The 60,948-nt window shown below is 53.7% G+C and overlaps 2 protein-coding genes across 2 annotated transcripts; one reads left to right on the top strand and one right to left on the bottom strand.

Moving 5' to 3' along the window:
- The first annotated feature begins 11,874 nt into the window (after nucleotides 1-11,874).
- On the top strand, nucleotides 11,875-14,415 carry LOC141989704 (bone marrow proteoglycan-like). The gene is given in 5 exon segments (XM_074956636.1): nucleotides 11,875-11,929; nucleotides 12,361-12,536; nucleotides 13,136-13,270; nucleotides 13,770-13,881; nucleotides 14,360-14,415. Coding segments are annotated over 5 exon segments (534 nt in total).
- Nucleotides 14,416-15,547: 1,132 nt separating this feature from the next.
- On the bottom strand, nucleotides 15,548-42,006 carry SLC43A3 (solute carrier family 43 member 3). The gene is made up of 13 exons (XM_074954544.1): nucleotides 41,935-42,006; nucleotides 34,259-34,497; nucleotides 33,550-33,679; nucleotides 28,056-28,102; nucleotides 27,099-27,175; nucleotides 22,761-22,853; nucleotides 19,719-19,858; nucleotides 18,892-19,037; nucleotides 17,781-17,963; nucleotides 16,859-16,978; nucleotides 16,494-16,680; nucleotides 16,128-16,251; nucleotides 15,548-15,819 (listed from the first exon to the last, which is right to left on the bottom strand). Exons 2-13 carry the CDS (start codon nucleotides 34,446-34,448, stop codon nucleotides 15,610-15,612), a joined length of 1,647 nt encoding a protein of 548 aa, XP_074810645.1. The 5' UTR covers nucleotides 34,449-34,497; nucleotides 41,935-42,006; the 3' UTR covers nucleotides 15,548-15,609.
- Between the last annotated feature and the right edge of the window lie 18,942 nt (nucleotides 42,007-60,948).

Genomic DNA, 60,948 nt, shown 5'->3' with positions numbered 1-60,948 from the left:
TGGATGTGTTGCTCCTTGACTTTAGCAAAGCTTTTGACACAGTCTCCCACAGTATTCTTGCCAGCAAGTTAAAGAAGTATGGGCTGGATGAATGGACTACAAGGTGGATAGAAAGTTGGCTAGATTGTCGGGCTCAACGGGTAGTGATCAATGGCTCCATGTCTAGTTGGCAGCCGGTATCAAGTGGAGTGCCCCAGGGGTCGGTCCAGGGGCAGGTTTTGTTCAATATCTTCATAAATGATCTGGAGGATGGCATGGATTGCACCCTCAGCAAGTCTGCAGATGACACTAAACTGGGAGGAGAGGTAGATACGCTGGAGGGTAGGGATAGGATACAGAGGGCCCTAGACAAATTAGAGGATTGGGCCAAAAGAAATCTGATGAGGTTCAACAAGGAGAAGTGCAGAGTCCTGCACTTAGGACAGAAGAATCCCATGCACTGCTACAGACTAGGGACCGAATGGCTCGGCAGCAGTTCTGCAGAAAAGGACCTAGGGGTTACAGTGGACGAGAAGCTGAATATGAGACAACAGTGTGCCCTTGTTGCCAAGAAGGCCAATGGCATTTTGGGATGTATAAGTAGGGGCATTGCCAGCAGATCGAGGGACGTTATCGTTCCCCTCTATTCGACATTGGTGAGGCCTCATCTGGAGTACAGTGTCCAGTTTTGGGCCCCACACTACAAGAAGGATGTGGAAGAATTGGAAAGGGTCCAGCGGAGGGCAACAAAAATGATTAGGGGACTGGAACACATGACTTATGAGGAGAGGCTGAGGGAACTGGGATTGTTTAGTCTGCGGAAGAGAAGAATGAGGGAGGATTTGATAGCTGCTTTCAACTACCTGAAAGGGGGTTCCAAAGAGGATGGATCTAGACTGTTTTCAGTGGTAGCTGATGACAGAACAAGGAATAATGGTCTCAAGTTGCAGTGGGGGAGGTTTAGGTTGGATATTAGGAAAAACTTTTTCACTAGGAGGGTGGTAAAACACTGGAATGCATTGCCTAGGGAGGTGGTGGAATCTCCTTCCTTAGAGATTTTTAAGGTCAGGCTTGACAAAGCCCTGGCTGGGATGATTTAGTTGGGGATTGGTCCTGCTTTGAGCAGGGGGTTGGACTAGATGACCTCCTGAGGTCCCTTCCAACCCTGATATTCTATGATTCTATCATCCTAAAGCTCTAGCTCTCTGTGGGGCATGGTGGCTCTGGCTCCCCGGGCTCCTCCTCGCCTTGCTCGGCTGGTACCTCCTGCTCCAGGGAGCCCTCATCTGAGGGTGGGTGCGAGAGACACCAGTTGGCCCTTCCAGCAGCAATATGCAGCCCAGATCTCAAACAATCCATGGAGCAGGGAGATGGAGCTGATCCAGTGGCCGGGGACACAGGTGTCCGGGATAGAGAGGGTCAGGGTGTCATTGGGGGGTCAGGGGACTTTGATGTTCCAGATGGAGAGGGTCATAGGGTTATTGAGGGGCCAGGGGACCCTGGTCTTCAGGCTGCAGTGGGGCTGAAGGTTATTGAGGACAGGTGACTCAGGTGTCCAGAACAGAGTGGGGCTGGAGACTAGCTGAGCACAGATCTGGGGTTACTGAGCCCCGTACTGTGCTTGCTTGGGTCTGACCCAAGCCCATGGGACCCATACAGTGTCTGCTGGGGGTGTGGAGGTTCCTACTGGGGCAGTGGCCTGTGGGTCAGGCTCCCCACAGGGTGGGGGAGGGGCTGTAGCCACAGAGACTTGGGCCCCAGGACTTACGGAGCTGGCGAGCAGAGATGGCCACCAGCAGGACGAGTGCCACGACCAGGAACAGCTTCATCTTGGGCAGACCTGGGGTGGCGAACTGCTGTGAGACAGAAACAGATTGAGCCCCTTCTACCCAGCCCCCCCCCCCCACCAACAGTTAGTGAGCCCATACTAACCCCCCTGCCTAGAGTCCATCTCCCTCCCTCCACTTAGCTCAGATTGACCCCCACCCCCCGCACCTAGGGACCTCCTGCCACTGCACCCTGACCTACCACCTGTCATAAATATAAAGGGAAGGGTAAACCCCTTTAAAATCCTTCCTGGCCAGAGGAAAAATCCTCTCACCTGTAAAGGGTTAAGAAGCTAAAGGTAACCTCGCTGGCACCTGACCAAAATGACCAATGAGGAGACAAGATACTTTCAAAAGCTGGGAGGAGGGAGAAAAACAAAGGGTCTGGGTCTGTCTGTATGCTGCTTTTGCCGGGGACAAAACAGGAATGGAGTCTTAGAACTTTTAGTAAGTAATCTAGCTAGGTATGTGTTAGATTATGATTTCTTTAAATGGCTGAGAAAAGAGCTGTGCTGAATAGAATGACTATTCCTGTCTGTGTGTCTTTTTTGTAGGTTAAGGTTTTGCCTACAGGGATTCTCTATGTTTTGAATCTAATTACCCTGTAAGGTATCTACCATCCTGATTTTACAGAGGTGATTCCTTTACTTCTATTAAAAGTTTTCTTGTAAGGAAACTGAATGCTTTTTCATTGTTCTCAGATCCAGGGGTTTGGGTCTGTGGTCACCTAAGCAAATTGGTGAGGATTTTTACCAAACCTTCCTCAGGAAGTGGGGTGCAAGGGTTGGGAGGATTTTGGGTGGAAAGACGTGTCCAAACTACGTTTCCCAGTAAACCCAGATAAAGTTTGGTGGTGGCAGTGGAAATCCAAAGGCAAAGGGTAAAATGAATTTGTACCTTGGGGAAGTTTTAACCTAAGCTGGTAAAAGTAAGCTTAGGAGGTTTTCATGCAGGTCCCCACATCTGTACCCTAGAGTTCAGAGTGGGGAAGGAACCTTGACACCACCAAACTCCTCTGGGCTAATGACTGCCCTCCAGCCAAGGCAGCCATTTCCAGCTAAGGTAGGGCTGGGCCAAGCAAGGGGGAAGAAGAGAGCCTGGAGCCTTGGCTCAGCTGGTGGGGAGGCAGGGGGGCTCTCACTCACCTGCCCTGTAACACAGGGATAATGGGCTATGGGCATCCATTGACTATTGACAGAAAGTGGCAGAGAGAACCCAGCATGTGCTGTTAGCCTATGGAACTCCCTGCCACAGGATATAAGGGGCCAAGAGCACTGAGCAGTGCCAGGCCTTTCTGAGCATCAGAGCAGCCTCAGTGGCCAACAGTGAGGCCTCGTGATCTCAGTCTCCAGGGCAGGAGCTGAGCAGCCCCTGGAGTCAGGCAGCGATCTGCTCCTCCCTGCCACAGAGAGGTGAATAATGGCAGTCACTTCTGCAAGGAAACCAGCACTGGCTGCTGTAAGAGCCAGGCCCCAACCGAGTGACCCCACTCTGGAGCGGGTCCCCATCACCCCCCATAGCCCCTGGGGTCACCTAGAGACCCCTCCCACATCCACCTCTGTGATGGCTGTGGGTCCTCAGCAAGCTCCGATGGCTACAGCCATCCCAGTCCCTTATATTGGGCTGGAACAGGAAGCTGGGGTTGTGGAAAGAGCCACTATCAGCTCCCAGCCCCTTGTGCTCCTCCTCCCCCCACCCCTCACCCCACGGCTTGCGACACCCCCACACCCAGGCTTGGTTCTGACCCACCAGCTGCCCTATGTCACCCTCCAGGGGCCATCAGAGGAGTTTACAAACGAGCTGTCTACAAAGTGCCCCCAACTCCCATAGACCATAGGGGGTCCGGGAGTCACCCTCTGCTGATGGTAGCAGAGAGCTGGACTCCCAGCCACTCGAGGACCCGCTTTAGAGTGACCCAGACTGTAAGGCTGGGCTAACAGGGGCTGTGGGTCAGGAGAGATGGGCACTGGCAGAGCTGAGGAGGGGGAGAGCCAAGGCTACGCAAACAGGTGCTGTGGGCAGGATTGAGGAATGCTGCTGTCACTCTCTTTCCCCCCCCCCCCCCCGTCACCAGTCCACTCTCAGGCCCTGCTGGCTCAGGGCGTCCCTGCAGATAAGCATCTCCCCCAAGTGCTGGGCAGGTTTCACAAGAGGATTTCACAAAGCAACGGCCATGCTGGGACCCCGGGGCCGTTTCACCGCTGGCTGCAGTGCTGGGTGCCTGGCCACAGGGAATGGGACAGCAGCCAACGGGCTGGTGCCCTCTACCCTGTGAGTGCCAGCATTAGGGTTCCCTCCCCTTCCCCACCAGCACTCCCTGGGGGGTGAACCCCTCAGAGCCATGGACCCCCTCCACTGCCATGGGACCCTGACCAGTGGCCCTGGGACTGGAGTGGGGTGATCACCCAGAGCCTGGCAAGTGGCCCTTCCCTGACTGTGGTGAGCAGTGGCACTGGGACCCCCAAGTCTGGGGGGGACTGGCCAGTGCTGAGCCCTGGGGCACAAATGCACCCCCCTCAGCTTTCCATAGTGCCCCCCCCACACAGCTGGCACTGATGCCCCTTGCAGAGTTCATCAGGCCCCATGAGCCCCACTTCCAACCCCCTGGAGAATGTGGAAGCTCTGGGGGCCCCGAGTGGGGGCTGAGCGGGGGCTCTGCCATGGAGCTGCCTTTAGTCCCAGCAGAGTTTCATAGACTCCAAGAGCAGGCAGCCCATTGTGCCGTCTGTCTGTGCTCCTGCATCATACCAGGCACTAGCCCTGCCCAGGGGCTCCTGCCTCCCACCCCAACGGAGCCAGCGCGGAGCCTCTAGAGAGGGCTGGACTGAAAGACTCCGAGTGATGGAGCATCTGCCCCCTCCCCGCCCCCACCCTCCACAGGCGAGTTGTCCCCAGGGCTGTGAGCACCGGGGTTACCCCTGCACCTCCCGGCACCTGCCCAGACAGCAGCTGGGTCAGGCTGGGCCTTGGCTTGGTGCATCCTGGGAGAATCGTTAAGTGGGGAGGTTAAGACGGGCTTAGCTGGCTCAGTGGGCAGGACAGAAGGTGGGAGTCAGGACAGCTGGGTTCTTTGCCTGGCTTTGCACCCACCTGTGTTGTGACCTGGACCAGTCACATCCCAGCGCCATGCCTCAATTTCCCCTCCCCACCCTTCTCTATTCAGACTGTGAACTCTTTCGGGTAGGGGGCTGTCTCTTGATTGTCTGTGCAGCACCTAGTACAATGGTGGCCTCGATCTCAATCAGGGTCTGTCCGGTGCCTGGCACAAAGGGGGCCCTGATCTTGGTCGACAAAGCCAGGCTGAAAGGCGGAGGGGATTTGCTGACAATCAGTGCTGAGTGCCAGTTGCCTGGTGGGAGCTTGGGCCCATCCAGAACAGTGAGTTCAGCCAATCTTAAATCTCTGGCAACCAGGAGCTACAGCGTGAGGGTAAACTGACACCGTGCTGTGGCGAGATAAGTAGCAAAAATTCCCAGGCCAGTGGTCCTTCCACTAGACCACAAGGTTGCTCTCCAATTCCACCTGCCCCCTTCTGTACAGTTTGGTGCAGTGCAATTGAAGCATTTGCAACATGTAGCTGCGAACTGGGCCGCTGTGAGACACCCCACCCCCTCCCGTGGACTCTCTGGTCCCGAACCTTGGCAGTTTGATGACCCGATTGTCACTGTAGCTGCAAAGATGTGTGTGGGGATCTCTCTCCTTCTCCACCCCCTGCCCCACCACAGGAAGTCCCCCAACCTTGCCCACGCCCCTCCCCTGCCCAGTCCAGGAAGCCATTCACTAGCTCTGCAGAATCCCTGAAAACGAAAGCGGTGGCCCTGGCTGTCTCCTGCCCTAGGCTGTTGTGTGCACCTGTCACAGGCAGCTGCTTATTGGGGGGGCCGCCAGCTGAGCTTCACCGTGTGTGGGGCCCCCCACTTTGCTCTCCACCCCCGGTGGGGTGCCTGCCCCTGCTGCAACCACGCTTCCCCAGCCCAGGTCCCTCCTCCAAACCCAGCCCCTCGCCCCCACTCCAGCTGGCCCCTCCCACCTCCCACAGGGGTGGTGTGTGTCCAAATGGGCCATTTCCTACTTTTCAGATGTTCCTGATCCCCTCAGTTCCCCCTTTCTGTCCCCTATCCCAGCACACATGGTGGGCAGGGATGAGGGGCTCAGGCACCAGCAGAGGGACAGAGCCTCTCAGAACCCCTCCCATCCTAACCCCTCACCTGAACCCCTTTCCTCCCCTACCACTCATTCACCCCTCCCCATAATACCCCACCCCTCGCCACAGTCCCAACCCTCTTGCCCCTGCTAGCACCCCAAATCCACCGCCCCGTGAGCATTCCCATGTGCCATTTATCTTCTCTTCTGAAATAGTTTCCACCCGTTCTGGCTGATCTGCCCTGCTCAGATCCCCATGTGAGTCCAAACCCCACACCCATGGAGGTGGCTTTTCCCCCACTCGGCTCTACCTCATTGACAGATTCCAGCCCAGGGCCGGTTTCAAAGTTGCCTGACCTGTGAACTTTATGAAATGCCAGCATTTTGCTGGGGGCACTGTATCTCAGCAACCCCTCAGGCCAACGACCCCACATTTGGGTTGCTCGCCCTGCCCTGTGCGCCTATAAGGCCTGGCGCATTTCAAGCCAGTCCATGGCCGCGGGCGGATTTTGGAGTACTGAGAAGACTCACAGAGTCGGCCTTTAACTGGCAAAGGCATCCTGCCACAAACTACAGCCTGGCTAGCGCCAGGCTGGCAGGAGCTCTGAAGAGGCTCTACGCAGCTCTCTGCAGTACTGCGGGATCAGAGTGGGACACTCCACACAGCTGAAGGAGAACGCCCCGTGGAGATGAAAACAGCCCGAAAACAATAGCTTGGAGCTGCTCCCTGCATGTTAGCAGCTGTTCCCATCCCCCTGGCCCAGGGCTGCAGGGCCTGTGATATTCATCAAGCATGTCCAGTCACAGCTCCTCAGCACAGTGTCCTTGGAGTATGCACCAAAATGGCAGAGCTTAGGCCAGTTTACACCAGCTATGGCCCATTGACATCAGCTGGGCTAGAAGGAGGCCGTGGGTCAGGGTTGAGGGATGTCGGCAGGCTGGGAGCGTGGGGAGCTCAGGACTGAGCTAGCAGGGGCCGTAGGTCAGGGATGAAGGCAGTTGGCAGGGCAGAGTGTGTGGTGACCCCAGGGCTGGGATAGCAGGGGCCATGGGTTGGGGCTGAGTAGGGTGACCAGATAGCAAGTGTGAAAAATCAGGACAGGATGTGGGGGGTAATAGGTGCCTATCTAAGACAAAGCCCCAAATATTGGGACTGTCCCTATAAAATCAGGACATCTGGTCACCCTAGGGTTGAGGGATGTCGGAGGAGCTGGGTGTGAGGGGAGCTCAGGGCTGGGCTAGAAGGAGGCCGTGGGTCAGGGCTGAAGGCGGTTAGCAGGGCAGAGTGTGTGGGGAGCTCTGGGCTAGGCTAGCAGGGGGCCGTGAGTTGTGGTTGAGGGAAGCTGGCAGGGCTGGGTGTGTGGGGAGCTCAGAGCTGGGCTAGCAGGGACCGTGGGTCAGGGTTAAAGGAAGTCGGTGGGGCTGGGTGTGTGAGGACCTCAGGGCTGTGCTAGCAAGGGCCGTGGGTCGGGGATGAAGGCGGTTGGCACGGCTGAGTTTGTAGGGAGTTCAGGGCTGGGCTAGAAGGGGGCCATGGGTTTGGGTTGATGGAAGTCTGCAGGGCTGGGGGGTGGGCGGTCTAGCAGGGGCCATGGGTTGGGGTTGAAGGAAATCTGCAGGCCTGGGTGTGTGGGGAGCTCAGGGCTGCTGCAACGATGCTGCCTTTGGTGGGACACTTCTGAGAGTATCAATTCAGTACAAATTGCTTAGAGCAGGGCAGTTACAGCCCAAGGCTGGGGTTCCTTTGCACAGACAGGCAAACCAAACCAGCCAAACAGCGAAGACTTCAGTTTTACCCCACTGGCTAACCACAAGTCACACAAGCAATTCCCTTAGACACTCCACTTTCCCAGCATCACCACCAGTGCCACTCGTCATGGGGATGAATGGTTATGAAAACGAATACGCCAGTAAAAGAAAAAGGTTCTCCCAATCCCAAAGGCCCAAGCCCCAGACCCAGGTCAATATACAAATTAGATCTTACCCACAAATCACGCTGTTGCCAATCCTTTAGAATCTAAAATCTAAAGGTTTATTCATAAAAGCAAAAAGATATAGATGAGAACTAGAATTGGTTAAATGGAATCAATTACATACAGTAATGGCAAAGTTCTTGGTTCAGGCTCGTAACAGTGGTGGAATAAACTGCAGGTTCAAATCAAGTCTCTGGAGTACATCCACAGCTGGGATGGGTCATTCAGTCCTTTGTTCAGAGCTTCAGTTTGTAGCAAGATTCCTCCAGAGGCAAGAAGCAGGATTGAAGACAAAATGGAGGAGTTTCCATGGCCTTTTATATTTTTTCTCTTGTGGGTGGAAACCCCTTGGTTCTCCTGTGCAAGAAGACAGTAAGATGGAAGTTTGGAGTCACATGGGCAAGTCACATGTCCATGTATGACTCAGTTCTTTACAGGCCGACGCCATTGTTTACATGCTAGTTTGAACCTTCCCAGGAAAGCTCAGATGTGGATTGGCGTCTCCATTGTCATTAAGTGTTTCTTGACTGGGCACTTACTGAGAACAGCCCCTTCTCAAGAAGCTGACCAAATGCTTCACAGAGGCTACTTAGAATTAAAACATATTGATATACAAGTACATAGCCAATATTCATAACTTCAACAACAAAAATGATACACCCATACGATAGCATACTCATAATCAGCAAATCATAACCTTTCCATAGATACTTTACACGAGAACCTTAGTTCAATATGTGCTGCAAATATATGTGTGTTGCAACAATGATCTATATTGTCACAGGTTATCTCAATAACATCACAGGGGAGCTCAGGGCTGGGCTAGCAGGGGGCCGTGGGCAGGGGTTGAGCGAAATCGGTGGGCTGGGTATGTGGGGAGCTCAAGACTGGGCTAGCAGGGGGCTGTGGGTCAGGGTTGAGGGAAGTCGATGGGGCTGGGTGTGTGGGGAGCTCAGGGCTGGGCTACCAGGGGGGCATGGGTGAGGGTTGAAGGAAGTCTGCAGGGCTGGGTGTGTGGGGAACTCAGGGCTGTGCTAGCAGGGGCCATGGGTCGGGGTTGAGGGAAGTCGGCGGGGCTGGGTGTGTGGGGAACTCAGGACTGGGCTAGCAGGGTCCATGGGTTGGGTTTGAGGGAAGTCTGCAGGGCTGAGTGTGTGAGGGACAGTAACAAAAGTGAGAATTGTCTGTAATACTTTTCTCAGGAAGAGGCATCTCCTTTCCGCCATTGGCCTTGGCATGGTCACCTGCTGGGTGCGAAGGGGTTTTCATTCTTCTCCTGGCACAGAGCCAGAGGCATGAGGCCTTTGGGATGGTAGCTGGCTGAGGTGGTAAGACTACACCATGATGAGCTGTTTGCAACTATCACGTGCTAACAGAGGAGACAATGGCCACAGCCAATGACCGACTATACCAGCCATCAGCCCCAGCAGGCGGAATGGGTGTAAAACCCGAGTGCCTACGGCTATGATCCAGGCAATCGCAGAGGGGCTCAAGGCAAAGAGGGGTCCCCTGAAAGCCAGATTTGGCCCGCCTGGCATCAGCTGCTCTGTCCTGCTCACTGTCCTCTGTACAGCGTGGCCTGGCAGGTATCATATGTGGGAGCACCCTAGAGTTGCTGTTGGAGCCCCCTGGGACAAACACCGTCACTGCTTCCGGTGACTGTAGCTAGATGGATGGACTCTTTCTTCTGTCTCCCTAGCCATGTCTACACTGGGGGTTAGGTCGGCCTAGCTGTGGTGCTCAGGGGGCGGGGTGGGGGGGTGCATTTTTCACACACACACGCGCACACACACACACACAGCGTGGCTTAGCTCGGTGGATCTAAATTTGGGGTGTAGGCCTGGGTGAGCTCAGCAGGACTGGAGGAGTCAGGAACCAGCATTATCAGGACAAGGTTCCCAGACACACAGGAGCTTGGCTTGGGACAGAGGCTGTGTCTACACTACCCAATCTGTGCCAGCACAGCTCCTGGGGTAGACATACCGTAGGCCAGTGGAGGAGCCTTTCCTGCTGTTGTAGAGACGCCATCTCCCTGAACAGCGTTCACTAGGCCAATGGCAACATCCGTCCATCTGAGTCCACTCTGGAGGTTGTGCCAGCACAGCTACTCTGGGTTCCCTGATGTTGCCGTGCCAGTGTTTTAAGTGTAGACCAGGCCTGAGAGGCAAAGGGACGTAGCAAGCCAGAGCCACAGCGTGGCTGGCTGGGGCCCTGGCTGCTGCCAGGCTGAACTCGGTCTCTGTGCCGAGTGAAGCTGGCCCGCTTGGGGCAAGGCTGCCTGGTGCTTATGCGAACACAGGAAGCTGTGCCCCTGCCAAGAGGAAAAGCCTCTGCACCAGGCAGTGCTAGCGGGGAGAAGCAGGAGGGCTGGAGGATGCAGCCGTGTGGCCTGTCCGTGGGGAAAATCATGACTTCTTGGGGGGCTGGGCAGGAAGAGGCAGACCCAAAAGACCAGGGACAGGTCCCATGGGAGCAGATCTCTGAGACAAGATGGCTCCAGGCTGTAGTGGCCAAAGGCCGAGTGAGACCCGATGGCCGGAGATGGAGGCTAGAGAGATTCAGGGCAAACCCAAGGCAGGTTTGAACAGTGAAGGGGATTCTCCCTGGGGACAACTCACCCAGGCGGGGGCAGATGCTCCGTCACTCAGAGTCTTTCAGTCCAGGCTGGGGTCACTGTCCAGAGGCTGCGCTCTGGCTCTGTTGAGGGCGGAGGCAGGAGCCCCTGGGCAGGGCCGATGCCCGGTGTGACGCAGAAGCACAGACAGACGGTGCAATGGGCTGCCTGCTCTTGGAGTTTACGGAGCTCTGCTGGGACTAAAGTCAGTTCCATGGCAGAGCCCCCACATCAGCCCCCACTCAGGGTCCCACATGCTCTCCAGGGGTTGGAAGTAGGGCTCATAGCACCAGATGAACTCTGCAAGGGGCACCAGTGCCAGTCATGTGTGTGTGTGGGGGGGGGCACTATGGGAAGTGGAGGAAGCCCATTTGTGCCCCAGGACTCAGCACTGGCTAGTCCCCCCAAGGTTCTGGGGTAGCTCGTAGGTCAGAGCTCAGACTGGGTGTGGGGGTGTCGCAAGCCATGGGGTGCGGGGGAGGGGGGAGGAGCACAAGGGGCTGGGAGCTGATAGTGGCTCTTTCCCCAGCTTCCTGTTCCAGCCCAATATAAAGGGCTGAGATGGCTGTAGCCATCGGAGCTTGCTGAGGACCCACAACCATCACAGAGGTGTGTGGGGGTCTCTGGGTGACCCCAGGGGCTATGGTGGGTGATGGGGACCTGCTCCAGAGTGGGGTCACTCGGTTGGGGCCTGGCTCTTACAGCAGCCAGCGCTGGTTTCCTTGGAGAGGTGACTGCCATTATTCACCTCTCTGTGGCAGGGAGGAGCAGATCGCTGCCTGACTCCAGGGGCTGCTCAGCTCCTGCCCTGGAGACTGAGATCACGAGGCCTCACTGTTGGCCACTGAGGCTGCTCTGATGCCCAGAAAGGCCTGGCACTGCTCAGTGCTCTTGGCCCCTTGTATCCTGTGGCAGGGTGTTCCACAGGCTAACAGTACGTGCTGGAATTTTCCTGACTGCTTCTGCCCATAGCCAATGTGTGCATGTACCCCCTTGTCCCTGTGTTTCTGGGCAGGTGAGTGAGAGCCCCTCTGCTCCCACATTGAGCCAAGGACCCGGGTTCCCTCCTCCCCCTTTGCTTGGCCCAGCCCTACCTTAGCTGGGAAAGGCTGCCTTGGTTGGGGGGTGGTCATCCACCCAGGGGAGCTTGGTGATAGGTCATGGCTCAGTGATTGGGGTGTCCCTAGACGGGGGGGGTCAGTCTGAGCTAAGTGGAGGGAGGGAGTGGACTCTAGGCAGGGGCGTCAGTCTTGGCTCAGTGATTGAGGGGGTTTAGATCGGGGGGGTCAATCTGTCTCTGTCTCACAGCGGTCCACCCCCCCCACCAGGTCTGCCCAAGATGAAGCTGTCCCTACTCCTTGCCCTCCTGGGGGCCATCTCTGCTCGCCAGCTCCGTAAGTCCTAGGGCCCAAGACCCCGTGGCTACAGCCCCTCCCCAACTCTGTGGGGAACCTGACCCACAGGCCACTGCCTCCAATGGGAACCTCCACCCCCCGTCCCCAGCAGACACTGCATGGACCCCATGGGCTTGGGTCAGACCCCAGCAAGCACTGTACGGGGCTCCGATACCCCAGACCTGTGCTCGGTTAGTCCCCAGCCCCACTCTGTTCCAGACACCTGGGTCCCCTGCCCCCAGTAACCTTCTGCCTCACCGTAGCCTGGACACCAGGGTCCCCTGGCCCCGCAATGATGCCCCTACCCTCTCTATCCTGGACACCTGTGTCCTCGGCTGCTAGAGCTGATCCTGCCTCCAAGGATTGTTTGAGATCTGGGCTGCGTCTTGCGGCTGGAAGGGCCAATTGGTGTCTCTCGCACCCACCCTCAGATGAGGGCACCCCAGAGCAGGAGGTACCAGCTGAGCAAGGCGAGGAGGAGCTGGGGGAGCCAGAGCCACCATGCCCCATGGAGAGTGAGAGCTTCAGGATGATAGTGCCGAGCACTGAGGGCCACACCTGTCACTATGTGTTTGTGAACAATTGCCAGCCATTTTAGAGAGCCCAAGTGAGTGGGGCAAGGGGACAGGTGGTGGGGAGGACGTGCAGAAGAGTCAGGAAGTGGGGTGGAAAGCCCATGGAGCTGGTGGATGGCCCATGGAGGAGGCATGGGGCTGGTAGAGGGGTGGCATAGGGGTGATGGGGGCCCATGGAGGCAGTGGAGGAGGCATGGGGCTGGTGGAGGGGTGGCATAGGGGTGATGGAGGCCCATGGAGGCAGTGGAGGAGGCATGGGGCTGGTGGAGGGGTGGCATAGGGGTGATGGGGGGGCCCATGGAAGCAGTGGAGGAGGTATGGGGGCGGTGGAGGGGGCATGGGGTGGTGGCATAGGGGGTGATGGGGGGGCCCATGGAGGCAGTGGAGGAGGCATGGGGGCGGTGGAGGGGGCATGGGGTGGTGGCATAGGGGTGATGGGGCGCCCATGGAGGCAGTGGAGGGACAGTAGATGGCAGTGGGGTAGTGGAGACAGTATAGGGGCAGTGGAGGGGACGAAGGGGTGACATGGGGGGCATAGGGGCAGTGGATGGTGCATGGGGTGGTGGCCGGTGGATGTGACTCTGTGCCTGGGCCCTGACTGCCCCATGTCCCCATCACTCTTTCCCCACAGAAACTGTGTACTCGCTGCTACCGTGGCCGCCTGGCCTCCATCCACAGCCATTCGACCAATGAGCGCCTGCGCTGCACAGCGCACGCCCACACCAACTGGGGCCAGGTGTGGATCGGAGGCGTCACCTCCCGCTGGGTAAGGAGAGCGTCTGGCCCTGCTGCCCCCGTTCCTCCCTGCCTGGGCCTGGCCCAGAACACACACACACCCCGACTCCCTCATCAGGGCCCTGCCAGCTCTGAGGCTGGCCTCCCCTCCAGTGCAGAGCGGACAGGGGAATCCATCCTCCACTGCAGCTCAGTGTGTCCCCAGCTGGGACCCCGCTCAGGGCAGCCCCAGCCCACCCCCCGCTTGCACCCTGGGAGGTAGGCCTGGGCAGCTCAGGTGTGGGTCCCAGCTGACCCCCAGATAGCTGGCAGTATCCTTGTGACTCATTGACCTTGGCTGCCCATGAGGTGCCAGGGCTGGTGCCAGAGCAGAGACTGGTGCCAGCAAGTCACAGGTACTTTCCAGCAAATCCAGAGCCCCTCACTGTGGCCCCTGGCAGGCTCCAATGCAGGGGCTGGAGGGGAGGGGATTTCCTGGGACACTCTGCAGATGGGACAGCACAGATCCTACTCCAGCCACTTCCCCACAGTTCTGGCGTGTGCACTCCTGCTGGATCAGCCACAGTCCCTGGAACTACTCCAACTGGGCTGGAGGGAACCCCTGGTGCTTTTGGAAAATGTGTGTTGCCCTGTGCACTGCAGGTGAGGATCCCGCTGTGGGGGGAAGGGCGGAGGTGGTGATCTATTCACTGCTTGTGGGAACAAGAACCCTTGGGCAGGGAAACCGGGGATCTGAGTGTAGGTGGGGTCATGGGGTGTAGGGCAGGGGATGCGAGGGGAGGTGAGGCCGTGGGGTAGGGGATCTGAGGGTAGGTGGAACCGTGGGGTGTGGGGCAGGGGATCCGAGGGTAGATGGGGCTGTGGGTTTGGGGCAGAGGATCTGGGTTAGTGGTGCTATGGGAGTCTGGGGCAAGGAATCCAGGGTTTGCTGTGAGCTGGGTGCCAGGTGCCAGCTGGGAGGGGACTAACCTCTCTCTCTGCCAGGTGATCACTGAAGAAGCGTCAGCTGCCAAACTCGCCTGCCCTTTACCTGCAAGTACTGAGGGGGCTGTTCCCCCCCACGGGATCCTGCTGCCCACACCTCTCCGCTGGCCTGAGACTCCCCACTCTGCTCTGCCAGAGACGCCCCTGCTCCCTGGACTCAGCTCTACACCCGGCCCTGCCCCAGCTCCCTGAGGGGGCAGCCCCTACCCTCCACCCTCGCTCATTGCCTGTGACTCACTGCAATAAAACAGTGCTTCACTCATCACCCCTGGTATTGCTCCTTCCTGCCCCGGGTCAAAGAGGGCCCTCCAGGGGGCAGGGCCAGGGTGGGGGGAGGGCAAGAGGTGGCCTGGGGGGAGAGAGGCTGGAGGTTACCTCCACCCAGGGATGGAGTTGGGAGGGGGAGTTACCACTTCACAGGGCATTACGGAGCCTACTAGTGGGACCCGCATCCAGTTCTGGGGTCCCCCTACCCCCGGGACATTCCCAGCAAGCAAAAGGCTCAGAAAAGCCCAATCAGAACGGAGCTGAGGGCTGCAGCCCCTGCCATAGGCTGCACCGTCAGGAAGTGCCAGCCATTTTGTTCAGCAAGAGCAGCTTTGGGGGTTTTTGTGCCCAGTCTGTGCGCCCCGTCGGTGGGAGGAGATTTCTCACAGCAGAGGCTCTTCAGTCTGGCAGGGGCTGGGCACGGGCACGCACCAAATTCAGACCAGAAACAGGGGGCATGTTTTTTACATGGAGGGTATCTAACTCCTGGATCCTCTTCCCAAGAGATGGTGGGTTTTCCAGCGCCTGGGGGCACCGAATCAAAACCGGACGCCTGTCTCAGACAATACGCCATACTGGAGCCTCTTGGGGGGGGCGGTGGGGGGGGAGAGCGCTGTGGGAGGTTCAGGCAGTCAGACAAGATGGGCACAAGCCGGGCAGAGTGGGCCAGGGGCCTCCAGTGACCTCTGGAGAAGGTTAAATGCAGATCTGGATTAGTTCCTCGTTAGCATTTATGTGATTTCAGGGAGGAAGGTGCTGAGGTGTCCTGCTCCCTCGCTTTTACAAAGAAGCACAGAAATAAATCTCTGTAATAAAAGAGAAGGAAATAGGCGGGATTGAAATACACCCTGCCAATAAGGGGAACTAGAATACACCTCCCATCACCCCTCCCTCCGCCACACACCCTGGGAGCAGGGAGAGGGAAAGGCTGGATTTATACCAACCAGGCTATACAAAAACCTAGAAAATCAAGTATCTGTAAAAATAACCCATCGTGACCCCCCACCCTGCCGCTGGAGAGGAGCGAATGTATGGCTGGAGCGGATGGTGACAATGCTGGGCTGGAGGGACACAGCTGGGGACTGGCTGGGGCTCAGCTGCACTCCTAATTCCCTTTCCTCATTCCCTTTTGGTCGGGAGGAGCCCTTGAAGATTCCTGCTGGGGGTGGGGGGTCTGTTGGATGACTCCACACCAGCCTTGGCCAGGGTCAGCGGGTGTGAGTCAACGTGTTGCTTTTTCTGCTCCCTCTCCCGGTGCTGGTACTCCCGCAGCACCACCAGTGGGCTGATGAAGGCCAGGAGGATGATGATGATGAGGCCAACGTTCACCTGGATGGGAAAATCAGGTTCTGAACAACACAGAAGTGGGGTGTCAATAAAGTTCCCCAGGTCCTGTATGGGGCACCCCCTGTCTCTCACTGCAGGGTGTCGATAAAGTTCCCCAAGCCCCAGACGGGGCACCCCCTGTCTCTCACTGCAGGGTGTCGATAAAGTTCCCCAGGCCCCAGACAGGGCATTCCCCGTCTCTCACTGCAGGGTGTCGATAAAGTTCCCCAAGCCCCGACGGGGCACTCCCTGTCTCTGACTGCAGGGTGTCAATGAAGCTCCCCAGGTTCCAGATGGGACAGGACACTCACATAGAAGGGGTCATCGCTGAGTGGTCCCTTGATGAGTGCGAAGCAGGGGTACTGAAGGAGTGACACCACAGCTGACATGCCCATCACCAGCCCATATAGCTTCCCAAAATGGTCCAGTGGGAACCTGTGGAGAGCCGACCCGGGGGGGGCGGTAGGGGAGGAGGGTGTTACAGATGTGGGGGGCATTGCTGTGAGACAGGCCAGAGGTGTACCCTGCCCCACTGCCAATGGCTGGGCATCTCTGTGCCCTGCCATCCCTCCCCTCCATTTCCTTTCCTCCACCCCAGCTCTGCACCCCTGCCCCTTTCTGCCCCCTCCATGTCTAGGATCTTCCCTCCCCCAGCCTGTGCCCCCCAGGTGACTCACGCGATGGCCAGGAAGGCGGCATTGCCCCCGTACAGGAAGGAGCGGCTCAGCACCTGCAGGATGAAGGTGGCGTACTGCACTGGCAGCACTGGCACGGAGGCACACACCGAGAAGGCCACGCACTGCAGCACCGTCACTGCCAGCGACAGGACGCAGGAGTGCAGGTCCGCCAGGGAGTCTGAGCCACCTGAGAGACAGGAGACACACTGGCAAGAGGCAAGGGAAAGGCATGGGGCACTGGCTGCGGGGAAGCTCGCAGCACCGGGATCCCGGATGGGCACTGGCTGCGGGGAAGCTCGCAGCACCGGGAGGAGCAGCAGTGGGCAGAGCTGGGTCCAGCAGCTGGTGATGGATGGGGTGATTACCTTTGGCACTGCCATCCTTGCTCTTCCCACGTTTGTGCCGGTCTAAGATGAGCCCGTTCCAAGGGGCGCACAGGACCCCACAGAGCTGGGTGAAGGCGAAGGCATTGGTGTAGGTGCTCACTGGGAACAGAGACAGGCAGCAAGACATAATGCTTGAGACTCCACCCCGCATGCTCTGCTCACTTCCTGATCCACTGGACGGGAGGATGGCCTGCATTGGCCAGGCACTCCTGGGTCCCGCACCCAGCCCTGGGTGACCTTGGCTAAGCAACTGCCCCTCCGCCTGCCTCAGTTTCCCATGTGTGACAATAGTACCAAGCTCATCAGGTCACTCGAGACACTGGGCAGGAAGGGCCAAGGTTTGTACTTGTTCCAGCCTCCCTCCCCTCCTCTGAAGCCTACCCCATTCTCCCCTTCAGTTCTCCTCACTCCATCCATACCAATAAGTACAATGCATTCATCAGACAGCAGGGGGCAGAACTGCCCAGCTCAGAGACATCGCTGCCTACCCAATCTTACCTACAAAATCTCTCTTCATCCCACCTGTTCTATTTCCTCCCTGGTTCCCTCCATCATCTCTCTCCATCCCTGTCTGCTCCATTCCCTCTGACCTTCCCTCGATCATCTCTCTCCATCCTTGCCTGCTCCATTACCCAATCTTTCCCTCAATCATCTTTCCATCCTTCCCTCTATCATCTCTCTCCATCCCCACCTGCTCCATTCCCCCGTCTTTCCCTCGACCATCTCTCTCCAGCCCCGCCTTCTTCATTCCCTCTGACCTTCCCTCGACCATCTCTCTCCATCCCCACCTGCTCCATTCCCCCGTCCTTCCCTAGACCATCTTTCTTCCCCCTCTGCCTGCTCCATTGTTCTGTTCTCCCCTCCCCTGTACCCCGGCTGTGGTAGGCCAGGTGCCCCGTACCTAGCGTGGTGTCACGGGCGGCCAGGTGCTCCAGCATGGGGTTGAGGGTGCCGATGAAGAGGTAGTGCCGCAGCTGCATCACCGACAGCCACATGAGGTGCCAGAAGAAGAGCTTGGAGAAGACACAGGCCCGGAAAGACATGGCAGGGAGCTCTCCGTGGCCTGGCCCGGCCCCCGACTCTCCTGGGGATGGACACAGTGCACTCAGTATTAGCCCTAGATCTGGAGGTGGGGTGGGGGAGGGGGAGCCTGCACCCAGAGGGGGTGTAGTTTCAGAGTGGGGGCCCGTGCCTAGGCGATCCAAAAAGACAGGGACGCTGCAGGGGGCCTGAGGGGAGCAAGTGACCTGAGGCTGTGAAGGCTGGAAAGAGAATGAGGAGGGAGAGTAGGGATCAGCTCCCGGCCCTGCTGGTTCACCCCACCCCAGCCCAGGTGGTGGTGGCTGTCCATCCTGGGATCCTCCACAAACCATCCCCCAACCTCCCCTGCGGGCTCCTGTGGTCAGAGGTGCCTGCCTAGGAGAGGGACGACCCCAGGGAGCCCAGAAAGACGCTTGCATCTGGGCTGTGGCTGCCCGGGAACAAGAACAAAGGGCTGAGGTGGAGGTTAAGGGCGGGGCGGGGGGGGTGTTAAATGTGGGCTGTTGGGAGCTGGAGTGTCCCCTGAACTGGGCCAAAAGCAGGGTCAGAGGGCTCAGGGCTGCCCAAACTGGCCCCTGTTTTACCTTTCCGTTCTCTCCAGATGTCGCAGCACTGGCTAGTCACTGCAGAGGCTGGGGGGGCTGCCCTGCTCCCTTTGGGGGCACAAGGCTCTCCTTGCACCCATCTCAGACGGAGTCACTGAAGGGAGCTCACGGCATGAAGCAGGGGTGCTGGAGTCTCTGAGGTTTGGGCCCCAGAGGCAATGGCTTACCCCAGTGACAGAGTGAGAGCCTAAAGGGGGCGGTCCTCCAGGGACTGTCCCAGAGCACCAGACCTGTGGATCCGTGGGGGGCTCACTGGAGGCCATGGGTGCTGCAGGGGCAGAGGGGATTTTGGGGGCATTTCTTGGGTGGGGCCCCAGGAGGCAGAGGAGGAATTTGTGGTGGTGGTGGGGACTTCTCCAACCCTACCTTTGCCCATGATGGCTTTGCCGGCATCAGCACCTCCTGGGCCCACCTCCGAGCATGGGTTGCTGGGCTCGTGGGCTCCATCACCCAGGCCTGGCCGCTGCTCCTCATGGGTATGGTACGAGCACCCCTGCCTCTGGCACCTCAGCCTGTGGGCACAGCAAGCCAGTCACTGCCCGCCACAGCCCAGGGCATGGGCAGAGACGGCACCCACCCAGGCCCACCACTAGGACCAGCGACCCCCATGCAAGAGCCGAGGCTCCCCAGCACCCACCAGTGCTCACCTGCAGCATGGGAGCAGCCCCGAGGCAGCATGGCCTGGGGGCCAGGGGAGAATCGCTCCCAGGGGTTCAGCACTGGTGCTGCCAGGACTGAGCCCCATTCACCCAGCAGAGCCCATTCCCTGAGAGAGGGCAGCAAGTGTGCAGTGGAGTTACAAGACAGACTGCGATGGAGGCATCCATGGGAAGCAGATTGGGGGGCACAGAGCCCAAATGGGGGACAGAGAGGTCCACAACAGGCAGATGGGGGGGTGGAGGGGCTTGGGGGAGGCAGATGTGGGGACAAAGAGGCGCATGGGACACAGATGGGGGATGGACAGCGCAAAGACACCTATTGGAGGCAGATGAGGGGTGATGGGGCCCATGGGGAGCAGAGGGGCCCACAGGAGGCAGATGGGGAATGGAGGGACCCATGGGGGGCAGAGGGACCCAGGGGAGGTGGGGGGGGGTGGATGGAGGGACCCAGGGGAGGCAGAGGGGCCCACAGGAGGCAGACAGGGGATGGAGGGACCCATGGGGGGCAGATGGTAGGGGTGGAGGGTGACTCACCCGTATGTGTATCCTGGGGGCAGCGGGTAGGGGATGTGCCACCTAGGCATCAGGAAGAAGGTGCGGGTCAGGTGCCAGGCACTGCAGGCCGAGAGGAAGAGGAACATGTCTCGCAGGGTCAGGCCTTGCTCGTACATCAGCTGGGGGCAGAGGAAGTTGTCAGCGGGTGCATACGGGGCCAACCTAGACTCAGTGACTTGTATTGTTCTTAGGGTGCCTCCCAGAGGCTGCAGCCAGGATTGGGGCCCCCATTGTGCCAGGCCCTGCACAGACCCCCACTGAGATCAGGGCCCCCATTGTGCTAGGCCCTGCACAGACACATAGCAAGGGACATCCCGTGCCTTGAAAAACTCAGTCTAAACAGATAAGGGGAAACTGAGGTATGGGGAGGGGAAGTGACTCAACCTGCCCCCTGAGTCAGTGACAAGGGCAGGAATAGCTCCCACATGGCCTGATTTCCAGACCCGTTGTTTAACCACATCCACACTTCGTCCTGCCCTCATCCCAACAGCCCAGCACCTGTCTGCCCCTGAGTGGCTCAGGTGCCCTTCATACATTTCAGCACAGGGCTGGAAGATCATCACAGGATTATTTCTCTCAGCCAGCCCTCGCTGCGGAGACACCTCAAGTCGGTTGTTCCCACGCAGCGTGTAAATCCCATGGCAGCGCATGGCCTGGAGAAGGGTAGGGGGGAGAGGAACAACTCACAGCCCAAGCCAAGGGAAAGAACATGGAAGCAGTGGGAATCTCCGCAGCTAGGATCTGTGCAGTGTCCAGCCCCACAGGGCCCTGATCCTCAGCTGGGGCAGGGCCTGTCTCTCCCTGTGTGTCTGTGCAGCACCTTGTTCAACGGGGACCTGATCTGAGCTGTGTTCCAGGAGCTACTCTACGTGCTCTAGTGTCATGAAGTGGCTTGCCCATGGGCTGGAGAACTGGGGCTAAGCCAGCCCCTTACCAAATGGGCCCCATCTGGGAGGAAGCAGGGCTTCCGCGGCTCCCAGCATGCGGGGGTGACAGAGAGGAGATGCTCAGGCTGAGCCAGAGACACAAATCTGAGACACTGTGGCTGGCTTGAAGCAGCAAGACTGGCTCCCGAGGAGAAGCGGCCCAACTCTGGGAACGAGGGCCGGGAACCCCCTAGCTAAGGGGCCTGGTGGGCTGGAGTGTACCAAGGGACTGAAGAAATTGGGTGGGAAGTGTTTCAATTTTCCTCTGGCCTGCGTGAAGTTGTTGGCATAGGGCGCCCTGTGAAGGAGACCGCAGGGGTGGGTTGCCGCAGAGGCACCTCTGACCACGAGGGGGTGCACAGGAGGCAGTCAGTGGACAATGTGCTGCACCTGGCTTCAAAACGGCTGCCTGGGGTGGCTGCAGATGTGCAAGGGGTGCAGGGCACCCTAAGCCAGTAAAGCCTCTCTCAGGAAGCTGATCCCAGCTACACTTGCAGCAGAGAGAAATGGGGTACTGGAACCTGAAGACTCGGAGGCATAGGGGCCACCTGGCCTGGTGGGGGGCACCTAGCACACTAAAAATGCACCACCAGGGGCAGAGCACCTCAAGGCCTCTATGGAGATCAGAGCCACCCTGCACTAGGTACTGTAATCCAGAAAGAAAAGGAGGACTTGTGGCACCTTAGAGACTAACAAATTTATTTGAGTATAAGCTGTCGTGAGCTACAGCTCACTTCATCGGATGCATTCAGTGTAGCTCGCGAAAGCTTATGCTCAAATAAATTTGTTAGTCTCTAAGGTGCCACAAGTACTCCTTTTCTTTTTGCGAATACAGACTAACACGGCTGCTACTCTGAAACCTGTAATCCAGAAGGAGACAGTTCCTGCCTCGGTGAGCCAACGCCATCTACATGGACAAAAGGCAGGAGGGGACACTGAGGCACAGAGAGGGGGTGGGACTAGCCCAAGGTCAGAGCAGGAGATAGAAGCCAGGTGTCCTGAGGTCCAGCTCTGTGCTCTCTCCACTGGGACACACTGTCTTTCTACTCTCCTGGCTACGGACAGCCCCAGTCCTGCTACACACACCAGTGGTTTTCTCTGGTACCCTTGCTGGACTAGAGCTGACTTGCAGCCCAATGTTGCTCCCTCAGAGGGGCAGCTGGGGCTGGGCGCTGGCTGAGCTCAATCCTGCACAGGTGAGGCCAGTCTGGGGGAACAAGAACACAGTGCAAACCCCAGGGGGTGTGCAGGAAGGGTGATAAGAACCTGAACATTTGCATGTCACAAGGTTTAGGAGGTGGCTGTATCTAGGGAACTCCTTGCTTAATGGACCCCAAACGTGTACATTTAACCTTGCCCTCAGCCCCCATGCAGCAGAGCTAATTTTGATACAATCCAAGTTGGCACGTGAGCGCTAAGACAAAACAGTGCTTAGACAATGTGAGAGCTGCAAGCTTAACTCTAGCAGCTGCCTCTTGTCGCTGGGCCAGCCAACATGAAACTCACCCCAGCGCTACCAGGTCAAGGGTTTTGAGAGGAACCCCAGAACACACCCAGCATTCCCCCTGGTCAGCTGTCTCCCTCTGGGGAATCCCAGAGCAGGCCCCGCATTCCCAGAGTCTCTGGGGGGATCCCAGAGCACATCCCACGTTCCCAGGTGCTCAGGCCTCTCCCTCTGGGGGCTCTCAGAATACATCCCACGTTCCCTGGGACTCAGGCATCTCCTTCCGGGGGACCCCAGAACACTCCCTGCATTCTCCAGGGCTCAGCTCTTTTCCTCCGGGGGATCCCAGAACACACCTTGCATTCCTAGGGTGTCTGGGGGGATCCCAGAGCACTTCCTACATTCCCAAGGGCTCAACCCTCTCCCTCCGGGGGGATCCCAACCCTCCAGTTGCTGGCTAACTCCATCACTGGTGGGACCCGGGACCTGCCAGATCCAGACTGATGACAGAGGAGACATTATCTGATATTGTGACACTCAGGCTGGGGTTTCCAGGAGGTGTTCTGACCCACTCCTCCCACCCTCCCTATTGTTCTTTCCTCCAGCCACCTCCTCTTCCCCCATCCCAGGAGCTAGGGCCCAGGGGCTCACCTTGACCACTAGGAAGACGGCGGAGGACGAGTCGAAGGCCCCATTGTAAAGGGTGATGATGGTTGAGCGGTGCTTCCCAAACAGGTTCCCCACCTGAAGGAACGATACACCCCCACACCCAATCAACACCACCCCAAGGGCACCCCAGTCCTGCCAGGCCACAGGGACCATGGGATGGGGGCTGATTGAGCACTGTGGGGTCTGGGACCCACAGGGAGCTGGATGGGGGAGGGTGGCACCATGTGGCCTGGGGTGCCTAGGGAGCTGGGCTGCGGGCTCCTGCAGGGTCAGGGTTCCCCCAGGAGGCTGGGATGTGGGAGTGGCACTATGGGGTATGGTGTCCCTGCGGAGTTGGTCTGAGGGGGGCACTGTGGGGTTGGAGATCTCCCAGGGAGCCAGGCTGGGGGTGCTATGTGGGCTGGGGTCTCTGGGGAGCCAGGCTGAAGGAGGGCCTGTTCTCTGCCTCCATTACTCAACTGGCAGCTGTTCTGGCAGGGCAGCTGGAGCTGGGGGCATCTGCTCCCATGAGGATGCCCTCACCCCCAGCTCTCTGCTTTTCTGCGGGGGGCTCTGATTCTATATACTATATATAAGTGGGATTTTGATTGGATTCATGCTAACACAAAAAAAGAACAAAACAATCATTTGTGGCCCCTGCTGACACTGATTTTGTCCCCGTTTCTGAAGCTTTCACACTTCAAGTGTAATTAATTTTTTTCAGAGACTTTCAGTTGCTGGAGACAGGGGTGTGAATTGGTGGCACTAATCGCCGTTTTCCGGCTGCTAATGGTAGTACTGCACAGTGCTTTATTAGTATTGTTTGAACCTCCCTTCAACGGGATGTCACGTTCGAGAAGGAACGCTAAAGTTAGAAAGCGAAAACACTAAGCAAGCTACCCAAATGTACAAACTATTTCTCTGCTAGTACGGCTTCTAAATCACCTTCCAAAGATACCAGGTCAGATTACTCCAAAAATGATAATCACAGTGAAGCTATGGCTTTGAACTTCTTCCCTCAGGAGAGGGCAAAAGAAAAGGCAAGCATTCCTGAAATCCAGGACAAATGTCACGATGAAAGAGAAGACCCACTTTTCCTTCCACCTGTCTGAACAGAAGGTGGAGAGACGAGTCGTGATAAGGAGGATAAAGTGGCCATTAAGATAAACAAAGATCTGGATAAATGGCCTTTGATAATGGAGGAGTTTTGCACGCAGTGTGTGGAGGAAGGTCAGCTCTCTTTTTGAACTGCATCCTGGAGGGAAGTTTTAAGGCTTGTTGTGACAATTGAGCTTCTTGCTGAATGTGGTTTAGCATTTAGAGGAAGGAGGGACATTATCGGCTCTCCTGAAAATGGAAATTATCGAGATATTCTTGAAGCTATTGCCCGAATATGATCTGTGTCTACGTGAGTGAGTTAAACACAATGGAAACATCCTACTTGTTGAAAACAATCTGTGATGAGTTCATTGAGCCAATGGGATGTAAGGTTTTGGAATTCATTGTAAGTGAAGTCAAAGAGGCGAAATACTACTCTTTGATCACAGGTACAACTCCTGCTATCTGTCATTTTCCGATATGGCTTGCTCATATCTGGCACTGTGTGTCTCGTTGGGTTTATACCCATCAAAAGCCACACAACAAAGTCGCTCTTCCAGCCCGCGGACCCTTTATTGGACACAAACAACACTGCTATTGAAAACTGCAGAGGTCAATCCAACGATAATGCAAGTTACGGGTCTGGAAAGTATGAAGGTCTTCAAGCTCAGATCAAAAGATTAAGCCCACTAGCTGGGTACGTGCCACACACAGCTCATCTCTGAACGTAGCTGGAACGTGTAGCATTGATGCATGCATGAAAGCCATAAACTTTCTCTGTTTTGTTCAGAAACTAAAATGTTTTTGTTTTGCAGCATCACCCAGGCGATGGCAGCATCTGTGCAAGAAGCTGACCAAGAGTAACCAAGTAACTCTCCTTATCCTGAAAACCCTGCCAGATACAAGCTGGTCCTGTCAGGCTGAATCTTGTAAAGCAATTGTAGTGAACCGTGAGGACATTCAACATTGTTTCAAAGAACAATGGACAATGCCGAGGAAAAAAGTGAAACTCAAAGGAAAGCGCAACCACCTGCACCTTATGAGTGCCCTATGGAATGGGATATTAGAAAGGCTGGACAAAATTAGCCTAAGGATTCAAAAGCCAGGCCTGGGTCTTGTCATTGCTGTTCATTTGCTGCCTTCCTTGCAAGAATTCACCACAAGCTTCCGATCTCAGTTTGACTATTTTGAGATGCAAGCGAAAAGAATTGGGAAGTGAAGGTGATGAGTCCTACATGCAAACCACAAATGTTCTGTAACCCAAATACTTCCAGATGGCAAAGTGAGGAAGGAGGAAATCGGAAGTTGAGTGCTGTTCTCCTCTCCTCCACCAGCTAAGTTGGGAACTGAAAAGAAGAAGTGAACGTTATGCTGAACTGTCATGCATGCCAGCACTACTCAACGCTTACCCAAATGATTTAGAGCCTCAGCTTGTCCCCGAAATGGATCAATTTTCAGCATTTATAAGATACTGTGATGCAGATGAGTATGCTCCTGAAATCATCACATTTTTGCACGACCAAGGCCTGAGTAACGTCTTCCTGACTGTTTGCATCATGTTGAGGCTGTATTGGGCTGTGCCCATGGCCAGCTGCGGAGCAGAGCGAGCGTTCTCAAAGCTTGCCTTAATACTCAAAGCTCGGGGGGAGAGATAGCTCAGTGGTTTGAGCATTGGCCTGCTAAACCCAGGGTTGTGAGTTCAATCCTTGAGGGGGCCATTTAGGGATTGGGGGCAAAAATTGGGGATTGGTCCTGCTTTGAGCAGGGGGTTGGACTAGATGACCTCCTGAAGTCCCTTCCAACCCTGATATTCTATGATTCTATGAATACAAAAATGTCGTCTGCCAACGATGGCAGAAGCAAAGCCCAGAGCTCTTGCTATGGTGGCAGCTGAACGGGATGCATTTCGCACACTGCCATTTGAGGGTACAGTCGCTGAATTTTGCAGCACTTAAAGCTTGCAAGATGCCAGTTGAAACGTTCAGCCTTTCATTTGACTCGCATTGTTCTATGTTTATCCAGGCGTATGTACCCTGCTCAGCATCTTTGCTTCTCTTTCTGTGTCATGACCAGGTGGGCCTTTCTCTGGGGCCATCTCAGTGTCCCCTCCTTTTCCAAAGTTCTCTCCCCACTTCGGAACCGTACTCCAGCTTTCCTGGGTTCTCCGCTGTGGGGGTCTCCCACTTCAGGGGACGTTCAGTCTCATAGGCTCCTTATAAAGATCTGATTAATATATGGCGGTCCGGCTGGCTGGACCCGGGGCAACAACTCACTGCTGTGGTGCCTCCTGTTGGTTGTCCAGGGAATTAGCTCATTTCAGCCAGGAGCGCCCTCCGCCGGTCGGTGTCTCACCTGCCGCTGGCACTGTGCCCGTTCCAGACCCCGGTGCCCTTCTAGCTTAGGGTTCTGCCCCCTGGCAGTACCCCCTCAGTCTGGGTCTCCTCTCCCTGGGGGAACTCCCAACCCCAATTCCCTTCCTTGCCTCAGTGGCTACTGTCAGTCATTGTCTAGCCCCCGCTCTCTGGGGCAGACTGCAGTCTGTACACTCATCATCGGCAAGGGCCGGGGGGTCGGACCAGCTGCCTCTGTCTAGGTCTGGGCTACTCCTCTGCAGCCTTAGTACCCTTTCGTGGGCCTTTACCTCGGCCTGCAGCTCTGCTAGGCTGGAGCTCCCCAGCTCCCTCTGCCCTTGCCCAGCACTGCTCAGCCCTAGGTACCCTCCTCAGCTTCCCAGCAGCCAGGTCCTCCTCTCTCCATGTAGTTAGAGAGAGTGTCTACAAGTCCATGTGGGCGGCCGAAGCTTGTCAGCTGTTCCCTCTCTCCGGTCTGTAGCAAGAGAAGGCTACCTTTCCTCCTGGCTGCCGCCCCGTCTGTGCCAAGCTCCCCTTTTAACCTTGCTGCCTCAGGCTCTGCAGCTGGGCCGATCCGGTAGTGCTTGAGGCCAGAGGAGCTCCTGAACCTTGCCCAGATCGGGGTGGGGGCATGTTCCATCCCAGCCCTTATTCAGTCATGTACAGGACTTGTTGATTGCCTCCAAAAACCATTAGCCCTGGGCCTGCAATCTCATCAATCCAGCCTTGCTCTCCCCAGGGGGACCAACAGGAGGCAGCAAACCCCCCCCCCTCAGTAGGCCCCTTCCTCAGTGCCCAGCTAAAAATCACTCAGCCATTGCTTGGGGCAGCCCCCACCCCATGGCTGGCACCCCCGGGGGAGCCCAGACGGAGGGGGGTGGGAGGGTCAGACCTGCATGTTGGTGAGGATGAGGAGGATCCCACCGATGGAGAGCAGACACATAGCCGGGAAGAGGATCAGCGCAGTGGCTGCGGGGGACACACAAGCACCACATGTCAGGGAGCTGCACACCACAGACACGCACCATACACCGCACACACCAAGGCACCAGGCATGCACACAGACAGCAAGTGCAACACACACACAGGGACATACACTATCGGGCTTTTTAACAAGCCCCAGTGAGTGTAACACACACACACATGCACAATCATGAGATATAACAATTCCTTGCGAGTGTAGCACACACACACCCATCTGGCCTCAACAAACCCCAGTGAATGTACACACACACACAGAGTCAGGTCTCATAACAAGATGCAGCGTAACACACACATGCACACACACAAAAGTAGGCCTCCTAACAAGCCCCAGCGAGTGTCACACACACAAAATTGGGCTTCATAACAAGGCAGAGTGAGTGTCACACATACACAGACCCTGTCGGGCCTCGTAACAAGCCCTAGCAAATGTCACACACACACACGCTGTCAGACCTCATAACAAGCCCCAGCGAGTGTCTCACACACACACACACACACACACCCTGTTGGGCCTCATAACAAGCCCCAGCTAGTGTCACAGACACAGACACATCTGTCAGGCCTTGTAACAAGCCCCAGCGAGTGTCACACACACAGACACAGAGGTAGGTGCCCAGCCACACTCGCCCAGAGGGGACTCCAAGTGACGGTGGCTCAGGACTGGCTCTCTCTGCCCAGCAGGAGGCAGAGCTACGCCCAGAGCCCAATCACAAGCGGAGACAGAGTTACTGGCCCAGTGGGGGTGCTCCTACACTGAAGGGCTGGGTCCCCCCAGTGCTGCCATGAGGGTGCTTGGTGCCCCAACCCCAGCTCAGGTCATCAGGAAGTACCCTGCCCCATTGCGCCCCACATGCAGAGGCCTCACCTGCTGTGGAGAAGGCAATAAGCAGCGTGCCGCTGGTGTAGAGGGATCTGAAACACACATATACAGGGCTATGCTGGGGGAGCGACTGGGGGTGTGGGGCAGAGGACACCCCCTCCCCACTATGGCTCCTGTCCCACATGAGGAGGCTGCAGCTCCCATCACAGCTCTGATGGGATGGGGGGAGTAAGGGAGGGGCTAGCTGAAGGCAGTGGTGGAGTAGACAGTGGGGGAGCTAGACACCTGGGGTGCAAGGGGGGCAGGGAGAGGGAGTGGAAGGAAGAAGGAGGACAGGGAAGGGGTGATGGTGGGGGTGGGGGGCAGGGAAGGATGGGGGACAGAGGCAGGATTTAACCCCACAGTCAAGGCAGTGGAGGGCAGGAGACAGGGCTGGGAGGGGGGCCCAAGTGAGCCAGGAGCCGCAGGCCGGAAGCTGCAAACACTGGTTGTACCCCAGGGGATGCTGGGAGCAATAAGAGCCGGTTGGCTGCGCACAACAAGGCACGCTGGCGGAAGGGACGGAACAGGTGACACTACGTGGTGGCTGGGGCAGAGCTGGGTTGGGGTCAGGGGGCTATTGGTGGGTGTTGGCAGCTGGGGCACAAATGGTCACAGCATGGCCCTGGACACTGGGGCTCAGGCCAGTCAGCTTGTCTGCACCTGGGAGACTGACCCCAGTACTGCACTGCTCTAAGGAGTGAAGAACCCGGTCCCCCAGGGAGTTACCCTGGTCTCAGGACAGCCAGGAATGGTACAGCCTGACTGGTTAATATACCTGGGCAGACCTGCCCTCAGTTAGTGCCCTTCCTGAATGGGATAGATAGATGGCTAGATGGATGGGGTGCTTGTAGACAGATGGATGGATGGATGGATGGATGGATTGGGTGTATGTAGATGGATGGATAGATGGATGGATAGATGGATGGATGGGGTGTATGTGAGTGGAGGGATGTATGGGATGGATGGATGGATGGATGGATAGATGGATGGATGGATGGATGGGGTGTATGTAGATCGATCAATCAGTGGAGGCTATGTCGATGGATGGATGGATGGATGGATGGATGGATGGAGTGTATGTCAATAGATGGATGGATTGGGTGGGTGGGGTGTATGTCAATAGATGGATGGATAGATGGATGGATTGGGTGTATGTGGATGGATGGATAGATGGATGGATTGGGTGTATGTAGATGGATGGATAGATGGATGGATGGGGTGTATGTGAGTGGAGGGACGTATGGGATGGATGGATAGATGGATGGATGGATGGATGGATGGATGGATGGATGTGGGGGTGTATGTCAATAGATGGATGGATTGGGTGGGTGGGGTGTATGTCAATAGATGGATGGATAGATGGATGGATTGGGTGTATGTGGATGGATGGATGGATGGATGGATGGATGGATGGATGGATGGAGTGTATGTTGGTGGATGGATGGATGAGGTGTATGTGGATGGATGGATGGATGGTGTTAGGACATAGATATTCAGGCCTGTCTGCAAAGGCCTATACTTTAAGAATGTAGGTATATGTTTATCATTTAGCTAGTTATAGAGGTATAAAAGAAAGAATCAAAATCAATGTCTGACTGTATAAGGCCTTTTCTCACTGTGACAGTCTGAGGCCCTGTTCTTAGGCTAAGGCCTTTGGCTAAGACGCAGAGGCAGCCTTAAGCTGGGAAGCAAACGGTCACATCCTCACATTCCAAACCAGTCACACTGAAATAAGGTGCTATTGGGCTGTTGGGAATACAATCCTGTCCTGATCGTGCCTATCACCTCCAGAGAAAGGGAAGTGCCTAGAAGGCACTTTTAAAAAAGGGAAGAAGGAGGATCCTGGGAACTACAGGCCAGTCAGCCTCACCTCAGTCCCTGGAAAAATTATGGAGCAGGTCCTCAAGGAATCAATTCTGAAGCACTTGGAGGAGAGGAAAGTGATCAGGAACAGTCAGCATGGATTCACCAAGGGCAAGTCATGCCTGACTAATCTAATTGCCTTCTATGACGAGATAACTGGCTCTGTGGATGAGGGGAAAGCGGTGGACATGTTGTTCCTTGACTTTAGCAAAGCTTTTGACACGGTCTCCCACAGAATTCTTGCCAGCAAGTTAAAGAAGTATGGGCTGGATGAATGGACTATAAGGTGGATAGAAAGCTGGCTAGATTGTCGGGCTCAACGGGTAGTGATCAATGGCTCCGTGTCTAGTTGGCAGCCGGTATCAAGTGGAGTGTCCCAGGGGTCGGTCCTGGGGCCAGTTTTGTTCAATATCTTCATAAATGATCTGGAGGATGGTGTGGATTGCACCCTCAGCAAGTTTGCAGATGACACTAAACTGGGAGGAGTGGTAGATACGCTGGAGGGTAGGGATAGGATACAGAGGGCCCTAGACAAATTGGAGGATTGGGCCAAAAGAAATCTGATGAGGTTCAACAAGGACAAGTGCAGAGTCCTGCAGTTAGGACGGAAGAATCCAATGCACCGCTACAGATAAGGGACCGAATGGCTCGGCAGCAGTTCTGCAGAAAAGGACCTAGGGGTTACAGTGGACGAGAAGTTGGATATGAGTCAACAGTGTGCCCTTGTTGCCAAGAAGGCCAATGGCATTTTGGGATGTATAAGTAGGGGCATTGCCAGCAGATCGAGGGACGTGATCGTTCCCCTCTATTTGACATTGGTGAGGCCTCATCTGGAGTACTGTGTCCAGTTTTGGGCCCCACACTACAAGAAGGATGTGGAAAATTTGGAAAGAGTCCAGTGGAGGGCAACTAAAATGATTAGGGGACTGGAACACATGACTTATGAGGAGAGGCTGAGGGAACTGGGGATGTTTAGTCTTCAGAAGAGAAGAATGAGGGGTGAGTTAATAGCTGCTTTCAACTACCTGAAAGGGGGTTCCAAAGAGGATGGTTCTAGACTGTTCTCAGTGGTAGCAGATGACAGAACAAGGAGTAATGGTCTCAAGTTGCAGTGGGGGAGATTTAGGTTGGATATAAGGAAAACCTTTTTCACTACGAGGGTGGTGAAACACTGGAATGCGTTACCTAGGGAGGTGGTGGAATCTCCTTCCCTAGAAGTTTTTAAGGTCAGGCTTGACAAAGCCCTGGCTGGGATGATTTAGTCAGGGATCGGTCCTGCTTTGAGCAGGGGGTTGGACTAGATGACCTCCTGAGGTCCCTTCCAACCCTGATATTCTATGATTCTATGTAAAAGGAAACTTAGTTTGATAGCATCCTGTCTGGCAAGAACTCACTTATCAATAGCTGGGATGTGAAATCCTCATTTCTTTCAGAGTAGCAGCCGTGTTAGTCTGTATCCGCAAAAAGAAAAGGAGTACTTGTGGCACCTTAGAGACTAACAAATTGATTTGAGCAGCTCAAATAAATTTGTTAGTCTCTAAGGTGCCACAAGTACTCATTTTCTTTTTCCTCATTTCTTTGTTGTTCTATCACTGTAGTCCCCATTTCCCTATTGTTTGTCTGCATAATCTCTGTCTGGTTCTGTGATTGTTTCTGTCTGCTGTATTATTCATTTTTCTGGGTGTAAACTAATTAAGGTGGTGGGATATAATTGGTTAAATAATCATGTTACAATATGTTAGAATTGGTTTGTTAAATTTCAGTAAAATGATTGGTTAAGCTATAGCTAAGCAGAACTCAAGTTTTACTATATAGTCTGCAATCAGGAAGAAAGAGGGGGAATGGGAATGGGGGTGGGGGAACTGGAATCATGTTTTGCTAAGGGGGAGGAAATTGGAATCATGTTTTGCTAAAGGGGGAATGGGAACAGGGACACAGGCAAGGTTCTGTGGTGTCAGAGCTGGGAATGGGGACACTAAGGAAGGAAATTGGAATCATTTCTTGATGGAAGTTTACCCCAATAAACATCAAATTGTTTGCACCTTTGGACTTCGGGTATTGTGGCGCTCTGTTCATGCGAGAAGGACCAGGGAAGTGAGCGGGTGAAGGAATATGCCCCTAACAGATGGATGGATGGATGGATGGATGGATGGATGGATGGATGGATGGATGGGGTGTATGTTGGTGGATGGATGGATGGATGGATGGGGTGTATGTAGATTGATCGATCAATGGAGGGCATGTCGATGGATTGATGGAGGGTATGTCGATGGATGCAGATCAATCAATCGATTGATGGAGGGGATGTTGATGGATGGATGGATGGGGTGTATGTCAATAGAGAGATGGATAGACAGGTAGCTGCCTGCATTCTTTCACCTCTCGGGCGCGGATCAAGACCTCGGGAGGGCAAAGGCATATGTCAGAGGCCCAGGCAGTGGGTGGCTAACCTTAGCCCTGTGGCAGGGCTTGGATCCCTAGGAGGGGGCTGGCTGAACCCTGCCAAGCACAGGGGGAGTGGATGAGCCCTAGTGGGGGCAGGTGGCACCTGGAGCCTTTTGCCTGGAGGCCAGTGGGTCCAGTTAGTGCCAGTACCCCCCACCTCATAGCCGGAGCCTCCTCCCCAGCCCAGGCAGCAGGCCTTTGCTTTGACTGCCATGGGCTCTGGGGCTGGCCCACAGCATCCTGGTGAGGGAGCTCAGCTGAGCGGGAGGGACTGGAGCTGCAGAGCTCCCAGCAGAGCCCCAGAAGCAGCAGCCCCAGCTCTGCAGTGTGGACGGGTGAGGGAACAGCTTGTGGGTAAGCAAGCAGTGAGCACTTCCTTCCGGGCACTTGTTGAACCTTAGCAATAGCCTGCTGGCCATGCTCTGGGGTGCAGGGGAGTTAGCCCAGAGCCAGCTGCACCAGTGCCCCTGGGCCTAGTCGCATACAGGACCTGCTGACTTAGTCCCTGGCTAGTTAACAGATACTAACTCAGCCAAGGAGAAACAAATGAGCTGCAGGTTCCCTGGAGCCCTAAGGGCAAGGGACAGCTGGCAAACATCGGGTCCCAGCTGTGGGGAGGGGCCTGTGCTGGGGGGGCTGACCCTGTGAAAGTGTGGAGGGGGGCTGTGCTGGGGGGCATGGTCTGTGAGGCTGGCTGCTACAGGCACTGATCTGTGGGCCCAGGCAGGGCCGTGCTGGGCGGGAGGCAGATGGGCTCACTGGATAACCTGGGCTGGGCGTGGTCCCTGATTTTCACAGCATTGTGGGGAGAGCGAGGAAGAGAAACAACCAAAGAAAGAAAGAGTGGGGAGGGATGGGGATCCTGTCCTGGGGAACCTTCTCTCCTCCCCCCGACTCCATGGGGTTTATCCCACACACGCACACTAGCCAGACTCATGGAGATGAGGCCTGGCTCCAGGGGGGAGAGCGCCCCATCCCCCACCCCCGGGTCCCCAGGGATCCTAGGGGAGGGGTTCCAGAGGGGATTCAGTTCATGGGGAGGGATCCAAGAGGAGGGTCCCAGTGGGGTGGGGTGGGACCCAAAGAAGGTCCTAGTGGAGGGGGGTAAGGGTCGCAGTGGGGGTGGTGCAGCAGCCCAGTGGGAGTATCCCACGGGGTGGATCCCTGGGCCCCCCTCCCCCACACTCACATGGCCAGCAAGCGGGCTGGCACAGTGCCAAAGCGGTCAAAGATGTAGCCGGTGGGGAAGGTCATGAAGTTGTTCATGAAGGAGCCGACAGTGAAGATGAGTGACAGCTGCTCGTCCTGTGCCCGGCAGTCTGGGGAGAGCATGGCCTGAGACACTGAACTGACCAACCCATCCCCACAGCTCCCACATGCCCCTCATGGACTCTGACACCCCCCCCACACACACCCCCCTACCTGGATCCCAACACCCCTACAGGACCCTAACATGGATTCACCCCCAGACACGGACCCCCTGCCCTGACACCCCCATCCCATCCCATCCACACGGCCCCCACGCCCGATACCCTCCCTCACACCATTCACTCATGGCCCCTCACATGCCCTCTCCTCCGCCACACCCATGGCCCAAGAGGGTGTCTAGGGGAAATGGGTGGCACTGGGCCAGAGGGGAGCTCAAGGTTGGGAACCAGAAAAGGAAGGAACCTTAATTTAGGGATATGCAAATGAGACAATGCATAGTCCTGAATATGCAAATAAGGGTGTTGCATTATTTGCATATCCTCATCAGCCTTCTGGCCCCGGTGCAGCACCTGAGATGGAGACATCCCCCTATCCCCCCGGCCCCTGCTTTGCTGCCCCATCCCCCTCCAGCACTGCCCACTCCCCTGCAGCGCTCACCCCTGTCACTCTAGTGCTGCCCCCTGCCGTACCTGGGCCCTGCGTGCCATTGCCCGTGCCATTAGCCGCCGGCACACACAGCTCCTCGAAGTAGTGCATGTCCTTGAGCACATAAACCAACGAGGCCCAGCCAAAGATGATGCCGGCAAAGCAAATGCATTCCAGCAGGCCCGAGAGCAGTGTGCCCAGCCGCTTGGCCAGCCCTGCGCCCTGCTCCTCCATGGCACCCTGTCTGCTTCCCTTCTGCTCCTGGGAGGGTCCCTTTCTGAGCCTGGAACCACAAAGAGACACTCCAGGAGGTCAACAGTTTGCAGAGAGAGCCCATGCCCAGTGCTGAGATGTAGCTGCTTCTGGGGAAGGGGGGGATCAGATGTTCATACAGGGTTCCCCCATCCAACACTGAGATGCAGCTGCCTCGGGGGAAACCTATATCCTAATATGTGGGCTAGGAAAGACGTTGGTAAAGTACAGGTGAGGAACAGTCAAATGTAAGCATCCCGTTTAAACACAACACATGGATGTAAGCAACTGCATATAGACAACATGCACAAGTGCTTATACACAGATGCTAGACATCTAAATACTAAGCTGGATGAACCTGAGTGCCTGGCATTAGTGCCAGTATCCCCCACCTGATATAACAGGCAGCACAGAAATTTGATGGAATGAGGATAATCCATGGGACACAAATACCAGGTAGGAGGGTATGAGAGAGCAGGGCGTGCTGGTGGGGGAGTGGCACTGTATGGGAAAGAAAGCAACAAGTCAAATAAAGTAAAAATCTTAAACTACTCAAACAGTTCTATGGAAACTCTATGGATAGAAACTCCATGCTTGAACACTGAAAGTACAGCAATAGGGATATATTACCGAACATATGACTGTGAAATGCTCAGGGACATCAGGGAGGCTAAAATAACAGAAAACCCAATAATAATGGGGATTTCAACTTTCCCCATATTGACTGGGTACATGTCACCCAAGACAGGATGCAGAGATAAAGTTTATAGACACCATAAATGGCAGCTTCTTGGAGCAGCTAGTTCTGGAACCCACAAGGGGAAAGAGGATTCTTGATTTAGTCCTCAGTGGCACACAGAATCTGACCTCGGGGTGAATACAGCTGAACCACTTGGTAATAGTGGCCACAATGTGGTTAAATTTTGCAGCCATGTAGGGGAGGAAATACCAAAAAACCCACCACACTCATACTTAACTTTACAAAGGGGAACGACAAAAATGAGGATGGTAGTTAGATGGAAATTAAAAAGAGTAGTGCCAAGGGTAAAACACCTGCAAGCAGCATGTAGATACTTACAAACACCATCCTAGAGGCTCAGACAAAACCCACCCCCCCAATCCAAAAAGATGGCAGGGGGGCTAAACAGCGAAGTAATGGAGACTGCTAGAGGCAAAAGTAAGGAACAAAAGATGTATCCAGCTGGAACCACAGGGAAATTGAGTGTGGCAAACTGGAATTAACCCTCTGGGAAACAGGCCAGCGCATGGGGGGAGGTCTTGTGAAAAATGCCACTGGATCCTCCATGCCCTTGGAAAGTTCAAGAGACCTTGGTAGCATTGGGATTAGCACTGACTGTGTGAGGACAGCACCCCCTACTGATCCTCTGTCCCGCTCCCTGCAGCACAGCGCCCCCTAGCATCACACTGGGGCACTGGTGTCAGCACTGACTGTGCAGGGACAGCTCCCCCTCGTGAGCCCCTGCCCTGCTCCCTGAAGCACAGCGCCCCCTAGCGCTCAGGTCTGCACTGACTCTGAGGAGAGTGTGCCCTCTACTGAACCATTTGGGTTTCTCCCAGTCCCCCATCCCAGAGCTCCCCCGACTTAGTGGGAGGCCTGCAGGGTCAGAGCGAGTTTCACTTCCCCAGCGGAGACGTCTGTATTAGCTGCCACCTGCACAGAGCCAGGGGCGGATGGGTGTTGGAGACCCCAGGGCATGGCCACTAGTTAAGTCGAGGGGATAGAAGGCCATAAGGGTCGAGGAAGTCTCCCTGCTGTAGGCCTAAGGGCTTCTTGTCAACCCCCCTTAATAGAACTCAGGCCTGGCTGGTTTGAGTAAGCTCTTTTGCTCTTAAAACAATGTTGCAGTTGTAGATAATGCCTCATAGTGTAAGGTTTGCTGACGCCAAGTTAAAGATAACAGGAGAGACAGCTACAAGGCCAGACAGGATGTGCTGGTTGTTTAATTTGCTAGGAATGCTTGTTAGAGGTTGCAGGAAATAAACATTGTTTAACCCATATAAGGAAGGCAGAGTATTTGTGCAAAGCTTTGATTGGCTGATGTGTAGTGCAGTAGCATTAAGGAATATAAAAGTGTGTGTAATGACCTGCTCTGATGTGCAGGATTTGAGATATCTCTCCCTGTACCTTTGGAATTCCAAATAAACTTTTATGCTTCTCCACCCTGTTGTGTTTATTGGGTGACGCATACCGGGCAACGAACCCCTGCTGTTGTTTTGCCTCTGGGCACTGGGTGCCGGCAACATGGGGGATCAGTAGGGGACACGTGCTGAGCTCAGTGCAAATGAATGTGGCGGTGGGGAAAATGAGGGATATGGATCAGGGAACCAACAAAAGCCTCCCCCTCCGTCTCCCATGCTCCTCCCACTCCTTCTCTCTGTGCCTCTTTGCCCAGCCTGGACTATGTTGGGGGCTCTGGCACTGTGCCCAGGCTGAGGCGGAGCCAGTCGGGTTACTCCCTGCCCCCCAGTGCCGAGAATCAGCTCTTCACCCTGGGCAGGCTGTGCTCTGGGGACGATTAGGGCCTGGCCGGTGCTGGCCGAGCGCGGGAGCCAACACCTTGGGTACTGGCAAGGACAATCCTGTCAGGAGGATTTTAATGCTGAGCTAGGAAGGACACAGGGGGCACTCAGGGGCAGGGCCACGGGCAGTGATTTATGGCATCCCCAGGGGACCAGCTCCCTGGAGCCCCTTGGCAGGGTGACCTGGACTCAGCACTCCAGGACCCTGGTGGGATTATAGAGACAAAGCTGGGGGGCCAGAGGCAGAATGGCCCAGGGTCTAAATCACTAGCCTGCCGCTCAGGAGATTGGGTTCTAGTCCTACCTCTACTGGGTCAAGTCTCTGCCTGTGGGCAAGTCACTGCCCTGCTCTGTGCCTCTGTTTCCCCATCTGCCTTGTCTAATTGGAATGTGAGCTCTTTGGGGCAGGGCCTGACTCTCACTGTGTCTGTGCAGTGCCTGGCACAACAGGGCCCTGATCTCAGCTAGGGCAGGGCCTGTCTCTTGCTGTGTGTCTGGGCAGTTCCTGGTGCAAAGGGGCCCAGATCTCACTTGGTGCAGGGCCTGTCTCTCACTGTGTCTGTGCAGCACCTGGCACAATGGGGCTCTGATCTCTGGGTGCTATTGAAATAGAAACAGCAGCCAAGTGGCAGATGCCCGTAGAGCCCAACAAATTGTTCCCACTGAATCGTTTACTCTGAGCATTTCCCTCAGCCCCAGTCACAGGGGATCTGTCTGCAGGGCTGTGACCAGGAGGCTGGTGGGAATCCAGGCAGGGCCGCCCACACAGTGCAGTTTGTCATCCCCGCTTGGGCTCATGTGATGTAGCCACGTGGCACGAACACTGCAATCGCCAGCACCATGAGGACAGAGCCCGTCTGGAAACCAGCTGTTAGTGGCAGCAGAGCCCCTGGGCTGTGTAAAGGGACCAGGAGCAGGGCGGGGCTGGAATGTGCTTCCATAGTGCCAGGGAGAGGGGTCACAGGATTCCCTGCTATGCACCCACCCTTCGCCTCGCCCTTTATCTATCACATATGCACCCACTAGCCTTCCACCCTTCTGTTCGTGTATTCCATCCGCACCTGCCAACCCCACACACTGCACCTGTCCCCTACTCACCCTCTGTCTATCCATCCAGCCCCATACACTTCATCTTTCTTCCCATCTATCTCCCGCCCTTCATATGATGGTCATTATCACACTGTCTGACCACAGTATATACACCAGCGGGAAGGAAGAGGCAGGTGTATTCTTTAGGTAGATAGATAGATAGATAGATAGAGAGATAGATAGATAGATATCCCAGCCCCTAGGTGACAGCCTTCCCCAGCTCTGGCCTCTCGACTGGGGGTGCACGGGTGACTCATTAATGGCACGTTGCTGTACTGAAGCCTGTTCCTCTCAGCTGTGGGCGGTGGGAAATGTTATAAATAATCATCTGCATTTCTATGGCAGCGCCACATGCCACTCGCCAGGCGCTCCCCCCTCCCCCATGCATGGAGCCCCATCCCCATGGTATGTGCCTGCTCCCCAACTCCCCGAAACTCAGGCACAACCAGGGGCTGTCTCATTCCAGGCTACATACCCTGGAGCGAAGGCCAGATCCCCCTCAGCCCTGACCCTCATGCACCCTGTGTGAGTTGGCATGCATATGTGTGACACAACTGCCATGCAGCCTTTGTGAGATGTCACACATGTGTGTGATACAACTGCCATGCAGTGGGTGTGTGGTGTCATGTGTGTGTCATACAACTGCCATGCAGTGTCTGTCAGGTGTCACATGTGTCAGACATGACTGCCGTGCAGCATGTGAGATGTCATGTGTGCAATACGACTGACATGCAGTGTGTGTGTGAGGTGTCACACGTGTGCAATGAGACCCTATGTAGCATGTGTGTAACACAACTGCCGTGCAGTGTGTGTGCAACATGTCACATGGATGTGTGTGACATGACAACCAGGCAGTGTGTGTGTCATGCCCCCTTGCAGTATGTGCAACACAACCCTATGAAATGTGTATGTGCAATGTCACACACATGTGTAACATGACAACTGCACAGCCTGTGTGTGACCCAACAGCTGTGCAAAGTGTGTGGAGATAGATAGATAGATCCAACACTGACAATTTTGCAATCAAGGGGGGCCGGTTTCTAATGATTTGGGGGCAGGTCTCTGGCCTGTGTTATCCAGGAGGTCAGGCTAGATGATCACAACGTTCACGTCTGGCTTTGGAATCTATATGTGTGTAACACAGCAGCCACGTAGAGTGCCTGACACCAACCCGTGCAGCATACATGTGCCATGTCACTTGTGTTACCCGACCTCTGTGCACCATGTGCACCTGGGATTCTTCGCTTGCTGTCACCACCAGGGGCCCTGCTTTTCCCCAGGGCAAATGCCCACCCAACTCGCAGCCCCCAGCTTTCCCTGCAAGGAGCAGCCTTCCAGCCTGACACAGCCCAAGTGACACAACGTGCATTGCCCTGGGGGAGGAATGGCAGTGTCGGGACCAGCTGGCTGCCAGCCCCCAACTCCCTATGCATGTCACTAGGCATCACTGCTCTCTGCCCTTGCACATGCTCCGAGCTAGACAAACACAAACCCAGGGGCATCCTCCCCACTTCCCAGGGAGTCTGAGATCCCACATATAAGGCAGGGACACTACCAACTACCCTGTCCCCATCTTCCCTGGCTGGGGCACAGGGTCAGCGAGCGTAACAGGGGTGGACGCTGGAAGGGTGGTGGCACCAAGGCACTGACCATGGCCAGTGGCCTGGCTGCCCTGCTCCACCTGCAACCCAGCCCTCCCTTGGTGTCTCTCCCACTTACCTGATCATCTACCAACTCCATACATACCCCTCCATCTATCCATCCATCCGCAACACCCCATCTATCCATCCATCCAGCCATAGAATCATAGAATATCAGGGTTGGAAGGGACCTCAGGAGGTCATCTAGTCCAACCCCCTGCTCAAAGCAGGACCAATCCCCAACTAAATCATCCCAGCCAGGGCTTTGTCAAGCCTGATCTTAAAAACCTCAAAGGAAGGAGATTCTACCACCTCCCTAGATAATGCATTCCAGTGCTTCACCACCCTCCTAGTGAAAAAGTTTTTCCTAATATCCAACCCAGACCTCCCCCACTGCAACTTGAGACCATTACTCCTCGTTCTGTCATCGGCTACCACTGAGAACAGTCTAGATCCATCCTCTTTGGAACCCCCTTTCAGGTAGCTGAAAGCAGCTATCAAATCACCCCTCATTCTTCTCTTCCGCAGACTAAACAATCCCAGTTCCCTCAACCTCTCCTCATAAGTCATGTGTTCCAGTCCCCTAATCATTTTTGTTGCCCTCCGCTGGACGCTTTCCAATTTTTTCACATCCTTCTTGTAGTGTGGGGCCCAAAACTGGACACAGTACTTCAGATGAGGCCTCACCAATGTCGAATAGAGGGGAACGATCACGTCCCTCGATCTGCTGGCAATGCCCCTACTTATACATCCCAAAATGCCATTGGCCTTCTTGGCAACAAGGGCACACTGTTGACTCATATCCAGCTTCTCGTCTACTGTAACCCCTAGGTCCTTTTCTGCAGAACTGCTGCCAAGTCATTCGATCCCTTATCTGTAGTGGTGCATGGGATTCTTCCGTCCTAAGTGCAGGACTCTGCACTTGTCCTTGTGAACCTCATCAGATTTCTTTTGGCCCAATCCTCTAATTTGTCTAGGGCCCTCTGTATCCTATCCCTACCCTCCAGCATATCTACCTCTCCTCCCAGTTTAGTGTCATCTGCAGACTTGCTGAGGGTGCAGTCCACGCCATCCTCCAGATCATTAATGAAGATATTGAACAAAACCGGTCTGAGGACTGATCCTTGGGGTACTCCGCTTGATACTGGCTGCCAACTAGACATGGAGCCATTGATCACTACCCATTGAGCCCAACAATCTAGCCAGCTTTCTATCCATCTTATAGTCCATTCATCCATCCATCCATCCACATACAATATATCTATCTGCATACACCCCTCTATCAAACTATCTGCATGCTCCCCATCTGTCTATCTGCAGATACTCTATCAATCTATCTGCTTACACCCTATCTAATCTATCTATCCCATGCACACCCCTTTCTTTCTTTCTTTCTTTCTTTCTTTCTTTCTTTCTTTCTTTCTTTCTTTCTTTCTTTCTTTCTTTCAATTCTCCTCTCTCCCTCTCTCTGTCCCCCATCCCCAGATTATCTGGGAACCTCCTGAACAGTAACGCCTTCCCATCTCTCCCCCCTTTGCGCCCCATGCCCTCCCCCCAGTGTCTGAGTCACTCATCCTTAGCAGCAGCCAGAGCCACCCACCCCTCCCCCTACATCACTCACAATGCATCTGTTTTCTCTTAGACTATCTCTACACTAGCACTTTTGTCCGTAAAACTTTGTCACTCAGGGGTGTGATAAAAACACACCCCGACTGACATACGTTTCACCAGTAAAAGCGCCGGTGTGGACAGTGCTGTGTCGGCGGGACATAGCTACTGCTGCTCATTGGCGTTGGTTTAATTAGGCTGGCAGAAGACTCTTTCCCATGGGCATACAGTGGCTACGTGGGAGACGTTACATGGCGCAGCTGCTGCGATATAGCTGTGCCGCGGGAAGGTCTGTAGTGTAGACACAGCCTGAGCCACGTCACCAGCTAAGTATTTTCAAAGCCCCCCACACCCTTGCCCCTCCCCCATCCACCCTTCCCTATGTTGTCCCCCAGGTGCCTGGCTGGGCACTTGCGAGATCTGGGGTGGAGGGTGTCAAGCAATGGGGCAGCAGATGGCAGGGGGACAGCAGTGCCAGAGGGACACAGCCTACCTGACCCCTGCACAACCAGCATCCCCCTCCTCTGCTCTTGCCCCTCCTCCCGCAAATCTCTGGGCCCCTCCCAAAACAGGTGGACGGGGAGACTCACCGTGCGTCACCAGCTCAGGAGCAGGGCTGTTTGCATGGGGCTACCAACAGCATGAGAGCACAGCCAAGAAACTCCAGGGAACGCCCTCTCCTCCCTCCCCACTCTGTCCCTCTCCCCAGCTCCACCCCCGCCTCTGCCCCCTCCCAGGAAACAGATGTTGGAATGAGCACTCACTGCTCGCACGCACACATGCTCATGCATGCACACAACATGCACACACACACACACATTTGTATGTGCACACACAGCACACACGGATACATGCACACACATACATACACCCAGCATGTATACACATACACTCCACTCATACATGTACACACACGCATATACATGCTGCATGCACACACAACACACATGCTCACACACACACATGCAAACACACACACTGTTGCAAATCTCTGCTACCTCCCCCTGCCCCCCAACGCCCAGTTGCTCTCAGGGGCTGTCACAGGGCACTGTTGAAAAAGGGATTGTCCCTTTTGCATGTCACAACATTGTATCAGACATGGCCCACTGACCTACCCCTTCTTTCATCGCCATCAGGTGACAAAAAGTCCTCAGTACCACCCTTGTTCACCTGGTGTACCTTTGGCCCCAGCCCTCCATGCGGGGCAAGTTTATAACCCTTAGCCTCCTGGCTGAGGCAGACAATAGCAGTCTGGGGCTCCAGCCCTCTGGGCAGGGCAGAACAGTCTATATCAATGATCCCCAGCTGTAATGCCTAGTGGCAAGCACGGGATGAGGGTAGGGATATCCGGGTCCATCCTACTCCACTGGGTTCTGACCAGTGCTTAATTTGTGACAGGGCTTGGCAGGGCTGAGCTCTAGCACCTCCGGGCTTGGCAGTTCACAATCCCAGCCCCACTGGGCTTGGCAGTTCACAGCCCAGCACTTCTGAGGTTGGCCGTTCATACTCCAGCACCTCTGAGCTTGGCAATTCACAGCCCTGGCACCTCTGAGGTTGGCAGTTCACAATCCCAGCCCCACTGGGCTTGGCAGTTCACAGCCCAGCACTTCTGAGGTTGGCCGTTCATACTCCAGCACCTCTGGGCTTGGCAATTCACAGCCCTGGCACTTCTAGGTCTGCTGTAGCAGTTATGAACATAAAAAAATTGCTTAAGCCCCAGCACCTCTTTCATTACAAATTACGCCCTGGTTCTGACCCAGGGTACTGTGAAACCTGTAACCTGCTTATTAAGTATTCAAGTGTCAGCTCCCAATGCAGTCTGTGGGTCACTTCTTACCCTTGAGCCTTCCGCAGCTTTGTCTTCCCTGGGCAGCGGCTTGGCGTCTCCGTAGCTGGTGGATCCCCTGAGGGGTAGTCTGGGATACCCACCTCAGCAATCTGGAGAGCTGACAGTTCTTCAGCAGGAGCCTGCGGCACGTCCATCCTCCTCCTCAGCCAGCCCCAACTGAACTGACCAGCTGCCTTTTATTTGTTCTCTCCACCAGGAGCATGCACAGCAGGGGCGAGCGGGCATGGCCTCCTCTGCCCAAAGTGATTTGTTACCCCCCTCCTGACCAGTGCTGGGTTTATACACCCTGTCGCACATCCTCCCCCTCAAGTTAGGGCCCGATGTTACCCCCTCTCACTCAGGAGAAGTCAGCATTCGCATGAGCCCTACCCAGATGATGAAGGACCTGGAACTCATAGGGCTGGAGGGAGAGGTACCACCTCGTAACCCTGGCATTGGTGTCCTTTGTGGAGTTAATGCACCGAAGGAATGTGTGGTCAGTGATGAGTTGGAAAGGGCTCCCCAGCAGGTAATACCATAGGGCTTCGACTGCCCACTTGACTCCCAGGGCCTTTTTCAATTGTAGAATATTTAGTTTCACGGGGGAATAACTTCCTGCTTAAGTAAAGTATGGGGTGCGCCTCCCCATCCCACTACTGGGATGGAACAGGACTGGTTCCTGTCTCAACCGGCCCTTAAGGACCTGGAAGCCCTGTTCAGACTCCTTTGACCACTGTACTTTCCATGGCCAGGAGTTTTTCGTCTTTCTGTAAGGGGCGCAGCTAGGTGGCGAACTCGGGCACAAAACGCCTGTAGTAGCCAGTCAGCCAGAGGCACTGCCTCACCTGCCTCATGGTCATGGGCAGTCTCTCAGGGCTTGGATCTTTTCCACAATCAGGTGTAACTGACCCTGTCCCACCATGTACCCTACGTATGTTACCTCCCTTTGCCCTAGGTGACATTTAGCCAGGTTCACAGTTAGCCTGGCTTCCCCAAGTGTTTGCAGCACTGTGGTGAGGTGTCATAGATGATCTTCCCAGCTGGTATTGTAAATCACGATATCAGCAACATAAGCCACTGTGTACTGGTTATGAGTCATCAGTCATCAGGTCCTGTTCTCTCAGATGAAAGAAGGGTACCGTAACGTGGGTGGACAATGGAAGCTGTCAAGGTTCCTTCCCCACTCTGAACTCTAGGGTACAGATGTGGCGACCTGCATGAAAGACCCCCTAAGCTTATTCTTACCAGCTTAGGTTAAAAACTTCCCCAAGGTACACACTTTTGCCTTGTGCTTGAACAGTATGCTGTCACCACCAAGCGTTTTAAACAAAGAACAGGGAAAGAGCCCACTTGGAGACGTCTTCCCCCAAAATATCCCCCCAAGCCCTACACCCCCTTTCCTGGGGAAGGCTTGTTAATAATCCTCACCAATTGGTACAGGTGAACACAGACCCAAACCCTTGGATCTTAAGAACAATGAAAAATCAATCAGGTTCTTAAAAGAAGAATTTTAATTAAAGAAAAGGTAAAAGAATCACCTCTGTAAAATCAGGATGGTAAATACCTTACAGGGTAATCAGATTCAAAACATAGAGAATCCCTCTAGGCAAAACCTTAAGTTACAAAAAGACACAAAAACAGGAATATACATTTCCTCCAGAACAGCTTATTTTACAAGCCATTAAACAAAAGAAAATCTAATGCATTTTCTAGCTAGATTACTTACTAACTTTACAGGAGTTGTAAGGCTGCATTCCTGATCTGTTCCCGGCAAAAGCATCACACAGACAGACAGACTCTTTGTTCATCTCCCCCCACCTCCAGATTTGAAAGTATCTTGTCCCCTCATTGGTCATTTTGGGTCAGGTGCCAGCGAGATTACCTTAGCTTCTTAACCCTTTACAGGTGAAAGGATTTTGCCTCTGGCCAGGAGGGATTTTATAACACTGTATACAGAAAGGTGGTTACCCTTCCCTTTATATTTATGACAGAAGCATTATAAGGACTTGCTGAAGGACAACCTAAAAAAATGTAATAGTGACATTGATACTTGGGAGACACTTGCCCAGGATCGCTTAAAATGGAGTGAAGTCCTTCGTGATGGTCCCCTTCATTTTGAACGTGCTTGCTGACAAGCCGAAGAGGACAAGAGGCACAGGAGGACGGAGAGACTGGTCTCCAGTCATGGTCAACAGCCTCCTCCTGAGCCTGAAAACATCTGCCCTCATTTAATAGAACTTGTGGTTCAAGGATTGGCTTTATTAGCCACCTGAGGACCCATAACTCCCACGGAAGATGATCGTACTTGGTAATGAGTGATTGCCCATCTTTGGTTATGAGGTGCAGCAGCTGGTCCGTTAGCCATTGAAAGGTCGCTGTGGCCCCATGGAGTACGAACAGCAAGGTTATAAACTGGAAAAGGAATGGCAAAGACTGTTTTCTCCCGTAATGTTGGGGTCAGGGGAATTTGCCAGTATCCCTTTGGATATATATATCAGCATGGATATAAATTCCCTAGAGGTTTGAGTAGCTTGTGGCATTGAGGTTTAAGTAAGCATCGAAATGCAAGACAACACCGACTTTCATAAAGTCGATGCAGAATCTCATTGACCCAGATACAATGGGGCTCCTGCACTCCCTTCAAGACTCTTCTATGACCCCCATGGCCAGCATTGCTTTGAGCTCCTCTTGGATGACAACCCACATCTTCTTGGGTAGTGGCTGATGATGGTCTTGAACCCTCTTCCCTGGGCTGGTGGCTATGTGATAGTGCGTTAGGTTCATCCATCCGGGGCAGGACGATAGCATGGCTAGAACAGATTGGACCAGTTGTCGCATCTACTGCTGCTGCTCTCCACTGAGCTCATGTACGATTGACACAGGAGTCGGATCAGATAAGCCTAACACTATTGGCACCAGTTCTGGTTCGGAGGGGTAGGGGGCAAACAACAAACCATCATGGGCCTTCCAGGCCTTCAACAGGTTAACATGGTACATACAGGTCTCTCGTCAATGCAACTGGACTTCATGGTCTACCAGCCCCACTTCGGATCACTTCCAATGGTCCTTGCCACTTGGCTAACAACTTGGACTTGGCTGAGGGCAGCAATAATAGGACTTGGTCCCTGGGGTTTGAAGGTCTGTAATTTGGTCCCATGGCTGTATCTATGCTCCTGGGATGCTGGGCTCATAGTAGTTTCTCCTGGGCAAATTCCCCAAGCTTGTTAGGAATTCACAAAGTTGTAAGATGCATGGAACCAACCCCATGACTCGGGCCTCCTGTTCCTCCCAGGTCTCATGGAGGAGGTACAGGCTTCCCCTGGGGTCCCTCCCACAGAGCAGTTCGAACGAGGAGAACCCCATGAAGGCTTGGGGGACCTCTTGTATAGCGAACAATAAGGCAGGTAGTAGTTTTTCCCAGTGTCATGGATCATCGTCGACGAACTTCCTGAGCCTTGATATCAGGGTCCCTTTCTACTAGGCCATCCGTTTATGGTTGGTAGACAGATATCTTAAGGCCACGGATGTCCAATAGCCTGGACAGTTCTGCCATGAACTGGGATGAAGAGTTAGTCCCCTTGTCCTTCAGTATCTCTCTTGGTATCCTGACCCAGGTGAAGATGTTCAGGAGCTCTGCCACTATCATAGGTGCCATAGCCATACGCAATGGAACAGCTTCGGGATACCAGGTTGCGTAGTTTACCACCACGAGTATGTGGCAGAACCTCAACCCGCTTCTTTCCAGGGGCCCCACTAGATGCATGCCGATCCTTTCGAAGGGCACTCCGACCACAGGGAACGGGATCAGGGGGACCTTGGGTATACCTTGGGGACCAGCATGTTGGTATGTTGGGCATGAGGCACAAAAATCACTCACCTCCTTATGAATGCCAGGCCAGAACCTAGGTGCCACTCACTATAAGGTCTTCTCTCTCCCGAGATACCAGGCCCAGGGCACCGAGTGAGCTAAACGCAGCAGACTCTGTCAGAATCTCCAGGTTACCAGTAGCTGTCGGTGCATCTCTTGGGTTTGCAGGTCCCTGGGTAGAACGGGATAATCGGTTGTTGTGGACCTCAAAGCGGGGTCCTTGGGGTATCCGTCAGTTGGCGCTCCCCTCCTCTTCAGAGTCAGTCACTTCTTCCCAGACGTGACTTAATGTTGGGTCTTCCTTCTGCTCCCTCACAAAATCTCCATCAACAGCTAGTCTGGCTCCACCCGGTATCTCTGTCTTGTCAGGAAGTGGTTCAGGATCTTATCATAGAATCATAGAATATCAGTGTTGGAAGGGACCTCAGGAGGTCATCTAGTCCAAAGCAGGATGAATCCCCAACTAAATCATCCCAGCCAGGGCTTTGTCAAGCCTGACCTTAAAAACTTCTAAGGAAGGAGATTCCACCACCTCCCTAAGTAACGCATTCCAGTGTTTCACCACCCTCCTAGTGAAAAAGTTTTTCCTAATATCCAACCTAAACCTCCCCCGCTGCAACTTGAGACCATTACTCCTTGTTCTGTCATCTGCTACCACTGAGAACAGTCTAGATCCATCCTCTTTGGAACCCCCTTTCAGGTAGTTGAAAGCAGCTATCAAATCCCCCCTCATTCTTCTCTTCCGCAGACTAAACAATCCCAGTTCCCTCAGCCTCTCCTCATAAGTCATGTGTTCCAGTCCCCTAATCATTTTTGTTGCCCTCCGCTGGACCCTTTCCAATTCTTCCACATCCTTCTTGTAGTGTGGGGCCCAAAACTGGACACAGTACTCCAGATGAGGCCTCACCAATGTCGAATAGAGGGGAACGATCACATCCCTCGATCTGCTGGCAATGCCCCTACTTATACATCCCAAAATGCCATTGGCCTTCTTGGCAACAAGGGCACACTGTTGTCTCATATTCAGCTTCTCATCCACTGTAACCCCTAGGTCCTTTTCTGCAGAACTGCTGCCTAGCCATTCGGTCCCTGGTCTGTAGCGGTGCATGGGATTCTTCCATTCTGAGTGCAGGACTCTGCACTTGTCCTTGTTGAACCTCATCAGATTTCTTTTGGCCCAATCCTCTAATTTGTCTAGGGCCCTCTGTATCCTATCCCTACCCTCCAGCGTATCTACCACTCCTCCCAGTTTAGTGTCATCTGCAAACTTGCTGAGGGTTCAATCCACGCCATCCTCCAGATCATTAATGAAGATATTGAACAAAACCAGTCCGAGGACCGACCCTTGGGACACTCCCCTTGATACCGGCTGCCAACTAGACATGCAACCATTGATCACTACCCGTTGAGCCCGACAATCTAGCCAGCTTTCTATCCACCTTATCGTCCATTCATCCAGACCATACTTCTTTAACTTACTGGCAAGAATACTGTTGGAGACCGTGTCAAAAGCTTTGCTAAAGTCAAGGAACAACATGTCCACTGCTTTCCCCTTATCCACAGAGCCAGTTATCTCGTCATAGAAGGTAATTAGATTAGTCAGGCATGACTTGCCCTTGGTGAATCCATGCTGACTGTTCCTGATCACTTTCCTCTCCTCCAAGTGCTTCAGAATTGATTCCTTGAGGACCTGCTCCATGATTTTTCCAGGGACTGAGGTGAGGCTGACTGGCCTGTAGTTCCCAGGATCCTCCTTCTTCCCTTTTTTAAAGATGGGCACTACATTAGCCTTTTTCCAGTCATCCGGGACTTCCCCCGATCGCCATGAGTTTTCATAGATAATGGCCAATGGCTCTGCAATCACATCCGCCAACTCGTTTAGCACTCTCGGATGCAGCGCATCCAGCCCCATGGACTTGTGCTCATCCAGCTTTTCTAAATAGTCCCAAACCACTTCTTTCTTCACAGAGGGCTGGTCACCTCCTCCCCATGCTGTGCTGCTCAGTGCAGCAGTCTGGGAGCTGATCTTGTTCGTGAAGACAGAGGCAAAAAAAGCATTGAGTACATTAGCTTTTTCCACATCCTCTCTCACTAGGTTGCCTCCCTCATTCAGTAAGGGGCCCACACTTTCCTTGACTTTCTTCTTGTTGCTAACATACCTGAAGAAACCCTTCTTGTTACTCTTAATATCTCTTACTAGCTGCACCTCCAGGTGTGATTTGGCCTTCCTGATTTCACTCCTGCATGTCTGAGCAATATTTTTATACTCTTCCCTGGTCATTTGTCCAATCTTCCACTTCTTGTAAGCTTCTTTTTTGTATTTAAGATCAGCAAGGATTTCACTGTTAAGCCAAGCTGGTCACCTGCCATATTTACTATTCTTTCTACACATCGGGATGGTTTGTCCCTGTAACCTCAATAAGGATTCTTTAAAATACAGCCAGCTCTCCTGGACTCCTTTCCCCCTCATGTTATTCTCCCAGGGGATCCTGCCCATCAGATCCCTGAGGCTGTCAAAGTCTGCTTTTCTGAAGTCCAGGGTCTGTATTCTGCTGCTCTCCTTTCTTCCCTGTGTCAGGATCCTGAACTCAACCATCTCATGGTCACTGCCTCCCAGGTTCCCATCCACTTTTGCTTCCCCTACTAATTCTTCCCGGTTTGTGAGCAGCAGGTCAAGAAGAGCTCTGCTCCTAGTTGGTTCCTCCAGCACTTGCACCAGGAAATTGTCCCCTACACTTTCCAAAAACTTCCTGGATTGTCTGTGCACCGCTGTATTGCTCTCCCAGCAGATATCAGGGTGACTGAAGTCTCCCATGAGAACCAGGGCCTGTGATCTAGTAACTTCTGCTAGTTGCCAGAAGAAAGCCTCGTCCACCTCATCCCCCTGATCTGGTGATCTATAGCAGACTCCCACCACAACATCACCCTTGTTGCTCATGCTTCTAAACTTAATCCAGAGACACTCAGGTTTTTCTGCAGTTTCATACTTGAGCTCTGAGCAGTCATACTGCTCTCTTACATACAATGCAACTCCCCCACCTTTTCTGCCCTGCCTGTCCTTCCTGAACAGTTTATATCCACCCATGACAGTACTCCAGTCATGTGAGTTATCCCACCAACTCTCTGTTATTCCAATCACATCATAATTCCTCGACTGTGCCAGGACTTCCAGTTCTCCCTGCTTGTTTCCCAGGCTTCTTGCATTCGTGTACAGGCACTTGGGATAACTTGCTGTTTGTCCTGCTTTCTTAGTATGAGGCAGGAGCCCTCCCCTTTTGCGTTCTCCTGCTCGTGCTTCCTCCCGGTATCCCACGTCCCCACTTACCTCAGGGCTTTGGTCTCCTTCCCCCGGTGAACCTAGTTTAAAGCCCTCCTCACTAGGTTAGCCAGCCTGCTTGCGAAGATGCTCTTCCCTCTCTTCGTTAGGTGGAGCCCGTCTCTGCCTGGCACTCCTCCTTCTTGGAACAGCATCCCATGGTCAAAGAATCCAAAGCCTTCTCTCCGACACCACCTGCGTAGCCATTCGTTGACTTCCACGATTCGACAGTCTCTACCCAGGCCCTTTCCTTCCACGGGGAGGATGGACGAAAACACCACTTGTGACTCAAACTCCTTTATCCTTCTTCCCAGAGCCACATAGTCTGCAGTGATCCGCTCAAGGTCATTCTTGGCAGTATCATTGGTGCCCATGTGGAGAAGCAGGAAGGGGTAGCGATCCGAGGGCTTGATGAGTCTCGGCAGTCTCTCCATCACATCGTGAATCCTAGCTCCTGGCAAGCAGCAGACTTCTCGTTTTCCTGGTCGGGGCGGCAGATAGATGACTCAGTCCCCCTGAGGAGAGAGTCCCAGACCACCAATACCCGCCTCCTCCTCTTCGGAGCGGTGGTTGTGGAACCCCCGTCCCTAGGACAGTGCATCTCATGCCTTCCAGTCGGCGGAGTCTCCTTCTGTTCCCTTCCCTCAGATGTATCATCTAGTCCACTCTCCGCATTAGTACCTGTGGAGAGAACATGAAAACGGTTGCTTACCTGTATCTGCGCTGATGGTACATGGACGCTCTCCTTTCTTCTTCTGGAGGTCACATGCTGCCAAATTTCTTCACCGTCCTCCTGTCCCCGCAGTGCAGCCTCCTCTGAATCTTCAGAACATTGTGCCCATAGAAGCATATCCTGACGTCTGTCCAGGAAATCTTCAGTTTCCCTTGTGCAACGCAGGGTCGATACCTGTTGCTCCAGATCTTGAACCTTCTCTTCCAATATGGAGGCCAGCTTGTACTTTGTACAGACAAAGTCGCTTCTGTCCTGTGGAAGAAAGACAAACATGGCACATCCAGTGCAGGTCACAACAGCTGAACTCTCCCCATCCACATTACCTTTCTTCTACGAGCTTCCTCAGGAGTTGTAGTAACTACTCAGAGAAGCCGGCAAGATGTAAGCCTCAGTGGGCTCTCCCCAGGCGAACTCCCAGGCAAACTCCCTCTGTTAGCCTCTCTGCTGTTCGCCGCTCAGCTGGTTCGCAGCTGACTGGCTTTTTATAACAGTCAGGCCCACTCAAGGCTCACCTGGAACAAAGCACTCCCAATTCACACTTTTCAAACAAACAACCAATCAAGCACACGGTCAAACTGTCAAACTGTCCCCACAACAGACACTCAGATACTCACCAACACAGCCTCCCTAATGCAGCCCTTAGCGTACCTCCTCTCTTCCCTCTGTTCCTTCGGTCTCCCTCTGGCCCAGGTCTCAGATTTGTTTCTGCCAGCAGTTGGCCTCCCCATTTATGCAAAGCCTCCCCAAACCATCTCCAGTCACATCCCAGGATCACAGGTATGAAAGTACTATGGCCAAGCCAACCCAGCACATTTGATCATGTCCAGGATGGTTGCCTTCATCATAGAGTAATCAAGTGTGTCCGTGAGGTCTACTTACTGATAAGAGGACTGCACAGGCCTGGTCAAGTATGGGGCCACTATGATAGACCAATGCTCTGGAAGCCAGCAGATCGCAGTGGTGGCCCATTCGATAGAAACCAGAAAGGCCTCCCCATTTTGGCTAGTCATTATGGTAACCCGGTTGAGGTGTTCTCCATCCCGATACACACCTCTCCATCTACCCATTCATCCCCATACACGCCCCCCACCACCACCCATCAATCCCCATGCACATCCCTCCAGCCACCCAACCATCCCCATACACACCCCTACAGCAACCCATCCATCCCCATACACACCCCTCCAGCCACCCATCCATCCATGTCAATACACAATCTCCATCCACCCATTGTGATGGAATAGGGATTGGGACGGATTGACTTGGGAATATTGCAGGGGAGCTTTATTGGGACTGTCTGCATTGGTGATGGGATACCAGGGTGTGACTTCACTTGAGGGACAACACCTGAGCATGTAACCTGAACCCAGAAGGGGGGTTGGGGCCAGGTGACACCTTTTGCCCGGGAAACTGGACAAAGGCTGGAGAAGGAGCCAGGGGGAGGCTGGGTGAGACTGCTGGAGAGAGTTTCAGTTTGGAGCTGGCTGGGGAAATGGAGGGAGGCGTAGATGGGGCTCTGGCCTCCCTGCCCCCAAGATGGACCTGACTGAGGGGTCCTGTTGTCTGTACCTACATGCTCTGTTTTGGACTGTGTTCTTGTCATCTAATAAACTTTCAGTTTTACTGGCTGGCTGAGAGTCATGGTGAATTGCAGGAAGTGGGGGGTGCAGGGCCCTGACTCCCCCACACTCAGTGACAGCCATCCATCCACATACACTCCCCTCAGGCCACCCATCCATCCATTCACATACATACCATTTCAGCCACCCATCCATCAATCCACATACACACCCCTCCAGCCACCCATTCAACCATCCCCATAACCAGCCCTCCAGCCACCCATACATACCCATACACACCCCTCCAGCCACCAATCCTTCCATCTCCATACACACACCTCCAGCCACACATCCCTCCAGCCACCCATCCACCCACCCCATCCAACACCCCTCCAGCCACCCATCCTGCCATCCCCATAAACAACCCTCCAGCCACCTATCCATCCCCATACACACTGCTCCATCCCCATAAATACCCCACCAGTCACCCATCCATTCATCTCCATACACACGCCTCCAGTCCCACATCCCTCCATCCCCATACACACCCCTCCAGCCCCGCAACCCTCCATCCCCATACACACACATCCATCTATACATCCATTCATCCATCCACATCCACACCCCTGAAATGACACATTCATCCATCTCCATACACACACCTCCAGTCACCCATCCTTCCCTCCCCACCCCAAAAGCCACCCATCCACACCCATATATAGCTCTCCATTCAGCCATCCATCCATCCCCATACACTCCCCTTCCACCACCCATCCTTCCATCCCCATACACACCCCTCCAGCCACTCACCCATGCAGCCATCCATCCCATTTTCACCCAGGTCACATGGTCCTCCTCCACTCCATGATTGGGTGAAGTGAACTCAGAGTTGGCTTTCCAGTACCCATGCCCTCCAATGCTATCCTGACCTGGCCTCCTCACTTGACACTCATCCTAGCCCCCTCCACACCCACTCCACCCCCTACTTTTCCCAGGCTCCCCACTCCAGGCTGTGCCCAAGGCTGTCTGCTCTCATCTCCCACATCTGCACTGACCACCACCCAACCATCCCCGCTCAGCCCTCGATGCCCACCCCAGCCCACCTGCCCCATCCCCAGCGCTATGTCCCCCTCTTCTCCGTCACATCCTGCGGCCTGCCCGGTGAGTCCCCCAGCTGCATTGCTCCATCCTGCCCAGTCTCTGCCAGCTGCACCCACCTGCCCTGTTGCTGCTCCACTTGCTCTCAGCAAAGCTGCTGCCTGATCCCCTCGTCACCCCCACCACTTAGAACCTACCTCTAGCAATCCCTCCCCCTGGCATCAGCCTGGCAACCAAACCCCCCAGAAACACACACACATTCCTGCTTCCTCAGCAGTTGCATCCCTGCTGCCTCTCCCCCCTCGTCCTCTGGCATGGACTGTGGGAATCCAGGGCAGAGAGCTCTGCTTTATACCTCTGCCCAGCACCTCCAACGGGCTCTCCCCACCTCTAAGTCCCCTCCCTGGTTGGGGCCCTGATGGGCTACTGCAGAGAGGGATCATCCTCACTGCTCTTACACCAGAGAGGCAGTGTGGCCTAGTGGGTGGGGAGCTGGGCTCAGACTCAGAAGAGCAGGGTTCTAGTCCTAGTTCTGTCACTGGGCACGTCACTTCCTCTTGCTATGTGCCTCAGTTTCCCCAGCTGTGTAATAGGAATAATGCTACTGACCTGCTTTGTAAAGTGCAGTGAGATTGAGGCATTATGATTGGAAAGGGGGCATTACTTCAAGCCCCTTCAAGATCTGAGCTCATCCAGCAAGCCTGCCACAACATCCGTGCTGCTAGCTTCAGCATGCTAACGCGTGTGTCTGCCTTACTTGGGCTGGGAGATTGGCGCCCAGCTGAAGCCCAGATATACCCTGTGAGCTCTGGGGTAATGGATTTGGCTACAATGAAGGATGTGATCGAGTCACATGGCATCATTTTTCCTCCTACAGAGGGAAAGTCCCAAGCCAAGTTGATATCATGGGTAACTCACCTGATATTGGTTGGCATATAAGGGATGGTTTCATAGAATCATAGAACTGGAAGAGACCTTGAGAGGTCATCTAGTCCAGTCCCCTGCACTCAAGGCAGGACTAAGTATTATCTAAGTATAATCTTATTATAATATTATATAATATATTGTATTGATTATATATTAATTATATATTAATTATTAAATTATATATAATATTATAATATTATAATACTATCTAAGTATTATCTAGACCATCCCTGACAGGTGTTTGTCCAACCTGCTCTTAAAAATCCCCAATGATGGAGATTCCACCACCTCCCTAGGCAATTTATTCCAGTGCTTAACCACCCTGACAGTTAGGAAGTTTTTCCTAATGTCCAATCTAAACCCCCCTTGCTGCAATTTAAGCCCATTGCTTCTTATCTTATCCTCAGAGGTTAAGAAGAACAATTTTTCTCCCTCCTCCTTGTAACAACCTTTTCTGTACTTGAAAACTGTTATCATGTCCCCTCTCAGTCTTCTCTTCTCTAGACTAAACAAACCCAATTTTTTCAATCTTCCCTCATACGTCATGTTTTCTAGACCTTTAATCATTTTTGTTACTCTTCTCTGGACTTTCTCCTATTTGTCCATGTCCTTCCTGAAATGTGGTGGCTGGAACTGGACACAATACTCCAGTTGAGGCCTAATCAGCATGGAGTAGAGTGGAAGAATTATTTCTCGTGTCTTGCTTACAATACTCCTGCTAATACGTCCCAGAATGACGTTCGCTTTTTTTGCAACAGCGTTACACTGTTGACTCATATTTCGCTTGTGATCCACTATGACCCCCAGATCCCTTTCTGCAGTACTCCTTCCTAGGGAGTCATTTCCCATTTTGTATGTGTGCAACTGATTGTTCCTTCCTATGTGGAGTCCTCTGCATTTGTCCTTATTGAATTTCATCCTATTTACTTCAGACCATTTCTCCAGTAGGTTCAGATCATTTTGAATTTTAATCCTATCCTCCAAAGCACTTGAAACCCCTCCCAACTTGGTATCGTCCGCAAACTTTATAGGTGTACTCTCTATGCCATTATCTAAATCATTGATGAAAATATTGAACAGAACCGGACCCAGAACCAACCCTGCGGGACCCCACTTCTTATGCCCTTCCAGCATGACTGATCAGTGAACCACTGATAGCTACTCTCTGGGAATGATTTTCCAACCAGTCATGCACGCACCTTATAGTAGCTCCATCTAGGTTGTATTTCCCTAGTTTGTTTATGAGAAGGTCATGCGAGACAGTATCAAAAGCCTTACTAAAGTCAAGATATACCACATCTACCCACAAGGCTTCCCCCCACCCAACTGTTGGAAATGGGCCACATCACCCTAATTGAATTGGTCTTGTTAGCACTGACCCCCCACTGGGTAAGGCAACTCCCATCTTTTCATGTGCTGTGTATTTATGCCTGCCTACTGTATCTTCCACTCCATGCATCTGATGAAGTGGGTTATAGTCCACGAAAGCTTATGCCCAAATAAATTTGTTAGTCTCTAAGGTGCCACAAGGACTCCTCAGAGTTGAATTATTGTTTGCAGATGAGATTACCCAAAGATATGGTGTACAGGGAGAAGAGAAGGGAATCATGGACACTGCTCTGTGGACCCCCACAGAAGGCTGGAGGGGTGATCCTCTGAAGGACGTGCTGAAGGAGTGACTAGAGAGGTAGGAGGAGAATCAGGAGAGGACAGGATCATGGAAGCCAGAGGAGCAGAAGATCTCAAGAACTGTGTGGTCAACAGTGTTAAAGGCAGCTGACAGGTCAAGGAGGATGAGGCTGGAGTATGGTTCTGAGCTTTGTCTAGGAAGAGCTCAGGAGAGACGGTTTCAGTGGAGTGCAAGAGGCAGAAGACAAACTGAAGGGGTTCTGGGATGGAACTGGAGGAGAGAAGCTCCAGAACGCGATTATAGACAGTGCATTCAATGGCAGCCGGAAGGGAGATGGGGCAGTAGCTGTAGAGGCCAGCGGGGTCAAGGGTGGGGTTTCTGAGATGGCAGCTGTTACCCGACATAGGGCCAGCTAGTAAGCTTAGGGAGGACTAATGACCCACCAGAGTTTGGCAGAAAGCAGCAAGTTTATTATACTGACAGCTAAGCTCAAAAGAAGTGAGGGGAGGTCACACTCACACTCGCATACTCACGCTCCTAGGACAGGCACGGCACTGGAGATGTCAGGATCCTTCAAGGTAAGTGTTCCACAGTGCAGCAATGGATGGTGCGATGAAGGTAAGTCTTCCCGAGGCACAATGGAATGCAACATGGAGAACCACTGGCCAGGCGGTCCGGGCGAAGGGCCTTCATGGGAGGTACAAGCTTGTGAGTGCACTCCTAAGCACATGGCCCCTTCCCCTTTTAAGGACCTGCTCCTCATGGCCTGCGACTAGAGATGACTTGGCCGCATTAGAGGTGTGAGCACTGCCTAATCAGAGTGTCATGACCTGTGACTAGAGATGACTTGGCCGCGTCTGGTTGGTCACACTCCACCTCGGGCAGTGTCCATGCAGTGTCCATGCATTGCGTGTGTAATCGCTGCCTAATTAGAGTCCCAGACACCTTGTCTACCTGGGAGCTCTTCTGATCTTCCAGCTTTTCAACCAGCCCATTCATCCCACAAGCATTCCAGGAGGGAGGAGGAGCGGGGAAAGCCACTTCACAGGTATTCAAAGAGGGAGAGGTGACAAAGGGGGGGGGAGGAAGAGGTGTAACAGGTCTTTTGAGCATACAGGTTATACATAGCATAGTCATACAGAGCATACAGATCACTGCTGCTCCTACAACACTCCGCTCCTTGATTTATGATCATTACAGTATTCAGAGTAGCAGCCGTGTTAGTCTGTATTCGCAAAAAGAAAAGGAGGACTTGTGGCACCTTAGAGACTAACCAATTTATTTGAGCATAAGCTTTTGTGAGCTACAGCTCACTTCATCGGATGCATTGGCACAGGTCATCTGTTGCAAACAAACCAAACAATCATAACCAGGTGAATATAACTAAAACCATTACAATTGACTAAACACCAGATATAATATAAACACAAATGCAAACAATCACAATTATAATAATTGGGAATACAATAAAACCATCACCATTAATGATATGATCACGTGTTATTTTTTTTTCCATAGGACCCCGGCCCTGGTGAAGAATCAGGACTGTGCAGGGAAGGGGGCTGCTGTCTGCAAGACCCCTGCCTCATTTGTTGCAGAAGCTAGAAGGTATGTTGCACAAGAGGCAGGGTATCGGGGCGGGGGGGCGAAGGGGGGGCAGAGAAGGGAGGGTCTCATGGCCAAGGCAGCTCAATGCCACCCTGGAGAACTGGATTCTAGCCCTGTCTCTGTAAGTCATGTAAACCAAACTGAGCACTCCCAGCTGCATCGGACATCAGTGGTGGCTGCCCTCTGAACACACAAAGTGGCAACCTAGCACTAAGTGCGCTGGGAAGTCAGGACCAGGCACCTCAAACTGGGCACCCACAATTAGTGGCGACAAATGGGTGACAATTTTGGCTTTGATCTCCATACCTCAGCACCCCACCTGCAAAGTGGGGATATGCCCACACCCTCGCCTCCCACGGGGACAGTGAAGATGGGGTCACTAGTGATTGTGAAGCTCTCCAATGCTATAGTGACAGGCACCACAGAAACGCCCAAGAGGAAATTAAGAATTCTGTCTTCAGAACTGGGTTAGAATAGAAGGCAGTCAATCAGATCAGGGTCATGCACTGAACAATGAGGATACAAAGAAATATTGAACAGCTACTCAGTGAACAAGCCCCATCCATCCTGTGCGCTGAATGAGGCAGGGACCCTGGGAAAAAACTTTGTGATCATGTAATTAAAGACCTGATTGTAATACACAAGAGGGGTGAATTTAGATTGCTCTGGCATCCTGAACTCTGGCATTTCCTAACTTGGCAGTGCTTGGCACTGCAACCTCAGTGTTCTTTTAATGTAGCTGTTTCAGACAAAATAGCTCAATCGATACGTTTCTCATGCAAGAGAGTTTGGCTCTTTAGAAAATAACACACAGCTTGTCAGAGAAGCTTCTGATAAAGAGCAGGAATACATTATTTTATTTTGTATAAGAAATGTTTTATTATCTTTTTGATCATATCACCCATGGAAACACAAGGTATTAGCTACATCACACAACATGCAAACCCAATGCCACTAGCAGAAGCTCCGACTACCCCACCATTTCCTCTCCACTTCAAGAAGCTACATTACGGTAATGAATTCAAATCACCAAAAGAAAATATTTTCTGTTGCTCATCAGATTGCTAAGCATCAATGGCCATTTATGCCGGTGAAAAGCAAGTGCAAAGCGGATGGACGGTCACATGAGTGAAATTGACACCAGTGCTATGAGAGTGCTGAGTGGAAATGAATAACTGAGAAGACGTTAGCTGAAAAGGCTTACAATAAATAGGAATAATAATAACAGACCAGGAGATCTGAGGAGCATCTTTGGCTATTTGAAGCTGATCAACATGACTCTCATGGATAGACTTTCTTTGCTGAGCATACAGCCACCACACCACCCCAGAATGACAAGAATGATTAAGGTTCCAACAAGCACTCATGAAACATACCATCTTATCCAACCAAATTAATGAACAGCGCTCATGGTACCAAACAAAGTCCCATTATAATCTCTTTGCTGGCTAAATCTCCACTAATCAGCTGGCAGAAACCACAACTGTCACTGATAAAGAAGATCTAGGCCCCTGCCACCTTGGTATAGCAGGAAACGTTCACAGGATTCTCTTCCAGCAGCGAGAGACATCAGCGCATTGGAGCCTGTGGGTCTGGACAGATTTGCTCCATCATTTCCTATTTTGTCGCTTTCAGAGTTTTTTGAGAACTAAACAGTTCTCTCCAATCTTGGTCCTTTTGCCTCATTGGCTCAAAAAGGCAAATACTTATTATGCAACAGTTCATAGATTGCAAGGCCAGAAGGGGAGCCAGCAACTGTGACAAAGTGGGAATTGTTTGTAATGTTTTTATAAATGCCGTGCATGGCAGTGGCTCACTTATCTAGGGACTGCTCCCCCCTGGGTGCAAAAAGGTTAAACAGCTGTTCCTGGGGCAGAGCAAGGGACAGGAGGGGTGTGTGTCTCACAGCCGGGTGGGGAGCTATAAATGGGTCCTTAAAGAACTAGCTGAAACCGACCCATAACAATGAAGGATCTGGCAAGACAGTGGGAACCCCAAGCGTCGGGGACATATTAGCAATCAGCAGCCAAGAGGAACCAGATCTCCCCTCATCTTTCTGCACAGAAGCAGAGCAAAAGCTTGGAGCTGGAGAACAAAAGATTAAGTGTAGGGCCAGCAGCTCTCACCTTGGACTGACAGACAGAGGGAAAGAAAACTAAAATGGATTCAACAACAGCTTGGCTGGGGAGGGGCCTCATGCTGGCCAGTCTGAACTCTAGCTCAGGGGTCCTCAAACTGGAGGTCAGGACCCCTCAGGGGGTCATGAGGTTATTACATGGGGGGGTCGCTATTACATGAGAGCTGTTAGCCTCCACCCTAAAGCCCGCTTTGCCTGCAGCATTTACAATGGTGTTAAATATATTTAAAAGTGTTTTTAATTTATAAGGGGGTTTGCACTCAGAGGCTTGCTATCTGAAAGGGGTCACCAGTACAAATGTTTGAGAACCACTGCTCTAGCTTTACCTTTGCTTCTTTCTGCTAACCCAAGGCCTTGAGATGCTGTGCACCAATCACAGACCTTTATTTGGTTTGCAAAGGCTGCCCCGTGTCCCTGCACAATACATGCTCAGGAGCACTGATCTCTGAGGAGGGCAAAAGATCTCTGACCAGGATGCCTGTCTCTGTTGGACTTGCTGGGCAGAGCTCACCGCATGAAGCAGGAGGGCTAGGTACTTATAGAATATGATCAAGTCACCTCTGAACCATTCAGATGTAACCCTTCTGTCCCTCACCAGAACAAGGGCAGGGGTTCAGTATCTAGGGGTTCCATTCCAATAAGACAATGTAAAACCGGCTCAAGCCCCCACCCAGTGACCTGGGACAAATATATACCACCCCCACTGGGCGCCTCCAAGAAGCAATACTTCCCCTCTCGCAAGCACAGAGTCTGAGTGTAGCAAAAGCCTTTTAATAACAGAGAGAAACAATGTGGCATTATGTTGGGGAAACACCACCAACAGGATTCATAACACAACCCATGAGCAAAAAACCCACCCCAAGCAAATTGGGGCATGTCCTTTCCCTTTGGTTCTTGAGT

The sequence above is a fragment of the Natator depressus genome, chromosome 6 (genome assembly GCF_965152275.1).
Source record: "Natator depressus isolate rNatDep1 chromosome 6, rNatDep2.hap1, whole genome shotgun sequence".
NCBI lineage: Eukaryota > Metazoa > Chordata > Testudines > Cheloniidae > Natator > Natator depressus.
Note: the sequence above shows the minus strand (reverse complement) of the source record. Positions and strands in the feature narration are given on the sequence as shown.

What these genes read in the sequence shown, in the direction of transcription:
- SLC43A3 (XM_074954544.1), bottom strand. Translation starts at nt 34,448, where the DNA reads ATGGAGGAGCAGGGCGCAGGGCTGGCCAAGCGGCTGGGCACACTGCTC. An exon ending in GCCGCCTTCCTGGCCATCGC is followed by an intron (nt 16,252 to 16,493) that starts GTGAGTCACCTG and finishes GGCTCTCCACAG; the next exon opens with GTTCCCACTGGACCATTTTG. An exon ending in TCAGCGATGACCCCTTCTAT is followed by an intron (nt 15,820 to 16,127) that starts GTGAGTGTCCTG and finishes TTTCCCATCCAG; the next exon opens with GTGAACGTTGGCCTCATCAT.